General features: G+C 44.8%; 1 long non-coding RNA gene across 1 annotated transcript; it reads left to right on the top strand.

Moving 5' to 3' along the window:
- The first annotated feature begins 38,209 nt into the window (after positions 1-38,209).
- LOC140900505 (uncharacterized) lies at positions 38,210-49,200 on the top strand. Its single transcript, XR_012155647.2, has 4 exons — positions 38,210-38,455; positions 38,571-38,675; positions 45,203-45,313; positions 48,266-49,200. It is a non-coding gene; the product is annotated as an uncharacterized LOC140900505 (long non-coding RNA).
- The last annotated feature ends 22,889 nt before the right edge of the window (positions 49,201-72,089 follow it).

Raw genomic sequence — 72,089 nt, 5'->3', positions numbered from 1 at the left:
TGACAGGTTCCAAATGCCAAATAGATTATACTCCAGCCCCCTTATTGTTTCATATAATTCCCATCTAGTCTTAATATTCTCCTTGCTGTAGCCACTCCGAGCCTTGTTCAGCAACGAGGGGATTGCCAGGAGTGGGAGGGGAAGGAGATATGCTGTTATACCCTCCATAACGGTGACAAAAAGGAGCCCAAAGATTTAGTTTGCAATCTCAGGGTTTCCAGTCTCTGAGCAGCTAACGCTTGGAAATGCTCGTGTTTGAGTTTGAGGTTTAATCATGAAATTTGTCTCCACTGGAATGTAATTAGGGAGCCCTGGGCTTGAAGCAAACAGATTGGAAGAGTGCGGCAACTACTAACGCACTGTGTAACACACAGAGGGGCAAATCATATTTATTTCTCTGAGCTGAACAGAATGGTCACATTCCAAGGTCAGGCCAGCGTGAGCTGATTCTGTGGGAAGAGCAGATGAGATGACTAGATGGGTGGAAAGTGAAGGAGACAGCTTGGGCTTTTCCTTTTGTTTTTACATCTGAAAGGTTTTCCTAAAGTTGATGAAACCAGATCAGGAGCCAAATCCCGAGGCCCTTACTCAGTGGTTACTCGGTCCTTACTCCAGACAAGTTCCCACTGGGCCAGATTCCTGCCTCAGAGACTTCAGTGGAGTTACTCCAGATTTACACAGGTGTAACTGAAAGCAGCATCTGCCCCATAGCCTGCAGTCCAAATCCTGAGCTGTGTCCAAGCTGCACGCAGCAGAGCAAGGGGAATGAAGGTGCAAGCAGGGGTTAGAATAAAGGGGAGCAGATGGAGGAGAGCAGCCCCACCCTTCTTAGCTCGGGTCAGCAATGCTGCCATACAGTTTTCCCTCTCCTGGGCTGGTAATAAGGTGTGAAGTTCCCCACTCCCCCACGATCACCACCATTTCAATCTGCACTAACGACTCTGTGCAAAGGTTGCTTTAAATCACCTTTATGCTTCCCCTCCCACCTCTGCTCTGTCACCTGGGTGAGCCTTGGTTTAAAGTAGAACAGCCCTGTGGCTGCTCTATTTTACGTCCATCTGCCAATGCCTTCATGGGGCAGTTCTGGCAACTGGGGATTGCCAGCTCATGGAGATGCCCTGACCATGCCCTCTTTTCCCCAGACACACACCCTGCACTATGATGTAGGAGCATTAAGATGGCCCTATGCTACCCAAGTATCCCCCTACACAAGGGAACTTTCACTGACTAGGTAAGCTGGCTTTAAAGCTGCTTGCATTGCTCAGAGGAGTGCAGAGCTGGGGATTGGGCTCGTCTTTGGGAAATTGCCTGAGAAAGGATTTAAAGCCACACTCAAAGCTCATTCATAAAAGTCAATGGCAATGCATCCACCTTATTGACTTCAGTGGGGTTTGGATCAGATCTGCAGTCAGAATCTCTGGATACAGAGTAAAAAGGCAATATTTTAAGGCAGTTATGTTGGAAAAAAATCATTAGCAAGTTAGATCCATTACCTCCTATGGTGTCTCACAGAGTCAGGTTCTGCAGCCCCACTCATGTGGGGGAGGTTGGGAGGGGATCTGGCCTTACAATATGTGTAATTCCGCAGCGTGACCTTTCTTTTCAGCCCTGTTGTCAAACTGATTGCCCAATGTTTGTCTTATAACAACAACAGACAGGGCCATACTGGTTCCCTTCTTATCTCCCTCTTAAATTATAGGAGTTCCACTCTGCTCTATGATTTGTGCCATTACTGTTACAGGCATCAATCAGACCTTACCACTTTCTCTGTGAGCCCTAATGTACACTGTTTCCTTCCTTCAGTGTTCTCCATCCTACACAGACCCAGCGTGAGTTAACAACATTGCAATTCCAGAAGGCAGACAGGAGAACTGGGTGGCTCAGAGATCTGGTGTTCTATGCATGCCTAGGAGAGCAGAATTTGCCCCTAAATTCTTGTTTTTCCAGGACTGGCACTTGGGAGACCTGCGTGCTATTCCCAGCTCTCTCACTGACCTGCTGGGTGAGTCTGGGCAAGTCAGATCCTCTCTCCTGGGCCTTGTTTCCCATCCCACCCTTTGTCTGTCTTGTGCATATAAACCATAAGCTCTTCAAGACAGGGAGTCTCTTACTATGTGCATGCAGAGCGACTTGCACCATGGGGCCTTTTGCGGGGTGTTCACCCCACACCATCCCCAAAAGGGTTTCGGTGGCTCAGAAGGGGCTAATTAACCTGGTAGGCTGCACCTGGGGTGAGACATAGGCTTGACTGACGAGATTGATGATGAAGCCCATCTGGGCAGAAGGAGGCAGGGGCTTGCATAAAGCCAGGAAGTGAGAGCAGAAGGGGGCTGCAGTGTGGAAGGCTGCAGTCACTTTCTGGGCCTAGTGAGGAGAGAAGGAGGAAACACAGGGAGGAGCAGAAGCCCTGGGATACTGGCGGTGAGGGAAGGGGTTTACCCAGAGGAATGATGGAGAAGAAAGCCAGGAGAGGGTGGAGTCTGAAGAAGCCTGGGGAAATGGCAGCAAGGGTTGAGATGGTTCTAACCTTGGGTGCTGATTATAGGGTCCCTGGGCTGGAACCCAGAATAGTGGGTGGGCCCGGGTTCCCTACCAGCCACTGGGAAAGTGGCATTGTCTTGATTGGGAATGGCACCTGGACAGCAGGTCCTGTGAGACACTGTTACTCTGGAAGGGGAAAACTGTAGAGTGACCCAGCCGGAGGGCTAAGGCACAAAGAGGAAGCACTGTGACTTCCAGAGAACAAGAGGGGCCGTGGCGTGAACGAGTGAAAGAAGGGGGCATCAGACCTGGCAGAGCTAATCCCCAAATGCAGTCACAAGGGGGCACCATAACAGTGAGTAATCCCTGTGCCAGGCCCCGACCTTGGTTGGTGCTTCTCAGCATTTCTGTAGTACAGATGATAATGAACACAAGAATTGCCATATTAGATCAGACTAATGGTTCATCTAAGCAAGTATCTTGGCTTCAACAGAAGCCAAAACCAGAGGCTTTAAAGGAATGCTGGTGCTGGAAATGCTGCAGTCTGTTCATAGGGAAAATTTCTTCCTAAACCCCATTATGTATAGTATTAACAATAATAATTTTGCCTTTCTCTGATATCATTTATACAAGGTTCTCAAAGCACTTTAAAATCTGACTTAAATGAGTACTTCACCCCTGCCTTCTCATGAGGCAGATGAGTATTATCATCCCCATTTTACAGATGAAGAAACTGAGGCATGGACTGAGATTAAGACCCCAATCCTTCTAGCATTTATTCTAGTGTGAATTTTACTCCTGTGAATATACCAATGCAGCGGTGTAGTGGTAAAAAAAAAAAAACAAGTGGGTAAACTAACCTAAACTAAACTTCATATTCCCCAAATGAAAAGTGGGTAAACTCAGTTTATCCCCAACTACACTGCTGGTCCAATAGCTTCAATGAGGCTACCCAATGTAGCAAGTTGTACATGCATAGCAGGGAGAGTCTCAAAGACAAAGGGCAACTAGGCCCCAAATTCCCATGTATAGCCAGTAAAACTCCTTAAGCTCATCTGTAAAGCTCTTCTCACAGGACCAGAGCTCCAAGAGCAAAGCCAGAACCAGAAATCTTGTCTTGCCTCATTGTGCCTGCCCTAACCACTGGAGATCACTGCCTTTTATGGGGTCGGCTACCTGAGGCTTGCTTCAATGCTGTTGATATGTCTCATTCTCTTTGCAAATGCCCATGAGCATACACCAATCTGTTATACGTATATAAATATTATACTTGTTAATCCCTTGGTGAAAAATAGAATCAACAAAACTTAGTACGGTTTCCTGTGTGGCTGGCTGGATAACGTAAACCAGCTGATGTTTGTAGTTTAAAAATGAAAATGCCAATAAAAAAGTAATTTTAAAATAAAAATCACCTCTTGGTATTTTCCATCACAAATGGAGAAACAGCAGAGATGTTGTATCTACATGTTAAAACTCTACACAAAGACAAATTGTCTTTATTATGACAGGTTTCAGAGTAACAGCCGTGTTAGTCTGTATCCGCAAAAAGAAAAGGAGGACTTGTGGCACCTTAGAGACTAACCAATTTATTTGAGCATGAGCTTTCGTGAGCTACAGCTCACTTCATGGGATGCACTCTCTAAGGTGCCACTAGTACTCCTTTTCTTTTTGTCTTTATTATAGCAGTCACATCAGTTGCAGCCTCTCTGGCCCCATTTCAGTGGATCATCCCTATTCAGCAAAGCACTTAAGGTCAGACTTGGAAGCTATTTATGTGCTTAAGTAGATAAATATCCAACACTGAGGATATGCCTACACTACAGTGGCACAGCTAAAGCAGCTAGGCTGTTGTGATGCTGTATTGTGGATTCTTCCAACATTGATGGAAGGGGGTTTTCCATTGGTCTCACTACTCCACCACTCCACCTTTTTTGGGAGGGGCAGGGGGGTGAAAAATACAGATTTGGCAACAACAGAAAATTTTGTGAATCCTCCTTGTTTTGATTTTTCAGTTTGAAACTACTTTTTTCATTCAAAATTTCCTTTAATTCTATTTTAAAAAATAATCAACAAAGTTTTTAAAGGGTCAAAATTGAAACATGAAATTTTGATTTTGTTAAAAACCAAACATTGTGTTTGGCCTGAAATGAATTTATTTTTATTTTTTTATTTTAATTTAATTTTTAATTTTAATTATTTTCATTTTCACCGACAATTTTTTGGGGAAAAAAACACTTTCAAGTTGACTGAAAACTTTTTTTTTATTGCCAGCAAACTGAAAAATCCGTTATTTGCACAGCTTTACGCCAGATCTAAAAGCATGAATTGCTACCAGTTGAGCTAAAAAGACAAACTCTTTGCCTAGGATCATTGTCAATTTTTTGGGAGGAAATACCACATTTGACAGGTTGGGGGTTTGTTTGTTTGTTTCTTTCTTTCTTTGTTTTTATTTTTAAAGTGGCAGCTATTTGAAGCTGCTCCATGGTATGGAAAATGCTGAAAGTTCCAGCAAACATGGCAGAGTGCATCTACAGTGATGAAAAGTGCATGATAAATGTGCTTTATCAGGTATCTGCAGTCCTTCACATGGACATCATCGACATATATATGGGATACAGAGGATAGATAGATGTGTTTCTTTGTTTTTGAGACTTAAGTAGAACATTTTCATTCTTCTGCAAAAAATATTTCTCTTTTCCAACCAGCTGTCAACTTGGATGGAAAATTTTTGATTGAAAGTTTTGTGGAAACAAATTAAGTTTCTCTACTGTCTCTATTGTTTTCCGTGCAAAATATAGGCACGTTGTGCTTTATGTGCAAACCACAAACAAATCTCTGATTGCATTTGACTCACACATTGTAATTTTGCAAGGAACAGTATTATATATTTGTATAAACAGAGAAGAAGTCTAAAGGGAAATGCCTTTTTTCTGTAGGCCAAAAATGTGCCAACTAAGGAAATGGAAAATGGACAAATTTATAGCTATATAGTGTTACTTTGAAATATCAACATGTGTTTGCTCTCGGTGCCTCTCTGGTCAGGCAGGGGAATTAACACACACACACACACCCCTCAAGCAGCAATTGCTTTTGTGCGTCAATATGTACAAGAAAGGTGAAAGGAATATTTAAATGTTTATAAATATTTAAAGATGGGGACAGAAAGGAAAATAAACAGTCTTCATTCTCCTCTCCTGATGTAGGAATTGGGTTTTATTATTTTTAAATGTTATTTCCTAAAGTGGTATAAAAGAAGGGTGGGGGAAAGCCCAGAATTTGCAACTAAACAATTTCTCCTGGGCTGAGGGAAGTAACTCGCTCTCAGTCTTTTCCTCTCAGTGCCTTGCATTTCAAAGGAAGTTTTTCTAAAACCAACCTGATTCATTTAAAAAAAAAAAACAACTCGAGAAAAAGGGAGCAATCAGTGGAGTACTTCCCAGATCTGTGCATCTCATCAAACAGAGTGCTCTTGGAAAAGACTGTCCCATTGCTTATAGCATCTGCTTCCTGGAAGTGTTCAGGTCGGGTGAGTGGGGGAAGAAATCTGTAATAACCAGCCACTGTAATAACCAGCCCCCTTTTTAGTTTCCTTAAATGTTGGCATTTAAGGAAACTAAAAAGGGGGTCCTTTGCATCCAGCCAAAGGGGTTTTTCTTGCCATACTGTGAAAGGGTTCCGGCATGAGGGCTTGGTTCTACCAGGTGGTGAATGGGAGCTTGGAGACTGGATGTTGCCCATAGGTGACTGAGAATGGTGGTGTGAGCAGTGAGCATAGCATTGATAGATGGGTGGCCACACTCGGTTGTTGGATATCAGTGACAGGGTATTTGCAGACCATGTTCCGGTAACATTATGTGGTGCAACTGTGCAGTGCCTGGGTTTTGGTGACATACTCCAGTCCTGTTCTGCCCAGGCTTGGGTGTCTACTCACCAGGCATCACTAAAACCATGTTCAGTGACAGGGCCCAGTGCTACTTTATGATGAGCAGGAGTTAATGATAGCGTGTGGTGCTGCTATACAGACTCATTGGCAAGACACAGGACTGTTACCTGAGCAAATCTCCTAGGTAATGACAATGGGACCTGAGCCGCTGTAACGTAACTAGTCAGGCTGGAATCCACTGGGGGCAGATAGCATGGTGAGAAGTGTAAGACATAGATATTAGGGAGACAAGGTGGGTGAGGTCATATCTTTTATTGGACCAACTTCTGTTGGTGGAAGAGACGAGCTTTTGAGCTGCACAGAGCTCTTCAGATAGATTCTATCTGTTGCCGGCACAGAGTGCCCCAGGCAAGCAACAGCTGGGTTCGTTGCTCTGTATGCGTCGCGCCAATGACCACAACGGGGTGGAGAAGCAGAGAGATTTATCTGGAGCTCCAAATAGGGCGCAGCCCGCATGCAGATTCCAGTATACTTTTTATACCTTTGCCTACTTCACTACACAAGCTTATGTAACCAATTACCTGTTGCCCCGTACCATACTGTAGCCAATCAGCTAAAGCAGCCAGTTGTGTTTTTCCTCAGTAGCATTGCTCGAGCCTTGCCTTATTTGGGTCTATTTGTTACTGGTTTTTGCTAAACATTCCTGCCTTATCTAGACATTTCCCAGGCCGAAGCTGGCCTTGGCTAGCGAGCCGTGTGCAAACCTGCCTGTTTCTGTGCTACCTTCCTCAGAGTTGTGCAGGGTCACAGAAAGTTCACGGAGCGGAGGGGCCTCAGTTTGCCTGGGCCTAGAGCAAGGGGGCTTCATCGACACTCGTGGCCTTCCACCCTCCCGAGTTACCTAGTGTAGTGCCCAGCGTCACCAACAACTCCATCCATCCACCCATAATGCATGGAGGATGAAGTCCCCCCTCCCCTCCGCCCTGCCCACAGAGAACCAGAATAAGAACTTGGCTCCATTTAAATCCTACTTTAGCCCTTCAAAGTGGGACCCGAGTGGTGCTTAAGCCTTGTGCTGTGCCTCTGGGCAGGGATGAGTTACTCCCAATAAGAGCACTAAGGGCCTGACCATGCAACCTTTGGGCACAAAAGTATCCACCTCTAATGACGCTGGTGGCACTCCATGTGTAAATAAGGCCCAAGAACATGACTAAGTGTCTCAGGATTGCACTCTCTCCATGAGAGTGCACATAGGGTCTGCTCCAACTCCTAGTAAAGTCAATGAAAGACAACCATGGACTCCAGTGGGAGCTGAGTGGAGTCTTTGGTTAGAAAGACTTGTGTGCATCCATGTCCTTCCTTCCAACCTCTGCTCCCTGATACATAGCCCCACTGCCCAAGAAGACAGCAGTGGAGGTAGAAAAGTTCTCTTCAGTTGCTGTAATAGCGAAACTTCCTTGACAGACGCACATCCCTGGTGTGCCACGAATGAGACAATTAAAAATGATAAAGGGTCTATCTTCCATGCCGAACACTCCGGTTGAGTGAATAGATAAGCCCCCCTTTCATTCAAAGTCATTAATGGCTCAGCGATTTCAATGCTAGTTCCCATCGAAATGTATGAATTTTTAATCCTTTAATTGCATGTTATCCTAAACACCCCGTGTGCTTTCTTCTCATTTATCCTCCTGCTTTTGTTGTAACAGGTAAATGCTTTTTTGAACTCACTTTTGTTGGAGAAAAGCTTATTGTTACCTCTCTCTTGGCAGGGAGACAATGGGGCTTCAGGCCTTTGCTAGTGAATGGCTGAGGCAGGGAGGGTCTCAAGTGACTTCTCTATTCGGAAGCAGCCTTTGCATGAGACAGGCTGAGATTCTGGGATCAGCACCCAGGCCTGTGAGGAAAGCGGGGTCTGTCTTCCTGGTGACTGAAATGGCTTTCATGATAACAGAAAAAATAATTACTGGAGAGCTTACTGAAAGAAATATTCTGCAGATACAGCGGCTGTGTTGTTTGGTTTTATTTCTGAAGAATCTCCTGTCTTCTGTTCTCCAAGCTGTGAATGGCTGGGAACACCAGCCTCTCATGTAGTAAACACAAATTCATTTCCAAGCATGGGAATATTTACTCTCATTTAGGTTCATTCAGACCTAGCTGAGTTTCTTGTATGGTCCAGATAAGCAAGATCTAGATTAAAACTAGAGGTCAGGCATGTTTAGACCTGGGCCTCTGTTTTGGGATCATGCATTTTAAGAAATGTAATAGGAATAATTGAGTATGAACAATTAAATTGAGCTGAGGAAATTATTCCTAAAATATCCTTTATTTGACAAAGCGAACCTATATTTCTGCTCTTGAAGTATCCGCAAGCAGATTGTGATTCCCACACATTTATTTAACTTTCAAAGGTATTCAGCAAATTTCCTCTGTAGATCAACAGTAAAAACTCTGTTCAGAATTCTAGCTCAGCCATAAGGTCTGATTCTCCATTTCCTTGCATGCAGTCAGTCATTCTTCTGTAGTCATTTATACTAGTGCAAAGTGGGCGTAAAATGCTACTAAATCAGAATGGTAATGATTGAGAGCCACTTAGCACTCACTTTGCACTGGTATAAATGACTGCCCAAGGTGCAGGGCAAGAAAACCCTGGCCCAAGGATTTTAAGGCCAGACTATGTCACTATGATCATCCAGTCTGATTTCCCGCATAACTGAGGCCACAGAATTCCGCTCCATAATTCCGACAGTGGAGGGAATTATTCTTCGCCATTATGCAAGTAACAGTATCTCAGCTGATAACTTGTGCCTGATGTCAGACTGTGTTCTATGTGTGCTTTGATTGGATGGCTGAGTGCACACGTGCTTCCGACGTGAATCTCTGAGTGACTTTAACGTGTATTTCTCATGAATACACATGCATGCGAACTTGACTCCAGACATCAGACCATTTCTGCCACTGAGCCTGATTCTAAACACTTTAGTGGTTCTGAGAAGCTCAGTGCTGGTAGATGTTATAAGCAGGGAAGGACGGGGGCTGTGAAGGTCCAGATTCTGGCGGGGACTGTGACTCAACGTTGCATGACTAGCATGAGACAAATTACTGTTGTGATATTTCCCACCTGACCAGAGGCAGATTTAGAGTTAGAAGGGCCCTGTGCACAGCTTCATTTTCGATCCTGCCCTCCCTCCCCCGGGACCCAGCCAAGCAAAAACGTTTTCTCTTATCTCCCTCCCCCCCCTCATTTTTCATTCTGTTTTTCTTCCTCCTCCTCCTGTACTATAAGTAATGGGAAGTAAATGAAAATAAAGTGAGGTACCTTGATTGGGGCAGGGGATTGGGGTGCAGGAGTGGGGGGGGTGGGCTCTGGGAGGGAGTTTGAATGCAGGAGGGATGAGGGGTCGGGCTCCGGGCTGGAGCAAGGGATTGGGGGTGGGAGGGGGGTGAGAAGTGCACGGCTCCCAAAGCAACCGGCATACACACCCCCTTCAGCAGCAGCTTCTAGGTGAGGGAGGGCAGGGGGGGTCTCTGCACACTGCTGCCCGCAGGCACCACCCCCGCAGCTCCCATTGACCGCAGTTCCCAGCCAATGGGAGCTGCAGAGTCGGTGCTTGGAGTGGGGGCAGCACGCGGAGACACCTCCCCCCACAGAGGCTGCAGGGACATGCCAGCTGCTTCCGTGAGTGAAGCAGTGCGGAGGAAGGGAGGCAGAGTGGGCAGGGACTTGCCAGCAGCCATCCGCTTCCGGGAACGGCATGGGGCCACCAGCCACAGCATGTAGGCAGCCTGCCTGCATAAGCCCTGCTGCACCTCTGGCCAGGACTCGGGGTCAGGTTGTCAGATGTTTATCCTGCATTTTGGGGGGCCCCCTGTTGTTGGGGGCGCCCGTGCCACAGCATGGTTTATTTCATGGTAAATCTGCTCCTGCACATGACCATCAATCTCATAAGAGACACTGTTCCAGCCAACTTCTGCAGAATCAACCAGTCCCCTGAGAATTCAGAGACGCGTGTGACCAGAACCCAAGCTCCAAAACTTTTTAGGTTCCCCATCACTCAGTATAAATTAAATAACTTTAGGAATACAGTATGACAATAAGCAAAATCCCACTGAAATCCATGGGAAAGCTCCATTAGCTGCCCATAGGGCCGGGATTTGTTATAATCAGCGTAATACCAATGCCCCTGGGTGAGTCATCACCAGCCAGGATCAAACCTGGGACTGCTTGATCTTACTGCATGAGCCTCTATGACCTGAGCTAAAGACACACCTCTGTCAGCTGAGGCTGTAGCAAGCTCATCAATCTTTAGCTGGCCTCCCCACCACTAGAGGGGGAGAGAGTGCTACGCCGAGCAGGTATAGCTTACATAAGGATTGGACTATCCATTTATATTTGCAGCTTTGCAATGCCCGTGAGGGAGGGCTGTGTGTTAGTAGCGATGCAATGTGACCAAAGGCCACACACCCGGAAAGCTTTGTGTATGTTTGGGCCCAAACCTTAGGCTGACAATAATGTTTTTTATTTACTTACTCATTGCTCTTGGGACTGATTTTAAAATGCCACAATCAAACCAGAATGGACAAACTCCTCTGTTTTTTCTACAATTCCCCTCATTCCCAAGGTGGTGTTAAACGTCAAACAGGATCATGCTTACATAATCCTCATAGCTCTCGCGTAGCCTCACCCACTCCTGAGTTCTTTTTGAGGACTCTTCTAACATTATCCCCAGAACCAGACCTGATCTCACAAGATCACGGTTGCCTTCTCCATCCCAGACCAGTTTCTGCTTCATACAGCTTAGTTGTTTCCTGGTTAATGCGACAGGAGGGACTCTGAGCGTTGTACAGAACATCCGTTTGAATAGCAGGAAGCCTTCTCCTAGGTACATCTGCCTTTTGGAATGGAAATATTCTCTTTGTGGTTACCACAGAAAGGTGTTTCTTGAGTTCAAGCTCCTAGTCATCGTGTTCTAGATTTGTTACAGCTGACACATCAAGGTTTTTCCATTAGTTCCATCAGAATTCACTTAGCGATTATCTCCACTTTCCATCCTAGGACTGCAGATCATTCTGTATTCTCCAGTCCTAGCAATCAGACTTTTAGAAGGTCTGGAACATTTGTGTCCTTAGATAGTGGATCCTATCACCCTTTGGGACTTTTAGCTAATGCTAACAGCTCTGATGGATCTTGCCTTTGGAACCTCTAGCTATCTGCTCGTCGCTTCATCTTCCTACGACAGTTTTGGTGGCAGTTTCTTCTGCGAGAAAAGTAGAGGAATTGTAAGTCCTGGTGTCTGACCCTCTGCATGCAGTTTTTTTACAAGGACAAGGTGTCCTGATGACCACACCCAACATTTTGTACCAAAGTGTTGTCGAATGTTCATATCAATAAGGCAGTATATCTACCAACATTCTTCCCTAAGCCCCTCACACTCGTAAAGAGGAGGAAAGGCTTCAGTAATTGGATCTCAGGAGAGCTTTAGCTTTCTACTTGGATGGGACTACACCCTTTAGGTCATCCTCACTGCTGTTCGTGGTGGTTGTGGACACGATACAGGGCCTTCTGGTTTCATCTCAAAGAATTTTGTTGTGGATTTCTGCCTGTATCCATTTGTGTTATGACATGGCCAATATAACTCTTCCTTGCAGAGTGATAGCACAATGTACAAGATCCCAGGCAGCTTCCACCACTTTTTTTAGTTCAAGTGCCTCTACACTGTAGGGCTGTTACTTGGTCATGGATTCATACCTAATGGATTTATTATGCCATCTGCCAACGCTTTAGAGATGATGCCCAGTGTGGTCGGGTAGTCCTCCAATCATTGTTCAGGTACAGCCTGATCCCACATCCAGTTTGAACTGCTTGTGAGTTGTCTGAAGTGCAATGGACAGGTGCAGTCAGTCACCTGTTCTGTAGCTGTTGTTCTTCGAGATGTGTGGCACATATCCATGACCCACCCTCCCTCCCCTTAATAGCAGAGTCAATCTGATAAGAAGGAACGGAGGGGCTATCAGGGGTGGCTCCACCTTTATAACACAAAGCAGCCCAGGGCATATGTGCCTTCCCAACAGGTAAAGCTGAGAGGAAAATCTCCACACTAGTGCACAGGGCATGCACGCCCCTGAAGTGGGGTAGACATGTGCAACACAACTCAAAGAACAACAGTGAGAGAACAGTTGAGTAACTGATTTTTAGAGATCATCTGTGTCAGGATTAGAACCAAGTGGGAACCAGGAATCAGCTGTGACTCTGTCTGGGTACTTGTCTGGTGCTCGGATAAGCATATCTATGTATTACCCCTTGCTCAGGGTTTGTAGCAAAGCTATATTTGAGCCTTACATGTGGATCTTATGTAATTCATCATCATTTTATTATTTGTATTGTGGCAGCACCTAAGAGTCCCCAGCCATGGAGCAGGACCCCACTGTGCAAGGCATTGTACGAACACAGAAACAAACAACAGTCCCTGGACCCAAATTGCTTACAAGCTAGCTTCACTGTACATTTTAAATGAGTTCCTGTTCCTTCCCATCCCAGGACTTTGTTATGGGTGCTTTAAAACGACATTTCTCAGAAAGCTGTGTTTGGCTGCAGTGCTGACTAGCCATACACACTGAATACTGGTACCACTGCTAAGGCACAGGGCTCTAGTAAATAGCCTGGCTTGCAGGCTGGAGCCAGGAAGTTTAGCATTTGCAAATATTTAAAATAAATCCATAACACACTGTTAAAGAACAAAACTGCAAAGGGCATCCCAAGCACCAAGGAGTTCTTGTAAGAGGGCAGCTCTGCTCTGAAAACACAGCTATGTAAAACACAGCCCTCAGACTCCATCCAACTTTTACTGAGTCCATGGAAAGGTTCCCATTGATTTCAATGGAAGGTGGATTCCTACGGGGAGTGAAAGTCCCTGTAGAAAGCCAGCACAAGCTCTATGCAACTACTCCAGTGTTGCATAGAGCTTGCTTCAGACGGTGGTGTAGCATTTGAGTTAGAAGACCTCCATTCTGTTCCCAGCTCTGCCACTGATCTGCTGGTTGACCTTGAGGAAAGTCACTTTCCCTCTCGGTGTCCCCTCCCATCTTTTGTCTCTACAGAATCTTAATTATCTGGAGTAGGGACTGTTTCTAACTCTGGGTTTGTACACTGAATAGTTCCTAGGGGTTATACTGGACTACCCACAATCAGTGCTAATAGTTACACTTAAGCTCATGAGTACACCTGCTGCTGACCCTTTGTTCAGAAGTGAATTTCACCCTCAGGAAGGATTCTTCACTGCTCAGTCCAGCAGATGGAGGCATAGGCACTGACTCCATGGGCGCTCTGGGGCTGGAGCACCCATGGGAAAAAAAATAGTGGTTGCTCAGCACCCACCAGCCACAGCAGTTTGGCACCTCCCCCAATCAGCTGTTTGGCAGTGCACCCGCTTAACAGATCAAGGCGGCCACCAAAGAGCTGATTAGAGGTGCCACCAAACAGCTGTCTGGGGGAGAGACTTGGAACGGTGGAGAGCAGTGAGTGGGCGGGGCCTTGGGGGAGGGGCAGAGCAGGGGTGGGAAGAGGTGGAGTGGGGGCGGGGCCTTGGGGCAATGCAGGGGTGGAGCACCCTGCGGGGAAAAGAAAAACTCAGTGCCTAGGTACAGAGGTCCAGTAATCAGCCCCAGCTAGAACTTCCTAAGCAGGAACAGACCCTGAAATCTCCTCCTCTTTACATATCTACTGGTAGTAATTTGTAACCTGCTCACTGATTGGAAATTTTAAATGCATTAAAGAAATTATTTTCTTAAGCAAGCTGGTTTCAAGTCAAGAATAGATGGATGCTGCACCCTAAGCTAATATCCAGCATGACATGGCTGAGTAGGTACAAAGATATTAATGTCTTTGCATTAAGGTGCATAGTAAATATGATTTCAGCAATATCATATGGACCAATTGGCTATTAAGCTAGAGGCTAAATTTGTTTTTTATGTTGCAATAAATCTTACTTTTCCAGAAAGTCTGGGCAAATATTAAATCAGGCCACTTTTTTCCCCTCCATTATTGATTGGGGGCATTATATATCAACTAACCACAAGGAGAGCGTGCCATAACTTTGATTGATTACCCATATATTTCTGGCACTAATTGTGTGACAAGTGCATGCTTTGCTACCCATCCTTGTCTGTGCTTTATATCATTGGCCTTCTCCCCCATCTGATTCATAGATTAAAAGATGGGAACAGTTTGATGGATGAGGTCTTTCTAGGTGACCTTCTGCCCAAGAAGTCAGACAAGCTGCTGCACAGGATAGATAACAAGTATTCCCTGCCGCAACCCAAAACACTCCTCTTTGCACAAACCTGCCTGCAAAAACAAAATGAAAGAGAAGGGGAGAAAGAGATTAAGACTCTGCATGGCCTTAAGAAAAAAGGTCCTGGCAGGTTATTCCACAGATGACCATTAGAGGGCTTCTTGCATCTTCCTCTGAAGCAGCTGTTGTGTGTCCCTGCCAGAGAGAGGATACCAGGCTAGATGGGTCATGGGTCAGGTCAACAAAGACCTCAACAAAGAGAAATCCGAGTAAAAGAAGCTGCTAACCCTAGAAGCAGTGAAGATCAGGGTCTTCAAATCTGACACGTTGAGCCTATCTCTGCGGGGGGAGAACCCTTGATTTCTCGCAAAGGTGCCAATAGCAATTGTGGTTTGATGCTGTACTCAGACAGTACACTTTAGCCACCGAGACTTTCTGATGCTGGATTTGTGGGGGGCCTAGAGCCAGAAGTATCCAAACCCCATCGCTAATTCCCAAAGGAACCCGTGTAAACACCAAAGATCTCATTGCCCTGTGTCCATGACTCCCTGCCATACTATTTCTTTCTCGAAGAGGGAACCCGACGTTTCCTATAACTGTGTCACAGGCCTACTTGGAGGGCAGGCAGCCCTCCAAAGGGAAAATCATTTCTCTCTGTGGGTAATTTGGCCTCTGCTGTAGTTAAGTAATGGAGTGAAATGCTATTATAAATGTAACATAATTCAATACAAGGAGTACTTGTGGCATCTTAGAGACTAACCAATTTATTTGAGCATAAGCTTTCGTGAGCTACAGCTCACTTCATCGGATGAACATCCGATGAAGCTCACGAAAGCTTATGCTCAAATAAATTGGTTAGTCTCTAAGGTGCCACAAGTACTCCTTTTCTTTTTGCGAATACAGACTAACACGGCTGTTACTCTGAAACCTGTCATAATTCAATATAGTCTCACAGTAGATTTCACTTTGGTGGGATGAATTTATCCCAGTTGGATTTCAAGGGCCATTCATTGCCTGCTCCTAGCAAATCAAATCAGCTCTAGATAATAATAATTTCAACAAATCTGCTTCTCTGGCCTAAACGTTTGGATCAAGAGGTTTGCAGCTAACGGAATCAAAGCCATTGTTATAAAGCATAAGCAGGGATTGTGTGAAACAGAATGTAAGTGAAAGGCACGTGTTTGCTCAGTCATCAGAATTGCATTTCTGGGAGAGATCAAGTGCTTATTGCCTAAAGATGCTGTCATAGTTCACATTGCCACAGGTCAAGCGGCACGTGACTGGCACCCCAAAAAGTGGTTGGAGTGGGGAACTGGCATCAGTCTTCTGTGGTTCATTCAAAGTTCTGCCACTGATTCACTGTGTAAATGTGAACCATTGAACCTCCATGCCTCAGTTTCCACCTCTGAAGACAATATTGTTGTTCACAGAGGTACTGAACGTCTTTAAATGGGAGTGTATGGAACAGCTTGAGGTTATTGGATGAAAATCATGAGATAAGGGCAAACCATAAGAAAATAATTTTAAAACAGTATGTCTGGGATGGTCTAGGTATATTTAATCCTGCCTCTGTGCAGGGGGCTGGACTAGATGACCCCCAAGATCCATTTCCAGCCTTACATTTCAGTGATTCTGGGAAAGTGATCGTGTACAAAGGAGAGAGGAGAAGGAATTGGGAGATAGCTGTGGGGAAATTGGAGCTGGGGCTATGGACTTGATGATGTGCAAAGAAAATACATAGGGACAGATTCACATTGTGGAAAAAGGAATGAATATGACCTCGAGTTAATTCTCTGGGGATGAATTCAGCTTATAATGTATCATGACTGAGCTGTGATGCAGAAATCCGTGGTATACAGGGGTGTATTTCCACTGAAGTCAACGTCAACTTACCGTTGGACCCAACATCTGTATTTGTCTTGGTCCTTGAGAAAATTGGACACAGTAGATATCAGTTTATTATCTGAATGTGCTTTACCAGAGGATTATATCCTGTTCATATAGGAGTGCAGAGGGGCTCAGAAGCTCTATAGGTCCTTTATCTCTCCAGTGATTATGACCCTAGCAAGATACTTTTCTGTGAACCAAAAAATCATGTATATTGCCCAAAACTTTCTGGCTCACACAAGCCATGCCCTGGCTGGCACTGCCATGAGAAATGCCAGGCATTGAATGGACAATGGAAACCAAACTCCTCTTGGCTCTGGAGACAGATGTTCCAGTGCAGGGTTTGAGTTCAAGTGGTGAAACCTATGGAAGATGCTCACAGTGCCACAGACCATGCTTTGCCTGTTCTGTGTGTAAAGGAACTTCAGTTCTTTGGCCTCCAACCAGGCAGTTTCCCCTGCACTAACTGTACTGTGATTTTTATGTTTTAATGCAAGATGACAATGTTGAAGGATTTTGGTATTTTTCTTGCAACCTGGCCAACTTGTTCTGTGGGTAGCGAGACACATTCTGCACAATTCTGTAAGTGGGTAGAGCTGGTTGGAAAGTTGGGTTTTTCTGGACAAAATTGATACTTTTCCCCCAAAAACAAAATGTCAAAATCAACACTTTTTAAAAAAATGTAACCAAGCATTCCAGTAAGGGCAAAGTATTCGATTTTGAGCTGATCAGAATGGAAGGTTTAGAGTTTTTAATTTCAAAAGAACATTTGAAGACCTCTTATACTGTTTTCAATTCTTTGTTTGCCAGCCTTTTGAACCAAGTCAAACTAGTCTATGCAGGAGGTGAGACTTCTCCAGTCTTGTTAACTGCCTAGGGAGTTGCATTAATTGCCTGCCACCCAACCTCCTCCCCAGTGATTTCAATTCCTCCAGGAAATCCTATAACTCACTCCATGGAGATGTTACAGGCCTCTAGCAAGAAGTAAGCCAGAGAGAATCACAGAGACAGAGTGGAGGGCTTCTCTGAATTGGACACTGAATAGGATGAAATTCAATAAAGACAAATGCAAAGTACTGCACCGAAGAAGGAATAATCAATTGCACAAATGCAAAATGTGAAAATGACTGCCCAGAAAGGAGTACTGCAGACAAGAGACAGGGGGTTCTAGTGGATCACAAACTAAATATGAGTTAACAATTGGAAAAAAAAAAAAGTAAACATTATTCTGGGCTGTAGTAGCAGAGTTGTAAGCAGGATACAAGAAGTAATTCTTTCCTCTCTGCTCAGCATTGATAAGGCCTCAGCTGGAGTGTTGTGTCCAGGTCTGGGCACCACACTTTGGGAAAGATGTGGACAAATTGGAGACCGTCCAGAGAAGAGCAACAAAGATAATTAAAGGTCCAGAAAACGTGAGCTATTGATTGAAAACATGGATTTGTTTAATCTGAAGAAAACTGAGGAGGGGACATTATAATAGTCTTCAAATATGTGGAAGATTGTTATAAAGAGGAGGCTGATAAATTGTTCTCCTTATCCACTGAGGACAAGAAAAGATGCAATGGGCTTAAATTGCAGCTAGGGAGATTTAGGTTAGACATCAGGAAAAACTTCTTAACTGTCAGAGTAGTTAAGCACTGTAACAAATTACCCAGGGAGGCTGTGGAATCTCTGTCATTGGAGGTGTTTAAGAAGAGTTTAGACAAACACCTGTCAGGGACAGTCTAGATCAGTGGTTCTCAACCTTTCCAGACTACTGAACCCCTTTGAGGAGTCTGATTGGTCTTATGTACCCCAAGTGTCATCTCACTTAATAACTATTTGCTTACAAAAACAAACATAAAAATACAAAAGTGTGACAGCACGCTATTACTGAACAATAGCTTGCTTTTTCTCATTTTTACCATATAATTATAAATCCCCTCCACCCACTTTCAGATGGTTCAAATCCAGTGCACAGAACTTAATCAGCATCTGCCAACTTCAGAAGGGGTTTTACCGAGACAGGGCATTTGCATTGCATGAAAAGAGTTGATCTCTAATTAAACTAATATCATGTTTTGAATTTCCACAGTGATAACTGGGAAGACAAAATATCCAATCGCTAGCAGGAGGATGGAGCAGACACTGGTCACAGAAGGAGTGGTGCCCGTCTTTTAAAAGCTCTTTTGTTCCGGGCGCAATGGAGAGTTCAAAGAGCAAATGTCCGACTACAGAGTGTTGAGCTGGAAGCAAGAAATTCCAGGCTGACTTCCCTACTGGTGTAAAACAGTGTTAGTTCACTGAGGTCAACCAAGCGCTACTAATTTACACCTGTTGAGGATTTGGTCCTTGGAATAGGAATGGGCAAATCTGACTACAGCCCGGAGCCACAGTGAGCAGACCCAGATTTGAATATTGGACAGTTCCAATCAAGGCCTTCAGCACAGGTGCCAGTTCTGAAAAGAAGGTAGACATGCCAGCACAGGGCCTGTGCAGCACAGAAGCCAGTCCTCAGAAAAGGACGTAAGTGGGACTTGGAGGATCTGGCTACACAGCTTTTTGGGGTGAGCGTCCCAGCCCGGGTCAACAGCCTTCAGCTAGTGGGGCTTGGGCTAGCGCTCTAAAAATAGCTGTGTAGACAGCATTTAGAAGTTGTGGCAGGAAACTAGGGAAGAAGGGGGCTTCAGAGCCCAAGTTCTAGCTCAAGCTGCAACTTCAAAGGGCTTTCTACACAGCTGTTTTAAGAGGACAAGCACAAGCCTTGCTACCTTGAGTCTGTCTGTCATAAATATAAAGGGAAGGGTAAACCCCTTTAAAATCCCTCCTGGCCAGAGGAAAGCTCCTCTCACCTGTAAAGGGTTAAGAAGCTAAAGGTAACCTCGCTGGCACCTGACCAAAATGACCAATGAGGAGACAAGATACTTTCAAAAGCTGGGAGGAGGGAGAGAAATAAGGGGTCTGTGTCTGTCTGTATGCTGCTTTTGCTGGGGATAGACCAGGAATGGAGTCTTAGAACTTTAGTTAGTAATCTGGCTAGGTATGTGTTAGATTATGATTTCTTTAAATGGCTGAGAAAAGAACTGTGCTGAATAGAATGACTATTCCTGTCTGTGTGTCTTTTTTGTAACTTAAGGTTTTGCCTAGAGGGATTCTCTATGTTTTGAATCTAATTACCCTGTAAGGTATCTACCATCCTGATTTTACAGAGGTGATTCCTTTATTTCTATTTATTTCTACTTCTATTAAAAGTCTTCTTGTAAGAAAACTGAATGCTTTTTCATTGTTCTCAGATCCAAGAGTTTGGGTCTGTGGTCACCTGTGCAAATGTGGTGAGGATTTTTACCAAACCTTTCCCAGGAAGTGGGGTGCAAGGGTTGGGAGGATTTTGGGGGGGAAAGATGTGTCCAAACTACATTTCCCAGTAAACCCAGTTAGAGTTCAGTAGTGGCAGTGGAGATCCAGGGACAAAGGATAAAATTAATTTGTACCTTGGGGAAGTTTTAACCTAAGCTGGTAAAAGTAAGCTTAGGAGGTTTTCATGCAGGTCCCCACATCTGTACCCTAGAGTTCAGAGTGGGGGAGGAACCTTGACATGGTGGCAGAGTGGTGGAATTAACCTGAAATCATTTTGAGATCAATTTGAGATTTTTTGAACCAGAAAAACAGATTTTTAAAAGGAAATATTCTTTTTTCCTTTGGGGCTGCTGGAAAGGAGGTCCAACTGAAAGCAGCTAGTTTTTTCTCTGCTTTGGGGCCAGAGCAGAGACAAAAGGGGATTATCTTTGTGAATTGCAGGTTTTCTTTGCCTGGAGGCAGAGTCATTAACTCCAGCAGGGAAATTCACAGTCTTCCAAACCAGAGTTGTTTTTTCCCTAAAAGTAAATGGGGGGGGGGGGTTTTCTACCCATTTGCCTGGAGACAAAAGTGGCAAGAGTTTTTTTTTTTTTTTAGGCTTTTGATTTTTTTTTTTTTGTTTCACAAGGAGCACAGGTTTGAAAAGGAATTTTTTCCTTTGGGCTGCTGGTAAGCAGGTTTCCAAGTAGTTGGAGGTTTTTTGCTTTGATTTGGGGCCAGAGCAGAGGCAAAGAGAATTGTCTTTTTCTGTAGGCTGACAATCGCTATCAGAGAATAGGTATCCTATTCCAGCACAGCAAAATTTTAAAGCCAACTTTTGTTTATTTTATTTCTAACCCTTGGGTGTAAAGTTAGTTAAAAACAGAGAGGTTAGGATGACAGAATCCACGGCACAACAAAAGATGGAATTAGCCAGATTTCAGGCTGAGGAAAAACAAAAGGAACATGAAAGACAGAGAACTCCTGCAGCTGGAGAAGGAGGTACAGGAAGCTGCCCACAAGAGGGAAATGGAGGCAAGGAAGCATGTGGAGGAGGAGAAGGAAAAAGAGAGGCAGCATGCACTGGAGATGGAGAAGGTAAAGGCTCAGCAGAATATTTCAACAAACCCTAGCAATCCTTCTCCAGGTACCAATCCCCATCCCAGAAAGTTCCCCACCTACAAGGCAGGCGATGATATTGAGGCCTTCTTAGAAAACTTCAAAAGGGCCTGCCTTGGGTATAGCATCTCTACCGACCAATACATGGTAGAGCTGAGGCCACAGCTCAGTGGACCCTTAGCTGAGGTGGCGGCTGAAATGCCTAAAGAACACATGAACAAGTATGACCTGTTTAAATCCAAGGCGAGAGTCAAAATGGGGATAACACCCGAGCAGTCTCGTCGGAGGTTCAGAGCCCTAAGGTGGAAACCAGACGTGTCATTTACCCGACATGCCTACCACATTGTGAAACATTGGGATGCCTGGATATCAGGAGCCAGTGTTGAATCTCCAGTAAATTTGCCCTTCCTAATGCAAATGGAACAATTCTTAGAAGGTGTTCCTGAGGAAATAGAAAGATACATCCTAGATGGGAAGCCCAAAACTGTAATCGAGGCAGGAGAGATTGGAGCCAGATGGGTAGAGGTGGCAGAGAAGAAGAAAACTGGTCGCAGTTGGAGCGGAGACCAGAAGGGACAACCCCAGACCACACCCTATTACCGGGGGCCGCCCAAAGCCCCACCTACCTCCCAAAGAACCCTCCAGACCCCTTATCGTCCCACCACCCCGTTCTGCAGCAACCCACCTCACCCCAGTGACCAGTCAGCTGGACGATGTTTTAAATGTAACTAGCTGGGGCATGTAAAGGCCAACTGCCCCAAGAACCCCAAGAGATTACAGTTCATTGCACCGGAATCACACCACAGGTCCGCAGGCCCAGATACCTCCCAGATACCCTTGGAGCAGAGGGAAACTGTGAGTGTGGGCGGGAAGAAGGTCACCGCGTGGAGGGACACCGGAGCACCAGTGTCTGCTATCCATGCTTCCTTAGTGGACCCCAATTTAATCAACCCAGAGATCCAAGTGACGATTCAACCCTTCAAGTCCAACTCTTTCAATTTGCCTACAGCCAAGTTGCCTGCCCAGTACCAGGGCTCGTCAGGAAAATGGACTTTTGCAGTCTATGATGATTATCCCATCCCCATGCTGTTGGGGGAAGACTTGACCAATCATGTGAAGTGGGCCAAGAGGGTGGGAATGGTCACCCGCAGCCAGGCTAAACAAGCCGTGAGGCCTAGCTCTGTTCCGGAAACTTCTATCAGGACCCGGTCAGAGGTGATGGACCCGGACCCCAGGCCAATGTCTGCAACAGCAGTAGTGGATCCAGTCCCAGAGACCCAGACGGAACCAGTCCCAGAACCGGAACCAGCCGAACAACCAACACCAGACCCACTGCCAGCACTGAATGCAGTACTTGCAACCTCAACACCAGAGGGCCCCCCCGAACTTGAACCGGCAGCAGCCCATAACACTACACAAGAGGCTCAGCCAGAGCCTGAAGCCCAACATAGTGTCTCAGCGGAGAGCAGTTCACAGTCAACGGAAACAGCCCCATAGCCTACATCGCTTCCAGAGGGACCAAGCATAGGTCCACAATCCAATGAGGAACTGATGTCTCCAGCATCAAGGGAACAGTTCCAGACTGAACAGGAAGCAGATGAAAGCCTCCAGAGATCTTGGACTGCGGCACAGGGTAACCCCCCGTGGCTCTCAGCTCTTCTAATCAATCCAGGTTTGTTGTAGAAAGAGGACTTTTATACAAGGAAACTCTTTCTGGTGGACACCAGGAAGACTGGCATCCTCAGAGCCAGTTGGTAGTTCCAACTATATGCCGGGCCAAGCTCTTGAGCTTAGCCCAGAATCATCCTAGTGGCCATGCTGGGGTGAACAGGACCAAAGACCATTTGGGGGGGGGTCATTCCAATGGGAGGGAATGGGCAAGGATGTTTCTACCTATGTCCAGTCTTGTGAAGTATGCCAAAGAGTGGGAAAACCCCAAGACCAGGTCAAAGCCCCTCTCCAGCCACTCCCCATCATTGAAGTTCCATTTCAGCGAGTAACTGTGGATATTCTGGGTCCTTTTCCGAAAAAGACACCCAGAGGAAAGCAGTACATACTGACTTTCATGGATTTTGCCACCCGATGGCCGAAAGCAATAGCTCTAAGCAACGCCAGGTCTAAAAGTGTGTGCCAGGCACTAGCAGACATTTTTTGCCAGGGTCGGTTGGCCCTCCGACATCCTCACAGATGCAGGGACTAATTTCCTGGCAGGAACAATGGAAAACCTTTGGGAAGCTCATGGGGTAAATCACTTGGTTGCCACTCCTTACCGCCATCAAACAAATGGCTTGGTGGAGAAGTTTAATGGAACTTTGGGGGCCATGATACGTAAATTCGTAAATGAGCACTCCAATGTTTGGGACCTAGTGTTGCAGCAGTTGCTCTTTGCCTACAGAGCTGTACCACATCCCAGTTTAGGGTTTTCCCCATTTGAACTTGTATATGGCCATGAGGTTAAGGGGCCATTGCAGTTGGTGAAGCAGCAATGGGAGGGATTTACACCTTCTCCAGGAACTAACATTCTGGACTTTGTGACCAACCTACAAAACACCCTCCGAACCTCTTTAGCCCTTGCTAAAGAAAACTTACAGGATGATCAAAAAGAGCAAAAAGCCTGGTATGATAAACATGCCAGAGAGCGTTCCTTCAAAGTAGGGGACCAGGTCATGGTCTTAAAGGCGCTCCAGACCCATAAAATTGAAGCATCGTGGGAAGGGCCATTCACGGTCCAGGAGCGCCTGGGAGCTGTTAATTATCTCATAGCATTCCCCACCTCCAACCGAAAGCCTAAGGTGTACCATATTAATTCTCTAAAGCCCTTTTATTCCAGAGAATTAAAGGTTTGTCAGTTTACAGCCCAGGGAGGAGAGGAAGCCGAGTGGCCGAAGATGTCTACTACGAAGGGAAAAGTGCTGGTGGTGTGGAAGAGGTGAACCTCTCCATGACCCTTGGGCGTATGCAGCGACAGCAGATCCAGGAGCTGTGCACTAGCTACGCGCCAACGTTCTCAGCCACCCCAGGACTGACTGAACGGGCATACCACTCCATTGACACAGGTAATGCTCGCCCAATTAAAGTCCAACCTTACCGGGCGTCGTCTCAAGCTAAAACTGCTATAGACCGGGAGATCCAGGATATGTTACAGATGGGTGTAATCCACCCCTCTGGCAGTGCATGGGCATCTCCAGTGGTTCTAGTTCCCGAACCAGATGGGGAGATACCTTTTTGCGTGGACTACCGTAAGCTAAATGCTGTAACTCGCCCAGACAACTATCCCATGCCACGCACAGATGAACTATTAGAGAAACTGGGATGGGCCCAGTTCATCTCTACCTTGGACTTAACCAAGGGGTACTGGCAGGTTCTGCTAGATGAATCTGCCAAGAAAAGGTCAGCCTTCACCACACATCTCGGGCTGTATGAATTTAATGTACTCCCTTCCGGGCTGCGAAATGCACCCGCCACTTTCCAAAGACTTATAAATGTTCTGCTAGCAGGGTTAGGAGAATATGCAGTCGTCTACCTTGACGATGTGGCCATATTTTCGGATTTCTGGGCAGAACACCTGGAACAACTACAAAAGGTCCTTGAGCACATAAGGGAGGCAGGACTAACTGTTAAGGCTAAGAAGTGTCAAATAGGCCTAAACAGAGTGACTTACCTTGGACACCAGGTGGGTCAAGGAACTATCAGCCCCCTACAGGCCAAAGTGGATGCTATCCAAAAGTGGCCTGTCCCAAAGTCAAAGAAACAGGGTCAATCCTTCTTAGGCTTGGCCGGTTATTACAGACGATTTGTACCGCAATACAGCCAAATCGCCGCCCCACTGACAGACCTAACCAAAAAGAAACAGCCAAATGCCATTCAGTGGACCGAAAAGTGTCAGAAGGCCTTTAACAAGCTTAAAGCGACACTCATGTCTGACCCTGTACTAAGGGTCCCAGACTTTGACAAACCGTTCCTAGTAACCACAGATGCATCTGAGCGTGGTGTGGGAGCAGTTTTAATGCAGAAAGGACCTGATCAAGAATTCTACCCTGTAGTGTTTCTCAGCAAAAAACTGTCTGAGAGGGAAAGCAACTGGTCAGTCAGTGAAAAAGAATGTTACGCAATTGTCTACGCCCAGAAAAAGTGACCATAAATTTGACATTGTAAGGTTCTATACTCATTGTCCCTTCATCGTTCCAGACCACCCCTACATCACCTAGTCCTGGTCTACACTAGGAAATTCGTTGGGGAAAGCTCTGTCGCGTTAGGTTGTGAAAAATGATCACTGAATGTAGTGTGTACAGTTTCGTTGGGGACGTGTTGGTCCCAGAATAATGAAGAGATACCTTGTCTCATAAAGTGTAGGTCATCTATGCCCCGAGTCGGCAAAGGACTAAAGCACATATTTTGCCAATAAAGGGGTATCGACACTGACAGCCATTATACCATTCTGGGGTCCATTCTTTGCACTATTGCAAGCATTCATTTCACTAAGAAAACTGACACTGAAGTCTGTTGATAGGCTGGCTATAATTTTACACAGCACTGGTATCACATCCTATATGATGTCGTGCAGGGTCATGCCCCATTCTTTAAATTATTTAGGTTTAGAAAATGGAAACCATCTGAACTGAGATTATATTTCTTTATATAATAATGGCTGGGAAATTGAACGGTAAGAATGGTTTCTCATTATTAGTTCATACTGGGTGCTTTTTAAAACTTATTGTATAAGGAGGATGGCAGCCTAATTCCAAGATAAATTGCCCTTCTAAAAACAGTACAGTAGCTTGTGGATTGCTGTGATTAGGAAACTTAAAGCGGTTGCAGGAAAAGTTTAAAGCTCTTATGAAAGGTTTTAACTAGATTGACATAAGAACCTAGGCCTCTCCATAATGTATCAGACCATTGAGTCGTCAGATCACACAGAGAGGGTAGAAGGAGGTTTCAGGGGTAAGCAAAGAATTTTACAAGGAAGTGAACTTTGATTTTCTGGGGGCGGGTGACTTTTCTTTGGTGGTTCCAAGTAGCTGGAATCTGGCAGCTGAAGGTGATGACCCAAATCATAGTATCAGCATAAAGTGGTTTCAGTTCAGTTGGCTTTTTTTGTTTTCAACAACTGAAAATGTTGGTTCTTTTTGTTCACCTCCACTCTTCCCCCCAAATACACGCTTTTCTAATATTCATTTTTGTTCTTTTGCACTTTCTGTCTTACGGTGGGGGGAGCAGGGAAAAAATGAAACCATTTCCCCTATTTTGTGAAACTGACTATTAAACAAAAATATCCATGAAAAGTTTGAGACAAAACCATGACATTTTCATTTATTTGATTTTTTTTTTGTATGGAAAATACTCTTTGGACCAAATTTCAGATCAGTTACCGCATATCTTATTTTGTCTCTAACGTACCTTGTTTCCAAGCTGTTCATTACTATTCCCCTTCCAACTTGTTTCTCTCAAAGACGAAATCCTGAATTCATCCTTGGTACTTATCATGAAAAAAAAAATCCAATTGCTTAAGGACTGGTACTGATGTTAGCTTATCTATTTTGTGTTGTGTAAGCTAGGTCCGTTCATTTTCTTATTTAGCGACTCCTGTGCTAGCTAAAGGTGCTGGATTGGCCATTCTGAGGCATGAAGCTGTAGAAAATGTAATCAGGAATCTAAAAAAACCTGGTTGTCATTGCAATTTTCAGCGGAAATGGCCTTTTCACCAACAACCTGAAAATTCGCAACCAAAAGCTATTAAAAACTGCTAATAGTGCTAGTAAAATCACTTTTCCGATGAAAGTGGTTAATTTCTCATAAAAAAGACAGAAAAAACAAAGATTTTGATTGAGGCAAATCCCTAATTGCCTGTGCATGTATCTAATATACGATATAAGATTCTCTGACACAAAAATTGATGGACAGTGTTTGACCAATTTATTATTATTCACCCAGAGAACAAGGGCAATGGTTACTTGAATAACTTCTTCCCTTCTTTGGAAGGGCTGCAGCCCTGTTCAGATCACCCATTCTCCCTTAATGTTCACTTATGGAGATGAGTGCAATCCAGACAATAGTCTCTTAAAGCCAGATCCTAAAGTGCTGAAAATGTTTGCATCTCCAATGAAGCTATACCTTCCCTGTCAGGAGCCCACAAAGGCAGTCCTGAGGCAGGAAGTAGCAGAGGATATTGGAGTCAGGTCCAGGCCAGTGTCAATTCCTAAGTGTGTCTGCTTTATGAGCCAATCTACACAGAACAAGATTAATCGGTGCAATTAAAAAAGGCTAAGGTTCATTAAAGAGACAGGACTCCACAATGTGGTTTGTTAGTACCTTCAAAAGAGGAGAAATAATTTTTAATTGCTGTATTATAATCCTTTCCACTTATTCTCTTAATCTGTAGAGGAAACATCATTTTGGCTGGCTTGCCAATTACTAGCTCTCTGAATAAACTGCATCTTCTTTGATTACGTTATCAGTCGGGCCCTACCAAATTCACAGCCATGAAAAACGTGTCACGGACTGTGAAAGCTTTTCAACACTTTGAAAAGATGGCTTGTAATTTTGGATACCCACAGCTGTGTTTAAATAGGAAAATAAATAGATTCTCCCTGTCCCTCACTTTCTTGTCTCTAGTCACACACACGTCATAGGAAAAAGATGCGGAGTCCTCCAATTAAAAGCTTGGCTGAATATCACACTGGGGTGACTAAGGACCTCTGAAGATGCGCCAGCTGCCTCCCTGCATTTCATTAACGCCCTTTCTCTCTCACATCGCCATGGCGTCTTCTCTGTGCAGGAGCATTAATTTAGCATTTAGCTCTGGTTATTTTGTTTTGATTTCTTTTTTCTGGGGAGCTCATCTGGTTCTGCCACCCAAAATCACATTACAGGAATTTCTGGGTTCGATCTTGATTGTCAGCTGCTGCAAGTGACTTTTTTTCATTTCTTCCTGTCTCTCGATTAGGGAGTCTTTTCCCTTTGCCTTTGGTCTACTCCCCTGATATATCGTTTGGTTTTCGGCTCATAGATGCCGATTAAGAACAGCCAAAATTCTCTGACGGAAGAAGGTGAGAATACGCTTTGGCAAAACTGGAGAGGCAAATGAGCAAAGTTGCATCATCCAAGGTGAAATCATCTCTCTTCCGTCCACCGTTTCCATTTTCTCCACGGAAGATGGTGACCTCACTGCTGCTGAGAGCTACGGCAGTAAACCAAATGCAGTTGTGCACCCACATGCATCAAGTTTCCAAACTCTACAATTTGCACAATTTAACCTGTGAGGCTGATGATTACCTGACTCTGTAAAATATGTCGATTTGGATGTCCTGATTGGGGAAAAAAACCTCAAATCATTCTCTGTAGTTCCATTGGAAGTTACTACAGCTCTCAGGAGTGGCGTCATGTTGATATGCCCTGGTTTACAGGGAATGGCAGCTTTCCCAACAGCTTCCTTGGGCTGTATGTTGTGGAACCAACTGGGCAAAGAGGCGCTTTCCGTATAATGTGTCCCTAAGGCCAGGTCTACACTAAAAAGTTATGTTGATCCAGATTAAAAAAATCCACCCCCCCCCCCCAAGTAGTTAGGACTTAAGCAGTTTAGACAGAATTCTTCCATTGCTCTAGCTACTGCCTCTCGGAGAGGTGGATTACCTACACTGATGGATGGGTTTAGGAAAGGAACCATCAAGGGGGATTCCAAGCTGGTTTCCATTGTATCTGAACAATCAAAACCCAGTGCTTGGGAAGGGACAAATTGTGGTTGGTTATTTTGATTCTCGTTCCGCTTTGTCACCAGACAAAAGCAGAGGAGGATTCAGAGCCAGGTTCTATTTTATACCCAAAATGTGTGCACTGCAGAACAATGGTTCTGGAAGCCTACCATGACAATAAAGCCAAAAAAAGAGCGTCTCAGCATGTCTGAATGTATTGTAATCCTCACATTGCAATCCTGCTGAGAAGGAGGCTGCACCTATAGGGCAGCTGCTCTGCGAAAAACACGACCCGATGGTAACAAGGTCACCGGGCTTATAATATCAATATCTTGTCAGTAGCTGCAGATCGTTTCCAAAACTCATTATTTCGCAGTACTACTGTATCACTGAGTGGAACTCATTACCTGAAAGGCTTGTTAGTTTCCAGTCACTGACAAAATGTGGGTTACTTTAATTAACGAATTATTATTAGCTGAATTGCATCATGACTATATTTGTTTTACTTCTACGGAAGCTATTGAAAGCCATCTTTAAGATTGGACATGAAGCCTACAACCTCCCTGACAATTGGTGACAATTAAAAATATTTTTTTTCCAAATGCAGAAAAGTTAGGCTCAGTTTCCTGACTAAATTCTTGTGTATTCCCCCTCTAGTTTTCATTTGGGTGCAGCTTTCTTTGCTGTTTGTTCTAAACTAGTATGTCATTGTGCATTGTTGCTGTGTGTTATTAAACAACCCCTTTGTTTCAACCCAGAGAGAACTGCATTTCACTGGCAGAGTGAGGCTTCTCTAATGTATATAGGTTGAAAAATGCCTTCGGAAGAAAGAGTATCTATACATCAAAGCTAGTAACAATGCTGTGTGTAATACATTGAAATGCCTTGTCAAATAGAAAATGGAGGCTAAAAATTAAGCTGTAAGTGATCTTAGTTTTTGGAACCCTGGAATCATTCATATGTAAAACTAGATCTAAAAGAAGGATTGTTTTATAACAGTTCCTTCTATTCCTAAACAGTGAGTCTTGGCCAAAGCTGAGGAGGTGAACGGAATAGTCTTTGTGTGCTCATGGAGTGATAACGCTAAGGACTAGAAAGATGCTCCTTCCTTCAGCCCACAAACCCACAAACCAAAGGGGTTAACATGGTTCCAGCTGCTCATTCTGTTTGTGCACATACAGGTTTTTGCAGTAAACTCTTCTGACAACTTCATATCGCTGGAACATCTCGCTAAGCTATAGGCCGAGTCACCCCGTATATGAATTGCCATCTCCCTGCATGCAGCTTCCTGAATTACCTTTCTAAAAAGGTAAAAGTTAATGGACAAAGGGAAAAAACTGTTTTCCAAAACTTTGCAGTGGTTCCTCTAATGCAGGGGTAGTCAACAGATGGCAAAATCACAAAAAAGCAACACTGCCTTCTACACATTGGTACATTTTGTTCTCTACGTGAAGAAATATGAAAGCTCACAATGATATATTCCAGACACTCTAACATCACTTTAAAGTATGTAAATGGACAGTCTTCTGGATCTTCCCCCCCTCCCTTTCAGTAGGTTATTTTTGAAAACTAGCACCCAGAAGGCTGTAATAGCAATAAAGAACAGGTTAGAGCCTATGATGTTTCCTTCCATGAAAGCTGGAAAGATTAATGGACTTGCCTTCCACTCAAGACTTTGCTTTTCCCAGCTCCCTATATACTCACTAAACAGCATATACAGCAATTTCTTTATTACTTAAATCACATCCAGTCAAATGGCTGGAAACCCCCATGAGATGATCCCATAATAAACTTGGTTCTTTCTGCTTCTAGGTGAAGATGCAAGTGCTGGACGGACATCCTACTTTGTGGCATTTTTAGAACTTATGAGAGTGAAGTTACTACGTGAGACCAATGGGGCAGTGAGGCCTAATGGGGGCATTCATGCATAGCTGTGTTAGCGAACGCTTACTGGGGCACTGGGGGGGGGTGTAGGGGAGCTACCAGTGTGGAGGAGACAATGTGCTCATTTTGAAGGAGGGTGGAGGAGAAGGAAAGTAATGCCTTGTGTTGGTCAACAGTGATTCAACTCCTTGATTAAATAGCAGCAGCTGCTGGATCCCACGGGGTATCCCTTCTTCAGCGGGAAGGCTGGGAGCTGTGACATGGAGAATAGAAAGGCTAGAGAACAGAAAGGAGGCAAATCAGGGGCCCCTCAGGATTCTCAAAAGGTCATGGAGAGTCCTGTCAGAGATTTGTGGATGATAGGTGGTAAAGTAGAACATAGACGTTGAGTTAACGTTATTTAACTTTGAGTACTAATTTCCTGAATTTCAAAAGTGGACGTGTTTTATTTTATTATCTTTGAGTTTCCATTCGTTCAACACTGCTGTAATTTACTATAATAGGTGTGTTTATTACCTGAACTCTATCTTCTCACTGAGATTATTTATCTGAGAATGTATTTATTAATGGTATCCAGATTGTTTGAGATAGCAAGTATGAGTGACAGCGAAGGAAAGCGCCTTTATTTAGGATTTCTGACACAATATTTTGACAGTCTCATTTAGGGAACACGCCATCAGCTCAGATGCAAGACGACTATTGCGCCCTTGTAGAGAATATCCAGAAAATTAAGGGAAATTACAGAGAAACTTTCCAGGGCTGAACTCTGCCTTTCACTGTGCAGCATTATACGATACTTGAAATGCATACGGGTATGGTAAACACCTCATAAATGGTTTGAAACCCAAACGTTGTTCAAATAAGAACCTTCAAAGTGTAGATAGTTCTTTTCTCTGAGCAGGCTCTCAGCATTGAGAATAGTTTGTCATTTTTACTCTCACTCTCTGTTTACTGTGGTGAACAGTTTACTATTAATCCATTCTATTTTTTACCCCCACTCATCTAACAGACCAGGATTACATTTAGAGGCAAAAAAGCACGAGCCCCGTCTAAGGTGGCAGATTGCAGCGGCGACACATTGGGGGGGAGTGTAATGAGGGGGTCAAATGACCCCTTCCAATTTGCTTCTTGGCTTGTACTGGCCATACTTACACAGATTGAGGTTGCTCACTATCACTGCTGAAGCCAGATGTCCAGACTAGACTCCTTATCCCACTACCTGCATGCCTATATCATCTCTGGCATATATATGAAAACAAAGGAGAACTGGCTCCCAGAAATCCTCTCATTTCAATCAAATTAAAGAGGGGGGAAAAAGCCAAGGAATTTTAAAAGACTTTTTAAGACAAAGTTGCAATCAAATGTTAGCATACTACATTGCATATTATTTATTTATTATTCATGATCAGGTTACTATACTGAAAGGGATCACTTTGATTGATCCAGACAGATAAGCGTCATTTCACGGTCAATAAGATATTCTCTGAGCCCTAAATTTTCATAAGTGACTAGTAATTTTTGAGTGCCCAACTATAAGCACCGACACGAAAAGATGTGAGGGCTGGAGAAAACGCCTTGCAGTGACACTTAAACAGTGCATACTGTTTAGTTTATCAAAAAGAAGATTGAGATGTAAATTGATTACTGAGTATAAGAATCTTCCTAGGGAAAAGCTATCAGACCAAAAAAACCCGAAAAGACTAACAAAGAGAGTGTGTTTAGCTTGGGATTTTCAAAGTAGGCTATGGAAGTTAGATGTCCAAATCCCAGTGGTCAAATCAGGGGACAGAAATACAGGAGCTGCAGTAAGAGAGGTGTGAGATAGTTGTTAGAACACAGGACTGGGAATTCCTGATTCTGCTACCCTTGTCTCCATTTGTATCCTCAGGCAACTCACTTATCCATCCGCTCAGTGTCTCAGTCTGTGAAAGATAAAAAAACCCTGTATATATGTAGATTCCTAGAATCTATTTGCCACTCAGGGAGTAATACACTCTAGGAGCATGTATAAGAAAATGAAGGCTGGATCTTACTTGTAATGAATTATCACCAATTAGCATAACAATATTCACCAAAATGGCAAGGGGCAGTGTCTGATAATTATGTACTTGGAGACATTCAGTAAAGGTCTCTATAGTATGGCTATGAATTATTTATTATTCATTATTATTGTATTTATCTTATAATTTGAAGAGAGCTTTCCGAAAGAGAAGTATCAGACGAGCCAGAAAACTTTATTCTGAGTACAAGTGCATTCGTATAAATCAAGAGTAAACTGACTCCAGGGTCAGTGAGATCTTACAAACAGAGGTCTACAAAAAGATTAGAGAAAGAGATTTAAAGACAGAAGAAACCATTATGATTTTCTATCCAGTAATTCCTGCTTCGAATTGTTGAAACACTTTTCTCGCTTATAAAGAAATCTAATTTTGACATAAAGACTGCAAGCAATATTGAAACCATCACTGGAGAGATAGGTAGGGTAGGTAGGCAGATTCTGTAAAATAGAAGTAATGATCGTTACTTTTCTTTGTCAGGCAAATATTCTGGGTGAAATTCACACCTCTGTATACAGCTAGGCCAAGACCTATGAAGAACTCAGTCCCCGCTTAAGGATTTCGGTTTTGCATTGATGATCTATACAGAGGTGAATTTCTCCTTTTGAGATGTATCAGTGAAAATCAATATATAAGAGCTAAATATAATAAGAATCACGCAACACAGGAAACTTCAGAGAGTGAGACTCTGACACAGAGAGACTGAGGCAGGAGCTAGAGAGTAATGCATATGGGCCTGAAGATGAGAGATCAGAACAGAGTGTAATCATAAAGCAGTACCTTTAGATATGGACTAAGATGTATTAAGTTGCAAGATAACAGGCCTTACCAGGGTAAGTGAGCCTACTCGCTTTCCCTAATGTCATACAGAAACAGAGGCGTTCTGGCCTGCAGCCTCAACTCCATTCCCAAACTATCATAGTTTCCCAATCCTGATTTCTTTGCTTTCCTCCAACCAAAGCAGCAAGATAAGTTCACAAACTTTCCCTAACTCTCAAATTGCATCTTGAGATCTTGCATCTTGCATCTATGGGATCTTCCGAATATTTCATGGGCCTTCTGATCATCATTTTTTAAACTGAATAAATTTGACTACATCCACTCAATTCTCCCCTCACCACGAAACCTCTTTACCTTTAGAGGACCTTTAGTTTTCCTCCATAGCGGAACCCTATATCCTTTCACTGTCATCTTCCAGAACCTCAAGAAGGTAGTGAATGGCCAAAATCCACCTGCTGTTGATATTTTGGGGAGCAGGTAACTTGCTTCTAGTCCCATTTTGGAGCGACAATGTGGGGTTAGAAGCAATGTTCACTGAGTTCCGTTGGGGAAAGAGACAAGCTTTCAAAGCTCTTCTTTAGGCAGCAGTGGGACAAAGGGAAACGCCTCAAAGTCCAGTACCCGTAAACTTCCAACACTCTGGGGCTGTTCCCATTCTAGTCCTCTGGATTATAACTCACTAGCCCACAAGCCTGCTTAAAGACCATCTTTCTTCTCCCCGCCAAGGCTTGTTTGAAGATTGGAACTATTTCACCCGGTTCCAGTTGCCAAGCTGAGGTCTAGCAAAGACTATACTCTCGCTCTGATACAACTTTTCACAGAGAGCAGTAAAGACAGATTAAGTGAAAGATTTCTAAATGGACGTATCTTGATGTCTATTCCCGAAAAACCCTGTTTGGTGAGCTAGAAAGACGGAGAGATATTTTATTTGCAAAGAGCGGAAGCAGAATTCAAATTAAGTTGAGCAAGTGTAGTTTTATTAAACCCTGTTCTCTGCGCCGTCCACGTGGCTGCAGTGCTTCCAGCCCAATCCCTTACACTCCAGGCTTTTCTAGAATCCCCCATAAGAGTCTCTCCAGAGCATGGTCCGTCTCACTTCAGTTAATTGATTTATCAGAGGCGATAAGTGGGGATATGAATCCAGAGATGGAATTTATTTCTAACTACATATCTTCCTAGATAGCTGCATTTGCATATGACCGAATATTGTGGATTGTCCTCTGTCTTAAAGCATATTATATATATATATATATAGCTTTGACGTACTGACCGACTGTTTGTGCTTACATTTGGCTGCTGAGTTCCCTTTTGACTTTCTTTCATTTCTTGTATTAGATAATGGTAGTTCACTGGAATCAGAGAGTTGAAAGCTACTATTCTTGGCAATGAAAAGGAGAAGAGATTTTTCATATGTAATGAGCGCTACAGATAGACAGAGAAAGGGGACTAGTTTTCCAAAGGCTACTTCATGCGTGTGTGTTTATGCTCGGCCAGAGGCAAAGGTCTTCATGGAAGCCTTGACATTTCCAAACAGATATATGCGCAGTTATCGTGTTTATTTATTATGAACTACTGCAGTATCTCAAACACAAGCTTGTGCTACCTGTGGGTTCTTCTTAAAAGTGACAGCTGGAGAATTAGGATGGGGTTTTTTTTTTTCAAAGCTTTAGAAGGGGAGATCCGTGTCATAAACCCCATAGGTGCCTTTGAAAATCCCAGCCTTAGTCCTTATACAATTTACCTCTATACCTAGGATAGTGTGCAGAGTACAAATTCTGCACACCCAGCTTGCATGGGTGTGAGTAGCGGAGTACACAGTGAGGCATGTCTTAGGGGAGTAGTGTAGATTTCTCTACATGCCTGAATCGCTAGGGTATATACCCTCCATGTGTTCTCCACATGCCCAAGCAGTGCTTCCCATGTCTACAAAGCTGTTTTTAGCAGTGTAGTGTCCTCCTGCCCCGCCAATGCCCGAGCTTCCCCACTGCCGCTGCTGGAGTCTTTCACCGCAGTGGCGTGGCTACGTGTGCAGTGGCTGTACTTTACATGCAACTATAGCTGTGGACAAAGCTTGACATATGGCTGAAGCTGGACATGGGATTGAAACATGGCACCAGAGTAGAGTTGGGAACAGTTCGTCCATTTCATTAAGATTTTTTTTTTTTGACATTTCTTTCCTATCCTAAATCGGGATGAAAAGTTGAAATGTCAAAATCCAAAAAATATTCCAGGCAGATCACTTGAAACATCCCGTTTATTTAATTTCAAAATGTCTGATTTTTTTCAAAAAAGTGCTGTAATTAGCATCAACTTTTAAATTAAAAGTCTTTTCACACCCCAAAAAACATTTTCCCCCTAAATTGTCAGAACAGGCTCTTTCCGTAATTCCAAAACATTTTCCTAGTTTTTTGCAAGAGGCGAAATCCATCCGAATCGAGTCTTTCCCACCAAAGGTTCCACTTTCGACAAATCCGCATTTTTTCAATGGAAAAGAACATTTTGGTGAAACAATCCCAGCTGGCTCTACACGAGAACTACTTTCGGGTGTTCCAGCTCACACAGGCTCATCCCTAGTTAAAATGTGCTATTGACAGCTATGGTGGAAATTGTTTTGACTGACCAACCACTACCGAGCACTGAAACTGATTAGCAGAGTGCCCTGTGTGTACTCACAGTATGTGTTCATTTCTGATTGCTGAATTGGAAAGAGTTCAAATTGGAATGCAAATTTTGCATTTTTGTTATTTATTATGTATGTTACAATACCACCTAACTGAGATATGGGGCTCATTGTGCTAGGCACGGTATACATAGTAAAAGACAGCTACCCCTTCGAAGAGCTTAACATTTTAATAGACAGCAGAGAAAAACTATGAGAGAAAGGAAATATTGTCACTGCCATTCTGTAGATAAATAATTGAAGCACACAGTAAGTGATTTGCCAAAGCCAATAAAGTGAATGGAAATTGAATCTACAGTCTCTAAGAGTCCTATGCTGCTGCCTTAGACACAAGCCTATTTGACAACCAAGCGTGTGGCTGAGACCAAACCAAAATCCTGGACTTGAGCCACTTTGGCCTTTAAACCCATTTAAAGCCAGATCCAGAGCCAAAATGTATAGTTTGGAGCCTTCGGTAAAAAAAAATCCCAGAGTTCGTTTTTCAGTCCATCTAATTAAATCCTCTAAGCCAGTGTTTCTATACTTTTTTAATATCAGGGACCTTAACAGTTGTCAAGGACATCTCAGGCACCGGCGTTGGCCCATGGACGAACCGTTGAGAACCACTTGATCTACGCTACCTCATTCCTTGTTAATGAGGGATATTCTCACATGTAAGCTGCAAACGAAAATCTTGAATGTCCTGTTGATCCCCATCCCTAGCTGCAGACAAGGAGAAAAGCAGGAGCCCCACAGCCTTGGGATGATGAACTCCCAGATGTTTCTCCCTGGCCCCATGAGTTACGGATAAGGTTTAGGGATCTATTATGCAGGTCTGAGGATACATATACAGTGGTATAGTATATGCTCACCTTTGCTCTCCACTGGTGCAGCCTCTTTCGTCTCCCTTTTGGAGTTGTGGAGCCCACTCGCAGCACTAGCTTTAGGTTGTTCTTGCACACCCATGGCCATCCATAGTATAATACTGCAATTTGTCAAGTGTAGAGTGGGGAGTATTGACCACCGGTGAAGCACCAGATACTGGCCATCGCTGGAGACAAGATCCTGGGCTAGGTGGGCCATTGACCTGTTCTGATGTGGCAACTGCTATGTTCCTATATAAAAATGGATCTCCCCAATGTTAAATGGAGAGTGGCTGAAATTCCCTTGAGAGTCATTAGGCAATGGCATTCCTTCCTGCGCCCTGTAGAAAAAACAAAAGGTGTTTTGCATTATAAATATTATCGTTTTTTCGAGTTGGACAATTTATATCTGGCTCAACATCATGAAGTGCGTGCGGTATTTGGATCTTCATTATCTGGGCTATGTTGAGCACGTTCAGCTTGGAAAAGAGATGAGTAAGGGAGACTATAATTGAGCTCTGTAAATTCATGACAGGTGTGGCGAAAGTAAATAAGGAAGTGCTATTTACTCCTTCTCATATTTGGGGTCACTGAATGAAATGAATAAGCAGGAGGTTTAAAACTCTGCCACAGAATATGGTGGTGGCCAAGACTATAAAAGGATTAAGAAAAGAACTAGATAAGTTCATGGAGGATAAGTCCATGAATGGCTATTAGGCAGAATGGGCAGGGATGGTGTCCCTAATTTCTGTGGATCACTTGATGATTATCTGTTCATTCCCACTGGGGCACCTGGCATTGGCGGAAGATAGGATACTGTGCTAGATGGACCGATTATGGCTGTTCTTGTGTACTTTCTGCTATGAGAAATTCCACTGAAATCATTACAGCGATAGAGTCTGACACTGTAACACATATCCAGATTTAACTTCATTGTGTTTGGGGAGATTAGAGCTGGGGTGTGGGGCAGGTCCAACCAGGCAGCTAGACAGGAGTGGCATGTATAGAGAGAGAGAAAGAGAGATGTCTAGAGACAGATAGATATTTTTCCACATACCACTAGAAATTTACATTGTAAATTATTTCCACAAGAAATAGCACAGTCTGGTCATTTAAATACAAAAAAGAGAGAGCTAAGGTATTAATGTTGGCTTCTGAGTTCATCATGTTTGTGCTCATGCACGAAGAACATTGTCTATCTATTCTAGTTGCCAGTGCCTCAAAGCACAAGAGCATTAACTTGGCAAAGCTCCTTCTTAATAACTCTGCAGAATTGTTCTGCAAATGAACAAAGATAATGTCGGTCTGACAGGTGCAGATTGGGCTGTTGATGAAGGTGTAAGCTGGGAAGAGAGAGTTCTCTGATAAATTCCAGCATCAATCTGACAGAGCAGCTGGGAAACAGTAGTAAATATATTCTCTCTTTTTCAGTGTCACCACTGAAGCGTCAGACTCGTTCCATTCCACCCTGAATTGAGTCTCTTATCCTAAAACTATCTTGTTTTAAGCTTCTGCCTGCTCCACTCTATTCAGTTGCAAATCATCTTCCTGGTAAGATCCAAACATCGGCCTAATCGGAGTATTCCTCTTCCTTCCTGTAAGCTTCTTTCTGATGTTTTTTAAACAATGAAGTGACCGACTGAATTCATTTAATTTTGTTATTAAGGTAATGACTTCGTATTTAGATTTTGACTTGGGAGAGATTCGTGCTGTTACAGAAAACTATCCAAGGAGAAAGAATAAGGGGGAAGAAAAGAAAACCTCATGCTCTGTAAGTAGCTGAACGTAGTCTCCCTCTTCTTTATCCTACTGATTTTATTTAAGATAAAATAATCAAGAAATAGGCCATGCAATCTGTGTCCCCACCCCCGCAGTAGAATAGGGAAGGGAGGCGTGGCTGGTGTCATGCTGGGAATGGGAGGAATCTGGGGCCCTAGATAATACAGGCTCTTCTAATGCTCAGTCAGTTGTAGGGGAGTCAAGACGAGAGGAAAGTGTTTTGCAGGGAATGTTAACCAACGCAGCCCATGACAAGGCGATAATGTGCCTATTTCATAGGAGAATACAGGTAGAGGCTTTCCTGCTTAAAGAGCCTCTCACTCTTTGGTCTAAAAGTCTGTGGGCATGAAGAGCACCAATATTCACAGAGAACGAGAAAGGGCTGTAATTTAGGGGGTCTGCTGGTATAATAGACCAATGTGTTTTAAAAACTGTTTCACCTCTGCCTTACTTTTCCCCTCCACTGCAGTGGTTGACAGGACAGGTCATTCTGATCTACCTGGGAGTATGTGATCAGACCGGCACATGGATGTGAGGGGAGTAAGAATTTTTCCTGCCTGGGACAGCTAGAGCAGCCATCTAAGTGCTTCATGACGGCTTACTCCTCTCTGAGCAGGGGGGTAGGACCTCGTGTAGAATATGCCTGTCAAGGTTCCTCCCCCACTCTGAACTCTAGGGTACAGATGTGGGGACCTGCATGAAAAACCTCCTAAGCTTATCTTTACCAGCTTAGGTCAAAACTTCCCCAAGGTACAAAATATTCCACCCTTTGTCCTTGCCGCTACCACGACCAAACTAATACTGGTTACTGGGGAAGAGCTGTTTGGACGTGTCTTTCCCCCCAAAATAACTTAGGCTTTCAGCTGGAGATGGGGAATGCTATGAGATAATTAACAGCTCCCAGGCGCTCCTGGACCATGAATGGCCCTTCCCACGATGCTTCCATTTTATGGGCCTGGAGCGCCTTTAAGACCATGACATGGTCTCCTACTTTGAAGGAACGCTCTCTGGCATGTTTATCATACCAGGCTTTTTGCTCTTTTTGAACATCCTGTAAGTTTTCTCTAGCAAGGGCTAAAGAGGTTCAGAGGGTGTTTTGTAGGTTGGTTACAAAGTCCAGAATGTTAGTTCCTGGAGAAGGTGTAAATCCCTCCCATTGCTGCTTCACCAACTGCAATGGCCCCTTAACCTCACGGCCATATACAAGTTCAAATGGGGAAAACCCTAAACTGGGGTGTGGTACAGCTCTGTAGGCAAAGAGCAACTGCTGCAACACTAGGTCCCAATCATTGGAGTGCTCATTTACGAATTTACGTATCATGGCCCCCAAAGTTCCATTAAACTTCTCCACCATGCCAATTGTTTGATGGTGGTAAGGAGTGGCAACCGAGTGATTTACCCCATGAGCTTCCCAAAGGTTTTTCATAGTTCCTGCCAGGAAATTAGTCCCTGCATCTGTGAGGATGTCGGAGGGCCAACCGACCCTGGCAAAAATGTCTGCTAGTGCCTGGCACACACTTTTAGCCCTGGTGTTGCTTAGAGCTACTGCTTTCGGCCATCGGGTGGCAAAATCCATGAAAGTCAGTATGTACTGCTTTCCTCTGGGTGTCTTTTTCGGAAAAGGACCCAGAATATCCACAGCTACTCGCTGAAATGGAACTTCAATGATGGGGAGTGGCTGGAGAGGGGCTTTGACCTGGTCTTGGGGTTTTCCCACTCTTTGGCACACCTCACAAGACTGGACATAGGTAGAAACATCCTTGCCCATTCCCTCCCAGTGGAATGACCCCCCCAAACGGTCTTTGGTCCTGTTCACCCCAGTATGGCCACTAGGGTGATCATGGGCTAAGCTCAAGAGCTTGGCCCGGTATTTAGTTGGAACTACCAACTGACGCTGAGGATGCCAGTCTTCCTGGTGTCCACCAGAAAGAGTTTCCTTGTATAAAAGTCCTCTTTCTACAACAAACCTGAATCGATTAGAAGAGCTGAGAGGCGGTGGGTTGCTCCGTGCTGCCGTCCAAGCTCTCTGGAGGCTTTCATCTGCTTCCTGTTCGGTCTGGAACTGTTCTCTTGATGCTGGAGACATCAGTCCCTCATTGGATTGTGGACCTAGGCTTGGTCCCTCTGGAAGCGATATAGGGGATGGAGCTGTTTCTGTTGACTGTGAACCGCTCTCCGCTGGTGCCCTATGTTGGGATTCAGGCTCCGGCTGAGCCTCTTGTGTTGGGTTATCGGCTGCTGCCAGTTCAGGGTCGGTGGGGCCCTCTGGTGTTGAGGTTGCAAGTACTGGATTCAGTGCTGGCAATGGGTCTGGTGTTGGTTGTTCGGCTGGTTCCGGTTCTGGGACTGGTTCCGTCTGGGTCTCTGGGACTGGATCCATTACTGCTGTTGCAGACATTGGCCTGGGGTCCGGGTCCATCACCTCTGACCGGGTCCTGATAGAAGTTTCCGGAACAGAGCTAGGCCTCACGGCTTGTTTAGCCTGGCTGCGGGTGACCGTTCCCACCCTCTTGGCCTGCTTCACATGATTGGCCAAGTCTTCCCCCAACAGCATGGGGATGGGATAATCATCATAGACTGCAAAAGTCCACGTTCCTGACCAGCTCTTGTACTGGACAGGCAACTTGGCTGTAGGCAAATTGAAAGAGTTGGACTTGAAGGGTTGAATTGTCACTTGGATCTCTGGGTTGATTAAATTGGGGTCCACTAAGGAAGCATGGATAGCTGACACTTGTGCTCCGGTGTCCCTCCACGCGGTGACCTTCTTCCCGCCCACACTCACAGTTTCCCTCCGCTCCAAGGGTATCTGGGGGGTATCTGGGCCTGTGGACCTCTGATGTGATTCCGGTGCAATGAACTGTAATCTGTTGGGGTTCTTGGGGCAGTTGGCCTTTACATGCCCCAGCTCGTTACATTTAAAACATCGTCCAGCTGATGGGTCACTGGGGCGAGGAGGGTTGCTGGAGAACGGGGTGGCGGGACGATAATGGGTCTGGAGGGTTCTTTGGGAGGTAGGTGGGGCTTTGGGCGGCCCCCGGTAATAGGGTGTGGTCTGGGGTGGTCCCTTCTGGTCTCCGCTCCAACTGCGACCAGTTTTCTTCTTCTCTGCCACCTCCACCCATCTGGCTCCAATCTCTCCTGCCTCGATTACAGTTTTGGGCTTCCCGTCTAGGATGTATCTTTCTATTTCCTCAGGAACACCCTCTAAGAATTGTTCCATTTGCATTAGGAAGGGCAAATTTACTGGAGATTCAACACTTGCTCCTGATATCCAGGCATCCCAATGTTTCACAATGTGGTAGGCATGTCGGGTAAATGACACGTCTGGTTTCCACCTTAGGGCTCTGAACCTCTGACGAGACTGCTCGGGTGTTATCCCCATTCTGACTCTCGCCTTGGATTTAAACAGTTCATACTTGTTCATGTGTTCTTTAGGCATTTCAGCCGCCACCTCAGCTAAGGGTCCACTGAGCTGCGGCCTCAGCTCTACCATGTATTGGTCAGTAGAGATGCTGTACCCAAGGCAGGCCCTTTCGAAGTTTTCTAAGAAGGCCTCAGTATCATCACCTGCCTTGTAGGTGGGGAACTTTCTGGGATGGGAAGTGGTACCTGGAGAAGGATTGCTAGGGTTTGTTGGGATATTCTGCTGGGCCTTTATCCTCTCCACCTCCTCCACATGCTTCCTCTCTTTTTCCTTCTCCTCCTCCACATGCTTCCTTGCCTCCATTTCCCTCTTGTGGGCAGCCTCCTGTACCTCCTTCTCCAGCCGCATGAGTTCTATCTGTCTTTCATGTTCCCTTTGTTTTTCCTCAGCCTGAAATTTGGCTAATTCCAGCTGTAGTCGAGCTGCGGATTTTGTCATTCTAAGCTCTCTGTTTTTAACTAACTTTACACCCGAGGTTTAGAAATAAACAAACAAAACTTGGCTGTAAAATTTTGCTGTGCTGGAATAGAATACCTATTCTCTGATAGTGATTGTCAGCCTACAGAAAAAGGCAATTCCCTTGTCTCTGCTCTGGGCCCAAATTAAAGCAAAAAACCTCCAACTACTTGGAAACCTGCTTACCCAGCCCAAAGAAAAAGCAAATGGGTAGAACACACACCCCCTATTTACTTTTAGGAAGAAAAGAAAAAAGAAACCTCTGGGTTGGAAGACTGTGAATTTCCCTGCAGGAGTTAAGTACCCTGCCTCTATGCAAAGAAAGCCTGCAATTCACAAAGATAATCCCCTTTTGTCTCTGCTTGGCCACAAAGCAGAGAAAAAACAAGCTGCTTTCAGTTTCAGCTGCTTTCTGGATTTCCTTTCCAAAGGAAAAAAAAATTCCTTTTTAAAATCTGTATTTCTAGTTCAAAAAATCTCAACTGGATCTCAAAATGATTTCAGGTTAATCCCACCACTATGCCACCATGTCAAGGTTCCTCCCCGACTCTGAACTCTAGGGTACCGATGTGGGGACCTGCATGAAAAACCTCCTAAGCTTATCTTTACCAGCTTAGGTCAAAACTTCCCCAAGGTACAAAATATTCCACCCTTTGTTCTTGCCACTACCACCACCAAACTAATACTGGTTACTGGGGAAGAGCTGTTTGGACGCGTCTTTCCCCGCAAAATACTTCCCAAAACCTTGCACCCCACTTCCTGGACAAGGTTTGGTCAAAAGCCTCACCAATTTGCCTAGGTGACCACAGACCCAGACCCTTGGATCTTAAGAACAATGAACAATCCTCCCAACACTTGCACCCCCCCTTTCCTGGGAAATGTTGGATAAAAAGCCTCACCAATTTGCATAGGTGACCACAGACCCAAACACTTGGATCTGAGAACAATGAAAAAGCATTCAGTTTTCTTACAAGAAGACTTTTAATAAAAATAGAAGTAAATAGAAATAAAGAAATTCCCCCTGTAAAATCAGGATGGTAGATATCTTACAGGGTAATTAGATTCAAAAACATAGAGAACCTCTCTAGGCAATACCTTAAGTTACAAAAAAGATACACAGACAGAAATAGTTATTCTATTCAGCACAATTCTTTTCTCAGCCATTTAAAGAAATCATAATCTAACACATACCTAGCTAGATTATTTACTAAAAGTTCTAAGACTCCATTCCTGGTCTATCCCCGGCAGAAACCAGCATATAGACAGACACACAGACCCTTTGTTTCTCTCCCTCCTCCCAGCTTTTGAAAGTATCTTGTCTCCTCATTGGTCATTTTGGTCAGGTGCCAGCGAGGTTACCTTTAGCTTCTTAACCCTTTACAGGTGAGAGGAGCTTTCCCCTGGCCAGGAGGGATTTCAAAGGGGTTTACCCTTCCCTTTATATTTATGACAATGCCATAGACGGGGGTTTCTGATGTTGTTGATTAAATAAGAATTTCAAGGAAAAGTGTCAGCGTTACTCAAATAAATTCCACTTCTTAGTAGAACACGTTAAAACAAACAAATTATTTTTTTAAATGAAAAGCTTAAAACTACTGCTGAAAATTTTGACATAAGAAGGGCAAGACTGGGTCATACCAAATTTTCACCTAGCCCAATATCCTGTCTTCCAACAGTGGCCAATGCCAGGTACCTCAGAGGGAAAGAAGAGAACGGGTAATTATCCCCTACTGCCCACTCCCAGCCCCTGACAAACAGAGGGAAACCATCCCTGCTCATCTTGGCCAATAGCCAATTTTTGGCTGTTTTTTGTCATTTTTTTCTGGGAACCACCCCTCCCCCCTTTATCCAAGCAGCGCAAGTAAAGGGCCTTTCCATTGCCATTGAAACGTCTCCACTGCCTTCAATGGGAGTGACATTGAGGGCAGAAATTTCAGAAGGGCTTGGTCCTCCCTCACAAAAGGGTCCAGATTTTCATCGTGTTGGAGGCTGAGCTTTTTGAAAAATCTGGCTGTTGTGGGCTGGGCTTTATGACGTGATTGTTCAAAAATAGTGAGGTGACGAAAGACAACAGATTTTTCAAAAGTGTCTAAGGGCTTCTGTGCACAAAAAGTGACGTTGGTATAAATTATGTTGATCAGGGTGTGGCTAAGGAACCCCCGGCCCGACGAAAGTTATATTGACTTAAGCGCCAGTGTGGACAGCACTGTATCGACGGGAGAAGATCACCACCTCTATTGGGATTGGTTTTATTATGCAGATAGGAGGGTTCGCTCCCCTCAGTTTAGAGTATCTTCACCAGGCACATTTCAGCAGCACGGTTGTCGCGCTTCTAGTGTAGCATAGCCCTAAGCGAGTTATACAACTAATTCTCATTGACCTATTTGCATCTTTAGGTTCCCAAATTTCAAGGATTAAATTCAGCCTGAAAAGCAGCTGTGCTAAATATTTCCAAATGCACGGAAGCCCTGATATCCCCTGCAAGGCGGAAACCCCAAGACTTAGCACTTACTACCTCTGGGGCTGAAGCCTTGTGCCCGAAATGGGGGCGAGGAAGACATGTGGGGCTCTGGGAAATAGTCTCTGAGAATTTAAGCCCTGCTAAATACCGATGGTAAATCTGGCTCTTTGTTCTTCAGTATACAGTGATGGGTTCTGCAAATTCCAGAGATAAATCAATGGATATTCCAGTTGTCATGATGTCTTCTGCACAATCTTGTCTACAACACTCATTCATCTCAGCATTCAAGGTTCTCCTATCTCACTACATATTTTTTTTAAAAATTGTTTATCTTTTGCTTCTTCGAAGGAAAAAAAGACCAATTCCCAGGGGACATCTTGTCGCTTTCAAAATTTTGTTCCAACAGGATTCAATTTTAACCTTGAAAAATGCAAATGTGACAGTTTGTATTTCACCTTGAATGCTGTTGGAAAGCCAATGTCCAGTGTCCTCAGCAATCCCCATTCATTTCTCTAGTTTTATGAGGTGCACAAATAGAAACCACCAAATTCATGTGCATTTTTACTCAACATACCTTGCCTTAAGGCATATCTTCTAACTGAAAAACCCGGGGCCTGATTCTCCCTGGCCCTGTACCGTGTGTGGTCCTGCATGTCTGTGAACAGTGGGTCTAAAATACTATCAAATCGCCATGATAATGTTCACCCTCATTTGCCCAGCTGTAATATATTCACCCTCCCCATGGTTCAGCCTCTTTTTGACCAGGTGATAGTTTAAAAATGGCTGCTATCATGAGCAAGCTTTGAACCTGCTTCAGCACCAAAGTGCAGACATCTACCAATGGGGCTAAAAGTGTTCAGGCTGTTAACTTGTTTGTGGATTAGCCACGAGCTTTTACACAAGAAGAATCAGGCCCAATATTTGTGGAACAGAGATTTTGTTTTGTCGACTTGTGACTACATGTGAACTCTGAAGGAACTGATGATCTTGCCTGAGACAAGGGGGCGCAAAGTGCTAATATCTGTTGTTGGGGTTTGGTTCTCCTCTGCTTTGCAGCGTATATGAGCATTTATCCCTGTGCAAATTTTGTGAAGAACATTATCTTTCTGGTTCGGTGTTATTCTGCATCTGGCATGCACCCATTTTGCACTGGTGTAGATAATAATAATAAGCATTAATAATAAATTGTTATTAGATCTTACATAGATGGTCACACAAGCTGCAAAGCAGTGGACAGGAGATTCCAACACTCAGTTACACAGTACAGACAACGCTTGGAAATTTATTGAGCGTCTCATGATATTAACTGGGAATTGGTCCTGCTTCGAGCAGGGGGTTGGACTAGATGACCTTCTGGGGTCCCTTCCAACCCTGATATTCTATGATTCTATGATTCTATGATTTGTCTCAACCTAGCTCCTGGAGGCCGGTGACTAGGTAAGAAACCCCCTTTCATATTTTTTTAAAACTAACTTTTTGGCGTGCATGGTTGCAAAGAAAACCTTGAGAACATTATTCAAGTACACCCAACCATTTCAGAACCAAAAGACAAATATAAAACTAATCAACATGTAAACCTCTCATGCTTTTTAAGCCAAATCTCATGATTTTCTGAGGCCTGACTCATGATTTTCAAATTTGAGTTTGGCAATTCTCTGCACTGTAACAAGTGCATTAATCCCAATGTAATTAACCTCAGTGTAATTAATCCCAGTGTAATTCTCGATATTTGGTCCAGATTCCTGAATTCCAACAGAAAAGCAAAAGCGTCTTTGTTATTCCTTTATAGAACAGAATATTTGAGCAACAGTTAAGACCAAATAATTATAGGCAGCTATATAGCGATACAATTCAAACCACCAATATAATGGCTCCATAAAATTGCCTAGGTTTAGGTATACACCAACACATTATTCCCATGGCTAATGAGTACTTTTTAAAGAGCTATAACTTTCCAGGAGTTCATGCATTTCCTGGATTCATAGCCATTTAGTAGATGGCTGAAAGAGCAAGAAAACCTGCAGTCAAAAGAGACGAAAGGGAGAGGCAAAGGTATGCCATAAATCTTTAGAACTGGGATTTCCAGAAGTTGTGGAACTGCTGAGATAAACAGATGACCTGTCCCATAAACATCATTTTCACCACTTTTTCACCACTCCTGCTTTCCAGGCCTATTCTGGCGATGAGGGAGGCTGATTTGAAACAGAAGCGCACTAAGGGGTACTTGTGGTCTGAAATTGTATCCCTCTGTGCCATGGAGTCATCCATGATAAAGCAGGCCTGCTGGGCCCCTGTAATGGAAACTTCCCACTGAAATACAGGTTAAAAAAGAAATTGGGGTTGGTGAAATGTTAGGTAGTACTGTTCAATCTGACTCACTGGCTAGGCTTGGTCTAGGGAAGCACTCTTAGAGATGTCAGTGTTGCGCTGAGACAACTGGTATAGTCCTTACAGAGCTGACATTATGTAAGGTTTTGGGTGTTAGCCACAATGTTGGCTAAATTGAAGCTTGGCTAATTTACACTCTACCTTCTTGTATCCTCCCAGCTGAACAAGGGATTCATCTTCATTTTTTGCCCTGGCCTGCGCTATGACATTGCGGCAGTGGCGTGAAATAGCTATCATGCTCATCCCCCAGTAGTTGGTGAAATTATTCCTATATGGGTTTTACGTAAAGCATTCTGGAATCAGGGAGGAAGGACCGACTACTGCAGCCAGAAAAGTAATAAAACGAGTTCCTCAGCCCAGTGCGGCAACAGCTTCAAGGGACTGTCCCCCTTTTCCTTTCAGTCCTTCTTGCTTCACAACTTTCTGCAGGAATCTCTCCTGCTGAGTTCACTGAGCATCACCACCCATGGAGGCCCAGGTGTCTCCCGCAGGTTCCCACTACCCTCTCCCAGAGAACTTCTTGCTGCTTCTATTCCTTACAGCTGCAGCTGATAATTGAACAGGTCTGCCACCCATCCCTGACCCGAGGCCTCTGGCTCTTTAAAAGGACCATACTGTTACAGTGCCCTTATTTAGCTTTAGGCAGTTGCCTTACACAACATCATTATATGTACTTTTTTGTAACTATATTAAACTTTCCTGTCCTCCACGGTCCTAGATTAGCCAGTATCTTTTTCTCTCATGGTTAATTTATGGCACGGGGACCTGATCAGTAATTATTTTTTAATGCTATGTGCTGTTTCCTTATTGAATTGCCGATATATGTCTAACTATGCTTGTTCTCTCGCCACAGCTGTAAGATAAGCGATGCCTGCTTCATGAGAGCCACTACCCCATTGAAAACACATGCCCAGGAATCCTGCGGAGAGCTCCGAGGCTTCCGACTGCTGATGAGAACTTGAATATTTCTAAACTCTCCAATTTGACTAATTGAGAATAATACCACATTTTATTGGTTTCAGAGGCAGCCATCTCCCTTCAGGTTTATCAATAGATTACTTGCATAATTTCGGCTATTTTCTCCTGTTAGACATATTATAGACAGAGAAAAGCACACAAGTGCATGTATATATAACGAAGATAATAGATAAGTGGTGGTGGTGGTGAAATATATATTGATTTGTATAAGAATATGCTGGGGTATCTCTCTCTTGCTAGATAGATTCACGAGTCCCTAGTCCTTTTCATCAGTCGATCTCAAAGTGCTTTACAAAGGCAGTTGGTGACATTAGCCCCATTTTACGTATGGGGAAACTAAAGCATGCAAAGGTAAAGTGATTTGCCCAAGATCACCCAGTAGCAGAGTCAGGAATAGAGAGCACATATCTGTCTGATTCCTGGGCACATTCCCTACACAGACAAACTGCCATTATCAGAACTTTTAAAAGAGCTGGCTGAGGAGCTCAGGGGAAAATTAATGTGGATTTTCAATATGTCCTGGAGCACTGAGGAAGTTCGAGAAGACTGGAAGAAAGCTAACGTTGTACCTGTGTTGTAACAGATTAAACAGGATGATCTGGATAATTATAAGCCTGTCAGTCTCACATCGATTCCGGGTAAGATAATGGAATGGCTGATACATGACTCTATTAATGAAGAAATAAATGACTCTGATATAAGTAATGCCAATCAACTTAGATTTATGGAAAATAGTTCCCGTCAAACACACTTGATATCTTTTTTGATGAGATCACAAATTTGGATGTAAAGCTAATAATGTTGCTGTAATATACTTGGATTTCCGTAATCTGTCTTGTTATGCCATCACACTTTGATTAAAACCGAAGAATAATATAAAATCAACACGACACACTTGGAATGGATTAACAGCTGGCTGACTGAGAAGTCTCAAAATGTAATTTTAAACAGGGAATCATCATCAAACGGTTTCTTTCTAGTGGGTTCATGCAGGCATCAGTTGTTGGCCCTAAGCTATTTCACATTTTTATCAATGACCTAGAAGAAAACACAAAATCGTCACTAATAAACTTTGCAGATGATGAAAAAATTGGGCCAGTGATAAATAGTGAAGATGACAGGTCACTGAATGATCTGGATTGTTTTGTAAACTGGGTGCAAGCTTTTATTCTGGCTTAATGTAAATGTATACATATAGGAACAAAGCATGCAGGACATACTTACAGGATGGGGAATGGGTGTTCCATATAATAGGGCTGGGGAGGTTCTTCCTCCCCTAAGCTGCTGTAACCACCGGACCCCGCCCCCCCGCCCCTGGTTGCAGGGTTTGGCCACATACCACCAGTTCAACTGCCCCGATACCTGAATAGGCCATATCAAAAGCATCTTAACAGAAGGTTTTTGTTTTCCCCAGCGTGGGTTTGGTCTGGGGAGGAGAGGCACAACGTTGCTTCGGCCAGCTCAGGACTCCTCGAGGAGGTACCATGGGGGGGACTTTCCAGGCTGGGGCCAATCCAGGAGGTGTGCGCTCAGGGCTTCGGTCAGCCCGGGGCTCCGGCAGCCTTGGTGCGTGGGCGGGGGGTGCTTAAAGGCGTGGAAGAGGGTTTTTGGCTCTGGCTGCAGCGGGAGACAGGAGGGGGCGGTCTTAGGGCTCCAGCCGTGGGGTGGGTGTGGTGGAAGGGGCAGAGCCTGTGGCTACCCTCCCCAGAGGGGAGCTGCACCCACCACACATGGATGTGGACATTTTTATGGGAAGCAGTGACTTTGAAAAAGATTTGGGGTGTCATAATGGATAATCCACTGAACATGAGCTCTAAGTCCGACGCTGTGGCCAGAAGGACTAATGCAGTCCATAGATGACTAGGAGTCGACAGCTTATTTTACTAGAATTCTAATTGTTGCTGGAATCCTGTGTCCAGTCCTGGTGTCTGCAATTCAAGGATGTTGAATTGAAGAGGGTTAAGAGAAGAGCCACAACAATGATTAAAGGGTTAGAAAATCTGCCTTATAGTGATAGAGTCAAGTAGTTTACTCTATTTAGCTTAACAAAGGGAGGGTTAAGGGGAAATTTGATTATAGTCTATAAGCACCTATATGGTACATTTATGGTACAGGGAAAGGTCTAAGATGAGCCAATGGCTGAAAGCTAACGCTAGACAAATTCAGAATGGAAAAAAGTGTAGGTTTTAAAGCGTTGAAACAATTTTCCAAAATCATGGTAGATTCTTCATCACTGGCAAAAAATTAGGGATTGGCTGGTTTGTTTCTAAAATAAGTGCTTTAGCAATTTGAGGGTGGAACTTCTCTGGCCTGAGCGACACAGGAGGGTTGACTATACAGTCCCCGCTGGCCTTGAAATATATAAATCTATAAATTTTCCATCCCTTCTACAACTTAATTTTACCATTCATAAATTTCCCTTCTGTGTCCAGGGAACACCAGGAGTAAAACTGCCTTTCAAAGGAGGGGATGTAATGAAATGTGTTAGACCTGTTTTAAACAACTTTGAATGTGGAAAAGATTATCATGATCAGAGAAGGGCAGTGTTTCATTAGGAGATGAATTATGTGATACTGTAGTTTAATTAACCTTCTTTACAGTCTTATCTTTATTCATACTGGCAAATTGAATTAGCGCCGTCTTCCCCGCAATCCCAGACATGTTGAAATAACCACCGGCAGCAGAAACTAAGCGACAAGAAGAGACGTGTGTTGCTCTGCAATTGACTCTGTTCCCTGAATCTTAAACATCCATCCTCTAAGAATCATATTCATTCTTGTTCCAGGAGTTGGTCTGCATTATACTGTGCTTGTTACTCTTACAGAGCATTGTGTATTGGTAGCAATTGGGATCCCATGACTAAGGCCCTGCCCCATCGATTAGAAATGCTCTTCACATCTCTGTTACTGATTTGGTGAATGTTCTTAGGCTTGTGTCTTCCCCTTTCAGTTTCCCAATCTGCAGCAAAAGTAATAATTCTGGGGCTGTAAAGTGATTTAAAAAAATTAATCGCCATTAATCACGCTGTTAAATAATAATAGAATACCATTTACATAAATATTTTTGGATGTTTTCCATATTATCAAATGTATTCATTGCAATTACAACACAGAATACAAAGTGTACACCTCACTTTATATTTATTTTTATTAGAAATATTTGCACAGTATTTTTCAATTAACTTAATACCAGTACTGTAGTGTAATCTCTTTATCATGACATTTGAACTTACAAATGTAGAGTTATGTACAAAAAAAACTTCAAAAATAAAACAATGTAAAACTTTAGTGCCTACAAGTTCACTGAGTCCTACTTCTTGTTCAGCCAATCGCTTAGACAAGAAAGTGTGTTTACAATTTGTAGGAGATAATGCTGCCCACTTCTTGTTTACAATGTCACCTGAAAGTGAGAACAGGCTTTTGCATGGCACTGTTCTAGCTAGTGTCTGACCACCATTCCAGAGGACATAAATCCATGTTGATGATGTGTTCTGCTTGATAACAATCCAAAACAATGCAGACCAATTCCTTTTCATTTTCATCATCTGAGTTAGATGTCACTAGCTGAAGGTTTTTCTTTTTTGGTGGTATAGGTTCTGTAGTTTCCGCAATGAACTACTGCTCTTTTAAGAATTCTAAAAGCATGCTCCACACCCTACCGCTCTCAGATTTTGGAAGGCACTTCAGATTCTTAAACCTTGGGTCGAGTGCTGTAGCTATCTTTAGAAATGTGACATTAGTATTTTTTGTGTTTTGTCAAATCTGCAGTGAAAATGTTCTTAAAATTACGTGTGTTGAATTATCATCCGAGACTGCTAGAACATGAAATATATGGCAGAATGCAGATAAAAAACAGAGGAGGAGACATGCAAGGGGAGAGAGAGCAGGATTTCGGAAGATGTGAGTAAAATGGGCATGCAGAGGGCCAGGAGAATCTGTAAATTAATCTCTTCTTCCTTTCCCACCACTGTAGCAGTAGCAGCCGCAGGATTTTCTTAGTGGTATGGATGGCCCTTTTCTTATGCACATGATCCCTAGTGCAGTTGGTTAAACTGGGCCCTGGGGCGGATATGCCGCCCCGTGAGCTATGCAGCCAGGCAGATATGGAGTTTCCTAGCTTTGCAACTTCTATACTTTAGGATTAAGTGACCCATTAAACACTGACCATTGCAGCTCTTAAAAAGCATTTATCTTCCTCACAAGGTGCCTGAACAGAAATGAGCTGTAGCATCTCCTACAACCTTGAGTGTACACACAGAAAGAAAATACCATCATGTTGTCACTCATTTCCATCTTGAAGGTAGGTGACCAGCCAGTAGGATTAAAACCGTTCCATTGTCATTAGCACCCCAAATCCCAGCTAAGAGAGCCATGCCGGAAATTGACAGCTATACACCCGCCTTTTCTTACCTCCCATAGTTTGATGTCCCTCCCTCCAGGGCTAGCTGGATCCACCTGCAGTGAGATGTCCAAAGCACATGGCCAGTTCATACCATCTAAGACCAGATGAGAGCAGGAAGAGTGTGGAAGTAAAGAGCTAGACGATTGGACTCCCTGTCTGTGAGAGGAATGATCCCTCAGCGGCTAATTGCTGAGTAGTTAAAAAAAATCAATGGTAGGGAAATTACAGCTGCCTCTTTAGCATTTACTGTGAGCAACCAGAAACAAGATACTTCTTATGAGCTCAACCCAATCACTGACTCTATAGTGTTATATACCTTCTGAGGATCTGCCCAACAGTATCCAATGTTATTCCGGGTCACTTCAACATTTCTCCCTGAAAGCTTGATTTAAATCACCCTAAGAGATTTTTTTGGAGAATCTTTCCGAAGCATAGGTCACTACCAATGGCTACAACAGAGCGCTTCCAAACTGCTGTGCCGAACTTTCAGCAGGCCCTGGGTGCGCCTCACTGAGAAACTCCAGGCTTTCCCTCACAGAGCCCAGGTCTACCCTGTAAACTTGCACAGGTATAACTACATCTCTCCGAGGTGTGACAATGCACATCCTTGAGCAATACAGCTATACAGATGTCAACCCTCTGCAGCATGTAGACGTCGCTGTATCAGCAGGAGGGCTTCTCCCATCAACACAGCGACTGCCTCGTGGGGAGGTGGATTAACTGCGCCGATAGGAGAAGCTCTCTCATCTGCGTGGTAGCGTCTTCTTCACTGAAGCGCTGCACCGCTGCAGCATTTAAAGTGTAGACCTGCCCTGAGTCTTTGGAGCCCTCTGCATCTTGAGTGAGAAAGGCAACAGCTGCCTCTGTGTTGTGCTGCAGTCTGAACTCCCCAGGACATGAACGAACAGCTCCAGTTCGGATCCCTGGGCGGGGTGGGTTCAGAGAAATGTAGAGTTATGTACAAAAAAACCGCTGATATTTATTCCACAGTGTAGACATTTCTTCCCTGTAACTTTTGGAGGTCAGGTTTGAAATGTGGGAAATGTCAGCGCGGGTATTTTTTTGGGAAATGTCAGCGCGGGTATTTTTTCCTAGGCAAGAAACTCCTGTAATCCCAGGTGGTTTGAGAGGCTCCACTCAAAGAGAAATTGAGCCCTTTGGGCATCCCCTGGTTAATGATGCCCAAGTGCTGGCAATTTAGGAGCACACTCTTTCAGTGATGCTGTCCCCAGCACATTCCTGCCAGGGCCCACCTAGAACTGAAACACTCTGCTTGTCTTTTGTTTTAATACAGGTGAATTTAGGGCTTCATCCAAAATCCATCCATTGAAGTCAGCGGGAAGATTTCATTGAAATTGACTCCAGTGGCCTTTGGGTCAGGATCTTAGCACTCATGAAACTATGATGAAAATGGCCATATATGAGGATAGATAGATAGATAGAGGATAGCACTGGCTAGAGCAGGCATAATGTGGACAGATGCCCTGCAAGTTTCCTCCAGTTGATTCCCGAGAATTGTCATAAGAATCAATGAAAATAGAAATGGACAATCCTCTCCTAGAATATCTAGGCTATCTTTGATAGTGCAGGACTGTGCTCTACAATATATTCTCTGGTGCATTGGACAGTGCATTTTTTAATATCTCAAGTTATAGCTGATGAATATTTTTCCTAGCAGATGTTTTTTATTAGAAAATTATGTTTCATCAAAATCAAAAGTTCCCATGGGCACCTGTCGATTTTGATGAAATTTCAATTCGAGAAGAAATCAGAACAAAGCATTCTGACAAGGAACGCTTCAGTCTTGCTGGAATGCACCGTTTTGAGTTTTTATCTTCAAAATTTTTTAGCTTTTTGTTTCAAACATTATCTTATTTGATATTATAGATTTTCAGTTAATATAAAATTCAGAAATTCAAAACTAGAACAACAGATTTAGGTATTGTCAAAATGGAATATTTTGATTGGTTCAAAACAAATAATTTTTTTTGGCCGGAAATGTTGAAATTCCTTGTTTTCAGCCCCTTTCAGAGTGAAAACGGATGCCAAAAATAACAGAAAGCCCCCTGAAATGGACATTTTGGTTCCCACACAGCTCTCATCTCAAGCAGTGGCATGTCCGCCTTCCACTCTCCTCCATACAAGACTATTCCCTGTCCCATACATCTCACCATTAGGCTATTTTTCAGCCTGAGTTTTCTTTTTCCATAATTTCCTCCTATTGCTCTTGGTTCCTAGTTACGCCCCAAGTATCCCTGCCTTTCAAATGCTTCTTGGTGGGTGTGTTCTTCATTAATCAAGCTCTTTGAATCGAGAAGCAGATCATACATGTCTGATAAAAGTGTCAGACAGCTTCAGCGCATAAGCTGGTTGCTCAGTGGGAGATCAGGCAGGAATCTCATCTACAGCGTTACAGAAATGATCAGGTACATTAGAAAAAGCTTTCCCTCATTCTGAAACATCAGCTTCCACCTGATCCCAGCGCTATGAGCTGCTTCTGCATGCTGGTGCCTCATTGTGCAACTACACTTTTATGCACCTAATGAATTGCACCTACATCTTGTTCCTACAATGAATTGCAGCTGCACATCATAGCGCTGACTCATCTGGCTATCTGATTGCACCGAGAGGAAGGTGGCTAAATGTTATCAGTTATGCTTTTGTGTTAATTACAATTGCAGAAAGGATACTGAAACACTGAAAGGATCCTGAAAGGATACTGAAACATGGTGCATTTATACCTGCAATTTATTATTAATTATTATTATTATATGAATAATAAATTGCAGGTATAAATGCACCATAAAAATGAGGGCTAGTATTTGAGGCCAGGTGCTGGACAACGCCACACAACTGGTCACTGAGAGCTGGAAGTGCCTAGGGACCTTTAAAAATCAGGACATTCAACCTTCGCGTCAATGGTCTGATCCAGTCTTTATGGGCTGTTTCAGTTCCTACGTCCTTACGAACATGCAGCCCATTTCTCAGCTGAATAGAACGCTGCTGATGTGAATGGCGAAAACATGCGTGAGGCACGAGCAGAAAGTCTACCCTGTTCTGCAGAGCGTGCATTGTCACTAAGCCCCTTCTGAGGATTTGAAATTAAACAGCTGTTTCCGTCTCTTGCCACCTAGGTGAACGTTGCCAATGAACCATGGAAGAGGAGAGCAATTCTTCAGCAGAGAAGTGGTCCTTTGTCTGTGAGATTCGTTTCCCAGCGAAAGGGTCAGGTTGCCTGCTGTCTCGACGTCGCTTCCGCAGTATTCACCAAATGCTACTCAGCCAATGGGGTATTTGCAAATTCATGTCCTTGACTTTTCAGTATTCTTTCTTCTTATGCGATTGATCACTTTAACCCAACTTTATTGTTTCTTCCTGATTACTGAGACTTTTGAATCAGGAGAGTGATGAATTTTCAGATGGATAGACATTTTTGCTCTAATCTTTGAACCTTTTGGATCGTTGAGGCTTTGATTTCCTTTACTGATTTCCAGATTTAGCTGTTACTATAAGACCCTTAATGGCAGGTTTGCTATCCATGTCAGATGAGCTGGAAGCCTCAGGGTAGCATTTAGCACACAGGCACATGTGCAAAAGAACCCCAACACACCTGGTTCAGCTGAGTTTCTTGCTGCTGTTCACAGCAAAGATACCAAGGACCAACTGGACCATGGAGCCTGAACTCATCTTTCCCCCGGGATAGGCTGCGGCTGATTTGTGCTGTATCGAAGCTGTTTCCAAAGCTATCTATCATCACCAAAGCCACTTGGTTGATGGCTTTTTTTTAAACAAAGTAACAAGGATGCCAGGCTATGTTTGAATATTTGATCAAATTCATTCAAACTTCAGAGGTTTAAACAGAACTTTTTGGAAAGTTTCAAATTCCAAGAGAAGGATTTAAAATGCAGAGAGATCTGTCACATCACATCTGAATATTCAGGTATTATGTGATGTCACCAGAGCCCTGGAGAACTGTGTATCCCTGTTGTCACAATGTTCCTCTGTTATATTTTATATTTGAAGGATGTGCATACATTTAACAAGAAAAGTTGTTTTCTTAAAAAGTAAAAGATTTGAAATTCCACTCTGCTTCCTTTTCTTTTGGAAGGTCTGTCAGAGCGCCAAGAGGCTGATTGCTCTGAAATGTATGATTTCCTTTCTTTGCAAGAGAGCTATGGAATGTGCAATCCAGTGGCACAGATAACAAAAAGAGCCATCTATCCCAAGCTCAAAGTCAACTTTTGTTTGCATACGTGCTCTCTCAATATGACCGATGTAAGGCATGTGAGTCGATGTAATACACACTTCTGGTCACTAGAGGGAGCTCAGGAAAGACGTCAGAAGGGAAAAAAAGAATAACCGGCTGGGTTACGGTTTTTCACTCTGTGCCTCCGCTGCAGGGGACGTGAGTCTGGTGCAGCCCCAGACTAGCGAGAGTTCGTGTCGCACCTTGTGCTTTTACTTCTGGAGGTCCCCAGTTCAGGCCTTGGTGCATTAGCCGAGATGGCCTCCATCAGGAAAGGAGAAAAGCAAGCTAATGAAACGGTTACATTTCTGGGAATTAATGCAAACCCAGTATCTACTGATTCCTACTTACAGCATTCACAGGGTTGCCATGTGTCACAATTTTACTGGCTTTTGTTGAAGATGCAGCTCCTGGAGTCCTCTGAGCTGTTTGTATGAGAAACTCACCTTCATTTTTATAAAAGGATGTGTCTAGCCCTTGTGGTTGCAGAGAAAAAGCTTGGAAATGTGACCTGAGTGTAAACTAAAGGCTCAGAAAGCAGGAGGCAAATAAAAAGAATCCAACATTTATTACTTTTTTAAAAAAAACTCCTGATTTTTAAACCAATTACATGATTTGGGGGGCCTGGTTCATGATGGTTGACCATTTGAGGCTGGCACTGCACATTAGCTGGGTGCATAAAGCAGTGCTGTCAATTTTATCAGACGTGTCAGTGTTTAACCACTGCTTGGGGCAGGACATGTGATCAGATGGACCTACAGGATCTAATTCTCTCTCCTGTCCTGCAACTTGTGTCACCATTTACACCAGTGAAAAGAGGGCAAATCAGTATTTTATACCACTTTGCCCAGTGGCAAATAACAACATAGGGTGGAGGGTGCAGCCCTATGGTCTCATCCAGTATGGTACCTTTCGCTCAGATGTCTTGCTGCTCTCTTTATATTAATATAAAATGCACACAGCCCAGCACTGATAAGGCCTCAACTGGAGTATTGTGCCCAGTTCTGTCCACCGCACTTTGGGAAGGATGCAGACGTATTGGAGAAAGTCCTGAGGAGAGTGATAAAAATGATTAAAGATCTAGAAAACATGACCTACGGGGAAAGATGGGAGTGGGGGGGAAGTGTTGGTTTAGTCTGGAAAAAGGAAGACTGAGGGGGGACGTGATAATAGTCTTCAAGTATGTAAAAGGTTATTATAAAGAGACTGATACATTGTTCTCCTTAAGCACTGGGGACAGAACAAGATGAAATGGGCTTAAGTTTCAGCAAGGGAGATGTAGGTTAGCCATGAGGAAAAATTTCCTGTCAGGATCATTAAATACTGAAACAAATTACCTAGGGAGATTGTAGAATCTACTTTATGGGAGGTTTTTAAGAACAGGTTATACAAACACCTGTCAGGGATGGTCTAGATACTTAGACCTGCCTCAGTGCAGAAGACTGCACTAGATGACCGACAGAGGTCCCTTCCAGGCCCACTCTAATGATTCTTGATTTCAGTTAGTCTTTATGGGATGCAATAAATACATCTGTGCTATAAACTTTTGATTGGCTAACTTGGGGATGATCAGATTATATAAGTATGCATTATTTATATAATTGTGTGTGTATATGTCTGAATAACATAGAAATTTACAACGAGAGGCAGGATAGGTGGAATATTAGAGTGACACACAGTCTCTTTTTTGTTTTGTTTTGTGCTTGTAAACTTACAGAGTTGACTGTAATTTTCTTGGTTATATAAATTAATACTATCTGTGATGAATACTTTAGCCTGCAGTTCATTCTGAATTCAGGTTGCTTTGATTGGTCCTGTAGCTCACATGGCCTGTTCTGTTCTGTTCCTAGACAAGAGTAACTCCTACACTCATGTTTCTGCTGTGAAGACTCATGATTTCAAGTTCAGAACAGATTTTCTCTATCAATGGTCTCTAGTGTTTGGTTATAGTTCACTGTTTCTGCCAACAAACTTCATGGAAATGAATACACCATGGTGCAAATGTAACCAACCTTGGGAGAGTGTAGGTCTCCTTGCCCCTCTATTGGCTGATGTGCATAGAAAAAGTATGAGTAGCCCTCTAGCTATAGCTAGAAGAGTTGGTCCTTTAGCTCAAGTGGCACTAACTCATATCTCTAGTATTGACGAGAGCTGTGCTGCCAATGTTTTGGTTTTGACAAATGGTTTTGAAATGGTTTTGTTTTGTTTTTGTAAATGGTTTTGAAATGTTTTGGTTTTGACAAACATTTCATCGGGAAGATTTCTCAGGTGCAGAATGAAACTTCTGGTCGGAACCAGAGAGACCCATCCCAAAATGGCCAGTCGCTGGTTGGTTAGAGAATTTATCTGGGCCCTGTGCTCATTCAGAGCAGGTACCCAAGGATGGCTCTCCCACGTTGCAGGTGAGTGCCTTAACTACTGCAGGACAGAATCAGTTCCCTACCTGGTAGAGCTGTTTCACGCTGTCTAAATAATTAACTGGGCAAGAGAGAAAGACTGGGATGTGGAAGACACAAGTGCATATGGTCCAAATGTGGCAGAGCAGGAATTTGAAGGTCGGTTGGCTACATCCCAGCTAAGTGCCCTCACCACTGGATTACTGGCTGTGCTAAGGTAATGCACTCTCTCTCTCTCGCCTGTTATTTCCCAAAACATTTTGACCAGCCTCATTTTCATTTTGTACTGTAATGAAACCGAATGTTGAAACCTTGAAATTTCCCACACAATAGAATTCTTGTTTTCGTGGCAGCCCTGGGACTGAAGGGCATGAGGGTCAAACTGTGCTGTCAGCTCAAGCAGGTCGGTAAAACAAACACAGACAGAGCGAGTTGATGTAGGATTTTGGAAAGACATTTGCTGAATTCTTTTCTTCCTTATTTTCCCAACTCCCAAACCTAATCAGTCTATTTGTCCTTGTGTATATGAGTATCTGGCTGTATACAGGCACCCATACACACGTGTATATATACTCATACACAGACACACAGTGTATGCCCGATTAGCTGAATAGCCTCGGAGACAGGGATTTTATTCGGATAATGGGGAGTTTGGATAACCGAGAGGGCAGGAACCTTTCAGCCATTCACAGCTGGGTGGCATCCTCTGAAGCTGGGGACATAGAATCATAGAATCATAGAATCATAGAATATCAGGGTTGGAAGGGACCCCAGAAGGTCATCTAGTCCAACCCCCTGCTCAAAGCAGGACCAATTCCCAGTTAAATCATCCCAGCCAGGGCTTTGTCAAGCCTGAGCTTAAAAACCTCTAAGGAAGGAGATTCTACCACCTCCCTAGGTAACGCATTCCAGTGTTTCACCACCCTCTTAGTGAAAAAGTTTTTCCTAATATCCAATCTAAACCTCCCCCACTGCAACTTGAGACCATTACTCCTCGTTCTGTCATCTGCTACCATTGAGAACAGTCTAGAGCCATCCTCTTTGGAACCCCCTTTCAGGTAGTTGAAAGCAGCTATCAAATCCCCCCTCATTCTTCTCTTCTGCAGGCTAAACAATCCCAGCTCCCTCAGCCTCTCCTCATAACTCATGTGTTCCAGTCCCCTAATCATTTTTGTTGCCCTTCGCTGGACTCTCTCCAATTTATCCACATCCTTCTTGAAGTGTGGGGCCCAAAACTGGACACAGTACTCCAGATGAGGCCTCACCAATGTCGAATAGAGGGGAACGATCACGTCCCTCGATCTGCTCGCTATGCCCCTACTTATACATCCCAAAATGCCATTGGCCTTCTTGGCAACAAGGGCACACTGCTGACTCATATCCAGCTTCTCGTCCACTGTCACCCCTAGGTCCTTTTCCGCAGAACTGCTGCCTAGCCCTTCGGTCCCTAGTCTGTAGCTGTGCATTGGGTTCTTCCGTCCTAAGTGCAGGACCCTGCACTTATCCTTATTGAACCTCATCAGATTCCTTTTGGCCCAATCTTCCAATTGGTCTAGGTCCTTCTGTATCCTATCCCTCCCCTCCAGCGTATCTACCACTCCTCCCAGTTTAGTATCATCTGCAAATTTGCTGAGAGTGCAATCCACACCATCCTCCAGATCATTTATGAAGATATTGAATAAAACCGGCCCCAGGACCGACCCTTGGGGCACTCCACTTGATACCGGCTGCCAACTAGACATGGAGCCATTGATCACTACCCGTTGAGCCCGACAATCTAGCCAGCTTTCTACCCACCTTATAGTGCATTCATCCAGCCCATACTTCCTTAACTTGCTGACAAGAATACTATGGGAGATCGTGTCAAAAGCTTTGCTAAAGTCAAGAAACAAAACATGTCCTCTTCCTCCTTGCAGTCCTGGCTGGGGGAGCGGGGGGCTCTGCTCTGTCCCACCCACTCACTCCCATGACAGTGGGGCTGCAGAGGGCTCCCTGAGCTGCCATAGAGCTGGTGCTGGGGGGCAGGGGATGCTATTCTGGCGAGGCAGAGCAGTGACCCTGGGTCAGGACTCTGCCCTGCTAAGACCACAACCTTCCTGCACCTTGTGCCTGCAGAGGCTGGGTGTCACCAGCCCCACAGCTGTACAGGGACCCCCACCATAGCTCCAGTCATAGCCCTGCTAACTCACTCCCATGACAGTGGTCTGCAGAAGGCTGGCATGGAGTTGCCCAAGAACCATTGAGCAGCCGGGTGGCCACCCCAACAGCTGGGGGCTCGTCCTCCACCTCCTCCTCCTCACAAGCCTGGGCAGGGGTCTCTGATCTATTATCTGAGCCTCCTCATTATCCAGATCCCTTCCTGGTCCACACAGGCATGCACAGCACAATTCATTAGGGTGTTCACCCAGGGAGCCCCGTCCTAGCCCTGCCCCCATCCTCTCCTTCCCACTTCCCACCCCCTGTCCCTCTCAGAACCTCAACCCCCCCCCGCTCCTTGTCCCCTGACTGCCACTTCCTGAGACCCCCCCCGACTGTAACTGCCTCCCTAGGACCCTACCCCCTACCTGTCCCCTGACTGTCCAGACCCTTATCCACACCCGTGCCCCCAGACAGACCCCTGGGACTCCCACACCTATCCATCTGCTCCCCGCCCCCTGACAGGACCCCCAGAACTCCCGACCCATCGAACTCCCCCTGCTCCCTGCCTGCCCTGACCCCTCTCCACACCACCGCCCCAACAGGCCCCCCACTCCAGAACCTCCGACCCATTGAACCCCCCCTGCTCCTTGTCCCCTGACCGCCCCCTTCAGAGACCCCTCCCCCCCCCAATCACCCCCCAGGACTCTGAACTCTAGGGTACAGATGTGGGGACCCACATGAAAGAACCCCTAAGCTTATTCTACCAGCTTAGGTTAAAAACTCCTCAGGCACAAATTCTCCCTTGTACCTTGGGTTTAAGTAACGCTGCCACCACCAAGTGATTTTAACAAAGAACCAGTGAAAAGGGGCACTTGGAGTTCCTCTTCCCTTAGCAATCCCCCCAAGCCCTTACACCCCCTTTCCTGGGGAGGCTTGAGAATAGTATCCTAACCAATTGGTTACAAAATTATCAAAGACCCAAACTCCTGGGTCTTGGAAAAATGGAAAAATCGGTCAGGTTCTTAAAAGAAGGGTTTTATTTAAAGAAAAGGTAAAAGAATCACCTCCGTAAATCAGGATGGTAAATACTTTACAGGGAAATCAGATTCAAAACATAGAGTATTCCCCTCTAGGCAAAACTTTAAAGTTACAAAAAACTGGGAGAAACCTCCCTCTAGGAAAGGGAAAATTCACAAGTTGAAAAGGTAATCTGCCGCGCCTTGCCATATTTACTTATTCTTTTTGTAATATCAGAGACTTGTACAGGCTGGTGTATAGGAGAAGGAGTTTTTTTGACCTGATGCTTCTCTGCTTTCCCCAGAGAACACACAAACAAAGCATCCCCCCCTCCCCCCACCAAGATTTGAAAGTATCTTCTCTCCCCATTGCTCCCTTTTGTCAGGTGCCAACCAGGCTATTTGAGCTTCTTAACCCCTTACAGGTAAGGAGGAATTCTAGGCTACCCTTAGCTGTGTGGTTATGACCCGCCCCCTGGACATCCCCTTGACCAATGATGTGATGGCATTTACAGGGCAGACACAAAGAGCTCCAGCCGAGCCGGAGCGCAGCAGGTGGAAGAGCAACAAAAAGGCAACAAAGGCCACTTGTAGCGCTGGGGAGGCGGCGATTGGCTGGGGGAGCCCTGGCGGGCTGGGGCCCGAGGGGGTCACGGTCGCAGCGTGTGACACAATTGCAACAACTTTGTGCAGCTGCTGGGGAAGCCTGTACAGGCAACAAATACTCCCTGCACAGGTGGGCAGGTGGGCAGGGGGACCCTGTCACCAGGGGTGGCAGGTTAGTAGAAATTTTGGTGGTGCCCAGAACCTGCCCCCGCCCAAACTCTGCCCCCACAAACTCCGCCCCCCCACGTGCCCAAGGCTCTGGGAGGGAGTTTGGTGCGGAAGGTCTGGAGGGCAGGACCTAGGCTGGGGCAGGGGATTGGTGTGCCGGGTCTGGGAGGGAGTTTGGTATGGGAGGGGGTGCAGAGGTGAGGGGTGTGGCTGCAGATGAGGGATTTGGGTGTGGGAGGGGCTAAGGGTGAGAGTAGGAGTGTGTGGGGTGAGGGCTCTGTCTGGGGCTGGGAATGAGGGGTTTGGGGTGTGGGAGGGGCACAGGGAGAGAGTAGGCATGTGTGGGGTGAGGGCTCTGTCTGGGGCTGGTGGGGTTGGGGTGTTAGAGAGGCTGTCATAAATATAAAGGGAAGGGTAAACCCCTTTAAAATCCCTCCTGGCCAGAGGAAAGCTCCTCTCACCTGTAAAGGGTTAAGAAGCTAAAGGTAACCTCGCTGGCACCTGACCAAAATGACCAATGAGGAGACAAGATACTTTCAAAAGCTGGGAGGAGGGAGAGAAACAAAGGGTCTGTGTCTGTCTGTATGCTGCTTTTGCAGGGGATAGACCAGGAATGGAGTCTTAGAACTTTAGTAAGTAATCTAGCTAGGTATGTGTTAGATTATGATTTCTTTAAATGGCTGAGAAAAGAATTGTGCTGAATAGAATGACTATTCCTGTCTGTGTGTCTTTTTTGTAACTTAAGGTTTTGCCTAGAGGGATTCTCTAAGTTTTGAATCTAATTACCCTGTAAGGTATCTACCATCCTGATTTTACAGAGGTGATTCCTTTATTTCTATTTACTTCTACTTCTATTAAAAGTCTTCTTGTAAGAAAACTGAATGCTTTTTCATTGTTCTCAGATCCAAGGGTTTGGGTCTGTGGTCACCTATGCAAATTGGTGAGGATTTTTACCAAATCTTTCCCAGGAAGTGGGGTGCAAGGGTTGGGAGGATTTTGGGGGGAAAGACGTGTCCAAACTATGTTTCCCAGTAAACCAGTTAGAGTTTGGTGGTGGCAGTGGCTATTCCAAGGGCAAAGGATAAAATTAATTTGTACCTTGGGGAAGTTTTAACCTAAGCTGGTAAAAGTAAGCTTAGGAGGTTTTCATGCAGGTCCCCACATCTGTACCCTAGAGTTCAGAGTTGGGGAGAAACCTTGACATGGTGGCAAAGGTGGGATTAACCTGAAATCATTTTGAGATCAATTTGAGATTTTTTTAAGCCAGAAAAACAGATTTTAAAAAGGAATTTTTTTTTTCCTTTGGGGCTGCTGGAAAGGAAGTCCAACTGAAAGCAAATAGTTTTTTCTCTGCTTTGGGGCCAGAGCAGAGACAAAAGGGGATTATCTTTGTGAATTGCAGGTTTTCTTTGCCTGGAGGCAGAGTCATTAACTCCTGCAGGGAAATTCACAGTCTTCCAAACCAGAGTTTTTTTTCCCTAAAAGTTCTACCCATTTGCCTGGAGACAAAAGTGGCAGAGGTTTTTGTTTTAGGATTTTGATTTTTTTACAAGGAGCACAAGTTTGAAAAGGAATTTTTTTTTCCTTTTTTTCCTTTCCTTTCCTTTTTTCCCTGGTAAGCAGGTTTCCAAGTAGTTGGAGGTTTTTGGCTTTGATTTGGGGCCAGAGCAGAGACAAAGGGAATTGTCTTTTTCTGTAGGCTGACAATCACTATCAGAGAATAGGTATAATATTCCAGCACAGCAAAATTTTACAAGCCAAGTTTTGTTGGTTTTTATTTCTAACCCTCAGGTGTAAAGTTAGTTTAAAAACAGAGAGGTAAAGATGACAGACACCAAGGCACTATACAAACTGGAGTTAGTCAAACTGGAGACAATGAAAGAAACTGAAAAAGCTCTAGAAGCTGCTCACAGGAGAGCAATGGAGGCAAAGGACAAAGAAAGGGAGGCAGCGAAAGAGGCAGAACAACACCAAGCGGCTGCTCACAGGAGAGCTATGGAAGCAAGGGACAAAGAAATGGAGGAGAAGGAAAAAGATAGGAAGCATGCACTGGAGATGGAGAAGATAAAGGCTCAGCAGAATATACCAACAAACCCTAGCAATCCTTCTCCAGGTACCACTCCCCATCCCAGAAAGTTCCCCACCTACAAGGCAGGCGATGATACTGAGGCCTTCTTAGAAAACTTTGAAAGGGCCTGCCTTGGGTACAGCATCTCTACTGACCAATACATGGTAGAGCTGAGGCCACAGCTCAGTGGACCCTTAGCTGAGGTGGCGGCTGAAATGCCTAAAGAACACATGAACAAGTATGAACTGTTTAAATCCAAGGCGAGCGTGAGAATGGGGATAACAGCCGAGCATTCTTGTCGGAGGTTCAGAGCCCTAAGGTGGAAACCAGACGTGTCATTTACCCGACATGCCTACTACATTGTGAAACATTGGGATGCCTGGATATCAGGAGCCAGTGTTGAATCTCCAGTAAATTTGCCCTTCCTAATGCAAATGGAACAATTCTGAGAGGGTGTTCCTGAGGAAATAGAAAGGTACATCCTAGGTGGGAAGCCCAAAACTGTAATCGAGGCAGGAGAGATTGGAGCCAGATGGGTGGAGGTGGCAGAGAAGAAGAAAACTGGTCGCAGTTGGAGCGGAGACCAGAAGGGACAACCCCAGACCACACCCTATTACCGGGGGCCGCCCAAAGCCCCACCTACCTCCCAAAGAACCCTCCAGACCCCTTATCGTCCCACCACCCCATTCTCCAGCAACCCACCTCGCCCCAGTGACCCGTCAGCTGGACGATGTTTTAAATGTAATGAGCTGGGGCATGTAAAGGCCAACTGCCCCAAGAACCCCAACAGATTACAGTTCATTGCACCGGAATCACACCAGAGGTCCACAGGCCCAGATACCTCCCAGATACCCTTGGAGCGGAGGGAAACTGTAGTGTGAGCGGGAAGAAGGTCACCGCGTGGAGGGACACTGGAGCACAAGTGTCAGCTATCCATACTTCCTTAGTGGACCCCAATTTAATCAACCCAGAGATCCAAGTGACGATTCAACCCTTCAAGTTCAACTCTTTCAATTTGCCTACAGCCAAGTTGCCTGTCCAGTACCAGGGCTGGTCAGGAACGTGGACTTTTGCAGTCTATGATGATTATCCCATCCCCATGCTGTTGGGGGAAGACTTGGCCAATCATGTGAAGCGGGCCAAGAGGGTGGGAATGGTCACCCGCAGCCAGGCTAAACAAGCTGTGAGGCCTAGCTCTGTTCCGGAAACTTCTATCAGGACCTGGTCAGAGGTGATGGACCCGGACCCCAGGCCAATGTCTGCAACAGCAGTAGTGGATCCAGTCCCAGAGACCCAGAGGGAACCAGTCTCAGAACCGGAACCAGTGGAACAACCAGCACCAGACCCATTGCCAGCACTGAATCCAGTACTTGCAACCTCAACACCAGAGGGCCCCACCGAACCTGAACCGGCAGCAGCCCATAACCCTACACAAGAGGCTCAGCCGGAGCCTGAAGCCCAACATAGTGTCTCAGCGGAAAGCAGTTCACAGTCAACGGAAACAGCCCCATCCCCTACATCGCTTCCAGAGGGACCAAGCCTAGGTCCACAATCCAAAGAGGAACTGATGTCTCCAGCACCAAGGGAACAGTTCCAGACCGAACAGGAAGCAGATGAAAGTCTCCAGAGAACCTGCACGACGGCACGGAGCAACCCACCACCTCTCAGCTCTTCTAATCGATCCAGGTTTGTTGTAGAAAGAGGACTTTTATACAAGGAAACTCTTTCTGGTGGACATCAGGAAGACTGGCATCCTCAGAGACAGTTGGTAGTTCCAACTAAATACCAGGCCAAGCTCTTGAGCTTAGCCCAGGATCACCCTAGGGCCATGCTGGGGTGAACAGGACCAAAGACAATTTGGGGGGGTCATTCCACTGGGAGGGAATGGGCAAGGATGTTTCTACCTATATCCGGTCTTGTGAAGTATGCCAAAGAGTGGGAAAACCCCAAGACCAGGTCAAAGCCCCTCTCCAGCCACTCCCCATCATTGAAGTTCCATTTCAGCGAGTAGCTGTGGATATTCTGGGTCCTTTTCTGAAAAAGACACCCAGAGGAAAGCAGTACATACTGACTTTCATGGATTTTGCCATCCGATGGCCGAAAGCAGTAGGTCTAAGCAACACCAGGGCTAAAAGTGTGTGCCAGGCACGAGCAGACATTTTTGCCAGGGTAGTTTGGCCCTCCGACATCCTCACAGATGCAGGGACTAATTTCCTGGCAGGAACAATGGAAAACCTTTGGGAAGCTCATGGGGTAAATCACTTGGTTGCCACTCCTTACCACCATCAAACAAATGGCATGGTGGAGAAGTTTAATGGAACTTTGGGGGCCATGATATGTAAATTCGTAAATGAGCACTCCAATGATTGGGACCTAGTGTTGCAGCAGTTGCTCTTTGCCTACAGAGCTGTACCACATCCCAGTTTAGGGTTTTCCCCATTTGAACTTCTATATGGCCGTGAGGTTAAGGGGCCATTGCAATTGGTGAAGCAGCAATGGGAGGGATTTACATCTTCTCCAGGAACTAACATTCTGGACTTGTAACCAACCTACAAAACACCCTCCGAACCTCTTTAGCCCTTGCTAAAGAAAACTTACAGGATGCTCAAGAAGAGCAAAAAGCCTGGTATGACAAACATGCCAGAGAGCATTCCTTCAAAGTAGGGGACCAGGTCATGGTCTTAAAGGCGCTCCAGGCCCATAAAATGGAAGGATCGTGGGAAGGGCCATTCACGGTCCAGGAGCACCTGGGAGCTGTTAATTATCTCATAGCATTCCCCACCTCCAACCGAAAGCCTAAGGTGTACCATATTAATTCTCTAAAGCCCTTTTATTCCAGAGAATTAAAGGTTTGTCAGTTTACAGCCCAGGGAGGAGAGGAAGCCGAGTGGCCGAAGATGTCTACTACGAAGGGAAATGTGCTGGTGGTGTGGAAGAGGTGAACCTCTCCATGACCCTTGGGCGTATGCAGCGACAGCAGATCCAGGAGCTGTGCACTAGTTATGCACCAGCATTCTCAGCCACCCCAGGACTGACTGAACGGGCATACCACTCCATTGACACAGGTAATGCTCACACAATTAAAGTCCAACCTTACCGGGCGTCTCCTCAAGCTAAAACTGCTATAGACCGGGAGATCCAGGATATGTTACAGATGGGTGTAATCCCCCCCTGGAAGTGCGTGGGCATCTCCAATGGTTCTAGTTCCCAAACCAGATGGGGAAATACGTTTTTGCGTGGACTACCGTAAGCTAAATGCTGTAACTCATCCAGACAACTATCCCATGCCACGCACAGATGAACTATGAGAGAAACTGGGACGGGCCCAGCTCATCTCTACCTTAGACTTAACCAAGGGGTACTGGCAGGTTCCGCTAGATGAATCTGCCAAGGAAAGGTCAGCCTTCACCACACATCTCAGGCTGTATGAATATAATGTACTCCCTTTCGGGCTGCGAAATGCACCTGCCACCTTCCAAAGACTTGTAGATGGTCTCCTAGCGGGATTAGGAGAATATGCAGTTGCCTACCGTGACGATGTGGCCATATTTTCGGATTCCTGGGCAGACCACCTGGAACATCTACAAAAAGTCCTTGAGCGCATAAGGGAGGCAGGACTAACTGTTAAGGCTAAGAAGTGTCAAATAGGCCTAAACAGAGTGACTTACCTTGGACACCAGATGGGTCAAGGAACTATCAGCCGCCTACAGGCCAAAGTGGATGCTATCCAAAAGTGGCCTGTCCCAAAGTCAAAGAAACAGGTTCAATCCTTCTTAGGCTTGGCCGGTTATTACAGACGATTTGTACCACAATACAGCCAAATCGCCGCCCCACTGACAGACCTAACCAAAAAGAAACAGCCAAATGCTGTTCAGTGGACCAAAAAGTGTCAGAAGGCCTTTAACAAGCTTAAAGCGACACTTATGTCTGACCCTGTACTAAGGGCCCCAGACTTTGACAATCCATTCCTAGTAACCACAGATGCGTCCGAGTGTGGTGTGGGAGCAGTTTTAATGCAGAAAGGACCTGATCAAGAATTCCACCCTGTAGTGTTTCTCAGCAAAAAACTGTCTGAGAGGGAAAGCAACTGGTCAGTCAGTGAAAAAGAATGTTACGCCATTGCCTACGCCCTGGAAAAGCTACGCTCATTTTGTTTGGGGATGGCGTTTCCACCTGCAAACCGACCATGCTGCACTACAGTGGCTTCATAACACCATGGGAAATAACAAAAAACTTATTCGGTGGAGTTTAGCTCGCCAAGATTTTGATTTCGACAACCAACACATCTCAGGAGCTTCTAACAAAGTGGCTGATGCACTCTCCCGTGAAAGTTTCCCAGAATCAACTGGTTAAAATCGCCCTTGAGATGTGGAAAATATTGTTAGTCTTTATGTACTTGGTAGTATATTTAGAGGTGCATGTGTCTTATTAACTCTGTTTTTCCTAGAGCTCCAGGAAGAAATCCCAGCCAGCGTTTCACCCTAGCTGAGATTTGGGGGGTATGTCATAAATATAAAGGGAAGAGTAAACCCCTTTAAAATCCCTCCTGGCCAGAGGAAAAATCCTCTCACCTGTAAAGGATTAAGAAGCTAAAGGTAACCTCGCTGGCACCTGACCAAAATGACCAATGAGGAGACAAGATACTTTCAAAAGCTGGGAGGAGGGAGAGAAATAAGGGGTCTGTGTCTGTCTGTATGCTGCTTTTGCCGGGGATAGACCAGGAATGGAGTCTTAGAACTTTAGTAAGTAATCTAGCTAGGTATGTGTTAGATTATGATTTCTTTAAATGGCTGAGAAAAGAATTGTGCTGAATAGAATGACTATTCCTGTCTGTGTGTCTTTTTTGTAACTTAAGGTTTTGCCTAGAGGGATTCTCTAAGTTTTGAATCTAATTACCCTGTAAGGTATCTACCATCCTGATTTTACAGATTCCTTTATTTAGGTGATTCCTTTATTTCTATTTACTTCTACTTCTATTAAAAGTCTTCTTGTAAGAAAACTGAATGCTTTTTCATTGTTCTCAGATCCAAGGGTTTGGGTCTGTGGTCACCTATGTAAATTGGTGAGGATTTTTACCAAATCTTTCCCAGGAAGTGGGGTGCAAGGGTTGGGAGGATTTTGGGGGGAAAGACGTGTCCAAACTACGTTTCCCAGTAAACCCAGTTAGAGTTTGGTGGTGGCAGTGGATATTCCAAGGGCAAAGGATAAAATTAATTTGTACCTTGGGGAAGTTTTAACCTAAGCTGGTAAAAGTAAGCTTAGGAGGTTTTCATGCAGGTCCCCACATCTGTACCCTAGAGTTCAGAGTCGGGGAGGAAGCTTGACAGAGGCTCAGGACTGGGGCCGAGTGTTGGAGTGCAGGGGGATGAGGGCTCTGACTGGAACTGGGGATGAGGGGTTGTGGTGTTGGAAGGGCCTCAGGGCTCGGGCAGAGGGTTGGGATGCGGGGGATGAGGGCTCTGGCTGGGGCTGGGAATGAGGGGTTTGGGGTGTGGAAGGGGCTCAGGGTGAGAGTGGGAGTGTGGGGGGTGAGGGCTCTGTCTGGGGCTGGGGGGCTTGGGGAGTTAGAGAGACTCAGGGCTTGGGCAGAGGGTTGGGGTGTGGGGGGATGAGGGGTTTGGGGTGTTGGAGAGGCTCAGAGCTCAAGTAGAGGGTTGAGGGTGCAGTGGGGGGTGAAAGCTCTGGCTGGGGGTGTGGGCTCTGGGGTGGGGCAGGGCTGGGGATGAGTTTGGGGTGCAGGCAGGCTGCTCTGGGACAGGGGCTAGAAAGGAGGACTCCCCCCAGCCCTTTCCCTGCCGGCAGCAGAGAGCTCTGGGGGACGAGCCCCCCTTTTTCGCCCCCCCCCCCCCCAGCAGGACACTCACCCCCACCACTGTCACTGCATGTGCTCCTAGGGCCCCTCTCAGGCCCAGGAATCTCCCTTTCCTCCCCCGTGGTGGGTGCTGGGGGATGCTGCGTGCGCCCCCTCCCCTGCTGTTGCCCCTCACTGTAGCCTCACTGGGGGTGAGGGATGGGGGCTGCCTCCTTGTCCAGCGTGGGGCAGAAGCGGTGACTGTGGGCCAGGGGGCCCCCTGTGCTGGTGGAGGGTCCCACCAGAAAAGGGAAATCAGGTCTCTATGAATTCCAGCTGAGAGGAGATATTGCCCAGTGATAAAAGCGCAGGACCAGTTACCAGGTCTCCTGGCTTCTGTTCCCCCCACTATGACATGCTGTATGGGCCTGGGTAGTATGATGAGTGGGACTGGAAAAGGTTGGTCAGGTTTCATGTAAACATCAGCCTCTGTATATGCTCAATAAAGATCTCTTTCCTACAGTTCTGTCTGCTGACCACATCACTCCTTGCTCATGGAATAGACACAGGCAGTCACGTCACCTCTTTGTGCCTCAGTTTCCTCACTTTTCAAATGGATGTAAAAGTACCTACTTCACAATCAACTCATGCTGGCAAAAGCATTTGAGATCTTCAGATTACAAAAACCTGATCCAAACCCCATGCCATTCAGTGGGAACTGTCCATTGACTTTGATGTGCTGTGGGCAAGGCCTAAGTGAAGGGTAATTTGATTATTGAAAGAATGACTCCCTTAGGTCAAACCAGATTTTACAGATCTCCCAGTCTTTTACTGCCTATGCCAAGGATGCAGCCATATGTCTGTTTAG

The sequence above is a fragment of the Lepidochelys kempii genome, chromosome 19, assembly GCF_965140285.1.
Source record: "Lepidochelys kempii isolate rLepKem1 chromosome 19, rLepKem1.hap1, whole genome shotgun sequence".
Lineage (NCBI taxonomy): Eukaryota > Metazoa > Chordata > Testudines > Cheloniidae > Lepidochelys > Lepidochelys kempii.
This window is presented reverse-complemented; position numbering and strand designations above follow the sequence as displayed.